Genomic DNA, 69887 nt, shown 5'->3' with positions numbered 1-69887 from the left:
CCGAATGCGGCACTCAGCCAAGCCGTATTTCCGCATTTAGCACTGGAATCACAGCCCCGTAAAGCAGAGGGGCCACTTCCTCTTCCTCCTCCTCCTCCTGCAGCAAGAGAGGCGCCGAGGCCACCCCTCTGCAGCTGCAGGTCACCTCAGGTAGCTGGCCGCCAGCCCCTGCCTGGGCTGAGAGGCCCTCCAGCCACACGAGCTCTGGGTGAAGACACGGGGGGCCAGCACAGGCTTGGGGCAGACAAGCGAGTGTCAGGGATGAAAGCAGCCAGGTGGAACCTGAGGCCGTGCTGGCCTGGACTGGGCACGTCACTCCCTGTGCCTCAGTTTCCCCATCTCCTTCTCCGCTCCACTGACTACTTTGTTCACCAAAGGCCAGGTGGGCCCAGCACCACACCAAGCCCTGGCCTTGGCCCTGTCCACAGGGCTCCATCTGGTTCAACTGACTGCAGGAGAGGCCCATTGTGGGTGTGGAGACACAGGGCTGGGGTGCCAGGAGAAGGGGAGGGAGTGATTTAGGTGATCTGGGGCCAGGGAACCAAAGGAGGGGCACCTGGGGCCTGTCCTCCATCAGCTGGAGTATTGAAGCTTTATCAAGCCCCAGCCTCACTCTCCACTGTGTGGCTACTAACTCTGGCAGAGGCCCAGAGACAGTGGGGGCCTTGCCTGAGGACTCACGGCCAAGCTGGGGTGGGCCTGCTGGTCTCTCGGCCTCAGGGGTCTGTTCACACCAGGTGACAAAGCCCGCTCTGGCTGCAGGAGCTCACTGGGGAGGCTGAGCACCTGCCCTCTCGTGTGGCAGTCGGGCACTGCCACGTGGGGCTCCTGGGAGCTGGGCTAGGTGATCTGAGGCTGGGTCCTAACCCCAGCATAGCAGGCAGTGCAGGAGCGACCCGTGGACAGACAGGAGGAGCGAGGCTTGTGCTTTCTGTGTCCTGAGACCCTGAATCTCGAGGTAGAGGCATTAGGGCCAAGCCTCCCTGCACATAGGTGGGGCCAGGATGAGAGCCTCCATCTCTCCTAGCCCACCTGCCCTGTTGCTGCCACCGGGGATGCCAGCAGAGACTGGGAGAGCAGCTGCCCATGGCTCGAAGCCTTCCAGCTCGTGGGCAGTGGCCCACCTGGTCAGCGGGGCAAGATGGACGTGGGCAGTAACGTGTGGTCACAGGGGGCCACGGGCAGGCCCTCTGCAGCTGAGGGCCCCACCTCCCACACTCTGCTTCGCGTCTGGCCCTGTCCACCCCTGGGGTCCCAGCTGGGGGGCAGCCTGGCCCCAGCCTGTTCTCAAGATGCTGCCCAGAGACACCTGTGGCCCAGCCGCATGTGCTCAGGAGGAGGATGGGGCTGGGGGTCAGGGCTCGGGGGCTGGGGTATGGCAAGGTGACTGCTAGCCTGGCCTCAGGGAGGCTGGGGCAGTGCTGCAGAGGAGCTCAGCTTTAGCTGAGTGGGAGAAGTGGAAGAACGAGTCGGTGGTGGGGATGGGGTGGTGGGGGAGTGCTCCAGGCAGGGGGGTGGCAGGGCCAGGGCAGGGGAGGCATGAAATGATCTGGGGTGCCTGGCAATGCCAGTGGCTGGGTGTGGCTGGGACCTGACGGGGACAGGCAGCTGGTGAAACAGGTGGGGGACCCTCAGGGAAGCAGTGAGCAGAGCCGGCAAGGCTGAGGTTCGTGGGGGCACAGAAAGGGGGCCCAGTTTTCTCCCTGCCAGCCCCAGCCTGTGGGGAGAGGCTGGAGCCCAGGAGATGGGGGCAGGGCTGCTGGGCGAGGGTCAGGTGGGTGAGGGTCCTTCCAGAGATGGAAGGGCAGGGCCTGGTCAGGGAGGGGCTGAGGCCTGCCTGGAGGTGTCGCTTACCACAGGAAGGGACTTCAGGAGGCTCCACCAGGGACAGGGGCTGACTAGGTCTTGAGGTCGTGGGTGTGGGGCCGGGTGGGGCGCCCTTGCCCCCACACAGCCTGGGCAGCTGCCCCTGTGCAGGCATCCAGGCAGAAAGGGCTTTTAGTCTTGTACTAGGAGTTGGCCCCAGGTTTGGGGCAGGGGGTTCCTGACTTAATCCACCCTAGCTGAGGGTGTCACTTTGGGCCACCTGGCACCCCCCTGGGCCTCAGTATCCGCATCTGTCCAGTGGGTGCTGTCCAGCCAGTAGTGGGGGTCACATGGGCTGACCAGGGTGAGGTCAGGGGCAGAGGCGGCAGGAACGGGCAGGAAGTATCATGGTGGTCCAAAGGGGGTTCCTGGAGAAGGGGTAGGGGCTGCGAGAGGAAGGGGAGCCGTGAGGGACAGTGGCCAGGGCTGTGTTGGGGAACCAGGACAGGGGACAGACTGCGAGGCCAGAGCAGGGGCTGGGAGGAGTGGACACTGGCTCCTGGTAGACCAGGACCTGCTTCTTCCTTCAGGAGGAGGTGCCACAACCTCTTCAGCCCATCCCCCGGCCCATGCCAGCCCATGAAGAGGGTGGGCAGCAGGACACACACACAGAGCTCCCGCCACCTTCAGGCCTCTGCGCCTGCTGCATCCTCCACTTGGGAAGGGCCTCTCTTTTTCTCCTCCGGGAACTCCTACTCATCCTTCAAAGCCCAGATTGAGTGTTACCTCATTTGCCTGCCTCACTTAGTGACAGATGCTCACTTGGTGTCAGCTCTGCATTGTGCGTGGGCTGGGCACAGGTGCACAAAGGAAAGAGGTTCCGGCCAGACCCACAGCGTGGCTCTCTCTGGGCAGCCACATGGCAGTTGTCATCTGTGTACTTGTGGGTCTCATTGTCCGTACAGGGCTCTTCTGAGACTCACCAGTGTGTCACTCAGTGTGGTGGCACTGAGATGCCAAGGTGGGGGTGGGGGAACCTCGGGGGAGGGGCTCCTGGGCAGGGAGGAGCAGCCTGTGCCGAGCTCCAGCCTCTCCGGGCAGATGTCTGCAAAACACTCCTGACCTTTCTCCTGAGGCGGTGGCCCAGGGCACACGACGAGGTTCTGAACTCACGGGTCACAGACACGCCTCTTGTCTGTGGGGCTGCGCTGAGCCCCACATGTGACTTGGGAGCCTGCCTTGTGGAAGGCCTTCTCCCGTCACCCCTCCAACCCAGCCTTCCATGGAGAGGTTCAGAATGGATCTCAGGGTGTGGCTGGTGACAACACACCCTGAGATCACACAGGGAGTGACAACAGAGCCAGGGGCCAGGAGCATGGCTGCGGGCAGCAGTGAGCACTGCGGCCCAGGCGGGGTATGTGGGCTGGTGCCACCGAGCCTCTGTTCCACCTGCTGTGAGCCTCAAGACTGGAACATTCTGCTGGCCCCTCCTGGGCCAGGGCCAGCTGCAGCCTGCCCGGCCCTTCCAGTGCCCCCAAGAGAGGACACTGTGCCTGGTGGAAGATGCTGCTCCCCGGGACAGCAGGGCATGGGCTGTGCAGCGCCGGGACGGGCACTTGGGGAAGGTGTCCGTCTGCATGGGACGTCTTGGCTCATCTGGGAAGGGAGCGCTGAGAGCTGAGAGCAGGGCCGGGGTCCAGATCATCCCAGGGCAGATGGGGCCTGGGCTAATGAGCCAGCCGGCCCCGCTCACAGCCGCCAGGCTTCCTCTGGGCTCCTGAGCGCTCAGTGCCTTGGCTCTGCTGTGTAGAATGCGGCAGGTGTTACCAAGGTCTGGTCCAGGGCTGCCAGAGGCTGGAGGCTCTTCCGGGCTGTGTGTGGAGCCATGGCGGTCAGAGGGTGGAAGATGCCACTCCCGGGCAGTACTCTGAGACAGGTGGGAGGGCACACGGCTCCCCGCCTGCCCAGGGGTGACTGCCAGGTCCACGCTGGCCTGGCCTTGCGGTGGGTGCTGTCCCCTTCCCAACACTCTGGCTAGGGGGGCCGCAGACCTGACCTTCAGCCCCAATGCAGAGCTGAGCCCTGGTGAGGCTGTGTTCAGACAAGCTTGTCCTTGGCTCTGGGGACAGAAGGTGAATCTCCAGCCCACTGAGCCACGGGGCCATCTTGCTTCATTTGACCCAAAGCCCCGCCAGCCAGAGGTTACCTGGCAACTTTCGTGGGGTCATTTGGAGAGGGGGAGAGAGAGCTTTGCACTGGTGGGAGCTGGTGGGATGGAGGAACGGCGGGCTCTACTGTCTCATGGGGACCCTGCTGAGGCTGGGGCCCATGTGGTAGAAGCCCTGAGGGGAAATGGGGGAAGCACCCTTTGATGCAGCCACGCCTGAAGCTGTACTAATTCCTGGATTTTTCTGTTATACAAACAAATAAATCCTCTTCTGGGCCTGAGCTAATTTGGTTTGGGTTTCTATCCCCTGAAACTAAGGCTTCCCCATGAATTCCATGTCTGACTCTAGGAAGGACTTGCTTCTTTAGGGGTGGTTGCTCCCCGGTGCCCACAGAGTCCGTTGCCCTCCCTTCCCATCAGTATACCACATAGCAACATTCATAGGCTCCATAACAAACACACAATCACAGAGTGTGGATTTGGGGCTTCTCATTGCTTTTCCTACTCTGGCAAACTCCTACTCATCCTGCAAAACCCAACTCAGGACTTACATGCCCCAGGAAGTTCTCCATGAGCTCATTCCCCTTTCCTTCCCCTCACCCCACGCTGTATGAGTCCTCCCTGCTATCCCATGCTCCCAAGGCCCTGGGCATTCCTCCCTTGACTGAACTGTTCCTGGTCCATGCCATGTGTTGAAGGAGATAAGAGTTTTGAGGGCTGCACCCCTACGCTGATCGCTTGAGGCAATGGTCGTTCTGTCATGGCCAGTCTGCAGTCAAGGCTGCCCTGGGCCACGAGCCCTTCTGCCTCTAGCTATCCACAAGTGCCCGTGATGCCAGGACTTGGGGATGTCTGGGTACAAGTGCAGGGGCACAGAGGACAGCCAGTGGCCAGGAAGCCTCCGGGGCTGGTGGAGGTGAGGCCGGGCGTGCCTGTGTTTGTGCAAGTGTGTCGGGGCCTCGGGTGCTCCTGACAGGCGTCTTCTAGGCTGTGGGACCTTGGGAAGGTTTCTCTGCCTCCCTGCACCTCAGTTTCCTCATCATTAAGTCGGGGAGGTCAGATGTCATGGTCTGTGAGGCAGCCCTGCATAGCACCAGGCCTGGTGTTGGTGTGAGCAGAAGCTGGCAGGTGGGATGGGGTGGCAAGATGGAAGGCCCAGGGCAGTGGTGAGCCAAGGACGGGGCCAGCAGGAGGGTGTCTGAGGCGAGGGCCTCCCGGGAGCAGCGGCCGGATGCCCTGTCCTCCAGGGTGGCAGGGGGAAGGCTGCAGGGAGAGGGTTGTCCCTGAGAGGGAGCCCCTCAGTGCTAGGGGAGATCAAGCTGAGGCTGTGAGCCAGGTTGGGGAGGGCTCCTGCCATCCGGTCCCTCTGGCTCCAGCAGTTTGGTGTCTCTGGGCAGTGGACCCTGTCTGGGACCGGGCCCTGCGCTGGGCAGGACAGCAGTGGCCTTGGCCTTGACCTCTTCAGGACCACCTCCCCCCGGCCCAGTGAGACGGCCTCGCCCATCACCTCCAGATAAGGCTGCCCTGGCTGGGATTCTGCCCGGGACGTCAGGGTCAGAACAGAGTAGCAGAGCCCACTAGGCCTGGCTGCAACTCCCAGCCCGCTCCCCTGCCTGCCATCAGGCTCCCACTGTGCCAGCCAGCAGCCACCCTGCCCACTGCTGATGGGGCAGTCTCACCCTTGGGCCACCTGCCCCTCACTGAGGCATGGGTCGGTCCAGCTGGGAGAGCCGGTGGTTCCCCTGCCCTTGGGGACCCAGCTCCCATCAGCTGCCAGGGCCTCCTGCCCTCCCACCCACAGCCATTCCCACACCCCAGCCCTCCCTGCTGCTGTCTGCCCCTGATCCCCCCGAGACTCTCTTGAGGATGTCTCTCAAGGTTGGAGACTTGCCCAGGGTCACCCAGCCATCACCATGCTGGGCACAACAGGCAACAGTGTTTACTGCCCCGCACTCCTATGGCTGGCCCAAGGGCAGAGGGGAGCAGGGAAGGCCCCTGTCCCTGGGGGACACCACGGTGTGACCTGGACTCATGTCTCTGGGTCTCGTGTCCTCATCTAGAGCACAGGGATGAGATGGGATCATGTGAGGAGGACCTCGGTCTCTCCTGGGATGAGATGGGATCATATGAGTCACCTAGAGATGCCTCCTGCCACCTGGCAAGTGCCGGACCACGGGGGCTTCCTCTTTGTTCCTGTCTCTTGCCATCTCATCTGCTAGGTGTGACCTCAGGCCACACAACCTTCTGCAGCCAGGCATGGGGCAGCACCCTCCGCTCTGCAGGCGGCCCTGGTGGGGATACCCTGTGTGCAGGGGCTGGCACCACGGTGGGGGCAGTGGGAGCAGAGGGCGGTGCTGACAGGAGGGGGATGGGCAGGGCCTCCTGGCCTAGCCTGTGGCCAGCCTCACCCACCCACAGAAGGGATGAGATTATTACCTGTTTTACACATGGGGAAACTGAGGCTGGGAGAGGCAGAGGATAGCGGAGCCCAGGGCTAAGTGGAAGTGAGCACAGAGGGAGGTGGGGTGAGACCGCAGTCCGGCAGAACTCCTGCAACCCCACTGGAGGGGTGAAGGGGTGGCCTCCTGCACACGCCTCCGCCCACAGCCCCCAGCCGTACCCAGCACTGTGCCCACCCAGGGGGAAATGGCTGTCGGAGATGGAGATGCCCCCCTGCGATGGTTGCCAGGCCGGTGCTGGAAACGCTGCGCACCCACCCCTCCACCTCTGTGCTCTTGACCCAAGGGCCGCTCAGCCCCGGGCCGGTGTAGGGACGGCCGGGCCTCCTGGACACTGATTCTTCAGCCGGGGCGGTGTCCAGGCGGCCGCCCCTTCCCAGCCCCACGTGCTTCATTGGGCGCCAGGCGCCACCTGGTGGTCAAGCCAGAAGCCGCCGCTACCAGAGCCGCGTGGAAAACATCCCCAGACCCCTCAATGTCCTCCTCCTGTAAGCTTGGGGAAACTGAGGCCGGGGAAGGGTAGGAGCTCCCCAGGTTCCTCAGATAGGCAGGGCCTGGACTAGGGGCAGAGGTCAGGGCTCCTGACGCTTGTCCAGCGCCTGCGGCTGGGCTTAAGTGACTTAGGGGATGTGGGGGCCTGGCCATGCAAGGACGGAGGACTGAGCCCAGCGCCTGAGGTCCGGTGCACCTGCCCTGGCCACACCAAGGCCTGGGAGCCGTGAGCACTGGCAGGTCCCACCTGCTTCCCCAGCATGGGTCCCAGGGCCCATGTTCGGCAGCATCTTTGTAGGAGACAGTGGCCTCGCTCTTGATAGCAAGGAAATGGGACCAGGTCTGGGGTTCACACCTAGGAGCCAGGCCCTGCCCAGGCCCAAGGCCCAGCTCGCTGGAGAAAGGGGGACCCCACAATGGCCCAGAGCTTTGCCTAGAGCGGCAGCACCAACGAACACGTGTCAGCGCCTGTCCTCGGAGCTCCCAGCCCTGAGCCAGCCTCACGGAGCAGCTCAGAGCACTGCCCAGCTCTACGTCCTGTCCCGGGCCTGGCTGCTGTTCCTTCTGCTGCTCCTGAGCCCGCTGAGTCCCATGGGGGTAGGCTGTAAGGTGCGCTCTCTGACGCTGAGGGCCCCAGGCGAGACTGTAAGAAAGCCAGGCCTCTCTTTGGAAGCCCCTAGGGCAGGGTGGGCACGGAGGGTGGTGAGTCTGGTGTTGTAGGGTGGGTCTAGGTGGCTCACCTGGCAGCAAAGGCCTGGCCTCCAGCCCTCAAGGTCAGTCCCTGGGGGCACCTCACAAATGACAGGTCCTAAACCTCACCTGCTCAGACCTGTCCCCAGCCTGGCTCCTCTGTCCCAGTGGCCATCCACCCACCCACCTGGAGAGACCTGGGCCTCCCCGCCACCCCCGCCTCTGCCCCAGCTGGTCCCCAGGTCCCAGCAATGTCACCCTTCAACAGCTTCTCAAACCCGACACCTCCAACACTCCCTGGTCATTACTGTCATCTGGGCACATCCTTTGGCCTGAGCCCTGGCAGCCACCCTCTCAGAGCTCTACACCTCACAAACACCTTTCCCTTCATGGTGACTAATGCGGGGTTGCCAGGTCGGGCTGAGCCCCTGTGTTGGCTCCTGCACTGTGGGACAGCCACTGGTCTGACGTAAAAAGCCAGAGCTGGTACAGTCAGGCTAGCCCGGGAAACTGTGGGTAAACCAAGTCACACGGACCTGTTTCCTCCCTGCAGGCCTTGTCAGAGCCTTCAATAGGCTCACCACAGTGTGACTCCAAGAGAGGGCATCGTGAGCAGCAACTGTGGATCATTTGTCCAGGGAACGTGCCATCCAAGAGCATTTCCCAGGCCCTTGAGAGAGACAGCCAGCCAGCTACCTCCTCAGCCTGGGTCCCCAGGGTCCCCTGGGGGCTGCCCCCTGCTGCTGGCTTGCCCTGCAGCCCCCTCTGCCACTTTCCCCCATGGTGCTAGGCTCCACCCTATTCGACTTGACTGAGTCCTCACTCTAACCTGTTTGTTCATTCAGTGGGCAATTTTTTTTTTTTGAGATGGCATCTCTCTCTGTCGCCAGGCTGGATGGAGTGCAGTGGCATGATCTCACCTCGCAACCTCCACCTCCCGGGCTCAAGTGATTCTCTTGCCTCGGCCTCCTGAGTAGCTGAGATTGTAGGTGCCCGCCACCAAGCCCGGTTAATTTTTGTATTTTTAGTAGAGACAGGGTTTCACTATGTTGGCCGGGCTGGTCTTGAACTCCTGACTTCAGACGATCCACCCCCCTTGACCTCCCAAAGTGCTGGGATTACAGGTGTGAGCCACTGTGCCCGGCCTCGGTGGGCATTGATTGAACATCTATTGTGTGCTGGGTGCTGGACTGGGTGCTGAGAAGACACGGTTGCTGGAGCTCACGGCCTAGTGAACGGGGCACATGGGGCAGCACTCACATAGGCAGACACAGAATGTACCAGGGAGGGCAGAGGAAGGGGAAGCGGCCTTGGCAGGCGAGACCTGACACGTGGCGGGCCCTGGGTGTCCACCTGCGGGCACCTGCATCAGCTCTGGGACTGTGAGGGTCAGGACAAATCAAACCCCCCTTCATAATCACGTCCGAGCACACACCACAGCATGAACATCACCCAAGCCACACAATGTCCAACCTCTCCTGGCCCAGGCAGCAGGGGGACTGCGGCCACGTCACCAATCGCAGCTCCAGCCTCGCTCTGGGCTCCCTGCCCTGGAGACAAGGCTTGTTAAGACCGCTGATCGGAAGACGATCCTGAGTCCTGAGAGCAACCAACCCAGAGCCCCGCCTCCTCAGACTCCTCCCCATCCCGCAGCACAGCCCCAAACACCCCATCACAGACACCCCCGGATCCCCGGATCCCACAGCGTGCATTCTCCCTCGTCGCAAAGGACACTGAGCCGCCTGCTCTGCCACGGGAACTCACTCCTCCGTGGGCTGAGGGCATTGGCAGCTGATGGAGAAGATCAAAGTGGGGGAGGCGAGCAGCTGGTCTCCTCCCTCACTGCCGCCCACTGCCCCCTGCCTCCGCCTGCTGATGGCCTGGGGTCAGGCGCAGCCCTGTGTGTCTAGGGGAGGAGGCCAGACTGTGGGGTGCTGGAGAGGAGGCCAGACTGTGGGGTGCTGAGCAGGCTGGGTCTTGTCTCATCTCAGGACGTTGGTCTGCTTGGCCTGCCCTGGCTGGTGTTTGCAGGGCACTTGCCTGCTGCCCCCGGACCTCTTGGTACCCATGAGAGCGAGGTCTCCTTGTCTTCAGCCTGGATAAGGACACAGAGAGGGTAAGGGCCTCGCCCTGGGCCATGGGATTGGTTCACGGCTGGCCGCCACCTTTCTGCCGGGTGGTTTCTGCAGCCTGTGTTCCTTCTGTCACCCCAAGGCCCCTCTGTCATGTATTGGGGCTGCGGGGGGCAATCACTCGAGGGCTGGGCTTCCTGCTGTTAGCTGGCCTCTCCGGTGCCCGCACTCAGCCTGCCCCTGGCTGGGCACTGGAGGGTGCCTCCCCGGGGGTGACCCCAGGCCATACGAGCTCTACTGCTGGGCCTGCTGGGTGCTACCCAAAGCCGCAACTCCTCTGGCCTGGCAGGGGCAGTGGACAACCTGGCTGGGCCCTTCCTGGACTCCTGGGCTCACCATGACCTCTGTGGACATAGCTTGGCCTTCCTCACTCCGGGACCAGCCATCCCTCCCCGCCCGAACGCTCTGACAGACTCTGTTAACTCTTTCCTTGGCCCTGGAATGCACCTCCCGTGAGTCTGCCCAGCTGAACCCCTCCCACACTCACCCCAGGCCTAGCACCAGCCACGACTCTTCCCCTGCCCTCCCCCGCTGCCTCCCCTCCCCCTTTCTTCCTTCCTCTGGAGGCCACCCCTCCCCTGCTGCCTCCCTGGGTTTCCCCCTTCTCCTCCCTCACTGTCCCCCAGCGTCCGCCTTCAAATCCTTCCCCACCACACCCAGACCCCCCAGGCCAGCTGCTCCATAGGATATGACAACTTTATTACTTATTTATTTATTTGTCGAGACAAGGTCTCACTCTGTCACCCAGGCTGGAGTGCAGTGGCACGATCTGGGCTCACTGCAATCTTGACCTCCCAAGGCTCAGGTGATCCTCCCACTTCAGCCTCTCAAGTAGCTGGGACCACAGGCGTGAGCCACCAAACTCAGTTAATGTTTGTATTTTTTTGTAGAGATGGGATTTTGCCATGTTGTCCAGGCTGGTCTTGAACTCCTGGGCTCAAGCGCTGTGCCTGCCTCAGCCTCCCAGAGTGCTGGGATTACAGGTGGGAGCCACTGCGCCTGCCTGGATATGGCATCTTTACTCGGGGCCCCAGCTCTTGCCAGGACTTGTGTGGGGCTGACCCAGGAAATGGGCAGAAGCCCGGGAGGCTGAGCGGGAGGAAGGAGGGTGGATGGGCTTGGCGAGAGAGGCTGTTGGGTCTGTGATGTGGAGAGAAGGGGAGAGGGGTAGAAGAGGGGAGAGAAGAGGGGAGGGACAAGGTGAGGCCTTCTTGAGGAAGGGCTGCTCTTCTCTGTTTTATTTCCGGGGACTGCAGGAGGGCCAGTATGTCTTGCTTGCCTGTCCAGGCAGTGCTGCCTGCCTGGGGCTTGGATGGAGGCAAAGCCTGGATGCCCAGGATTTGAGAGGGGTGAAAGTTGGCATCCGGGTCCACCAAGGACAGGCCCGCCATATTTGAGCCCAGGTCAAGTCTGAGGGGAGAGCGCATTCCTTCTGGGGAGGCTGGACAGTGGTGTGCTTTTCTCCTGCACGAGGACCTTCAGGGACAAGGCTGGAAGCGAGGTACCTGGCAGGGCCCTGGGCCTGGCCCAGTTCCTTGGCCCCAGGGAAGGGGCCCCAGAACACAACCTGTTGTCCCCTATGCCACCATGACTCTCCCAACTCCAGGCAGCCTGGAAGGCAAGACAGCCGCAGATCATGGGGTGGACAGAGCTGGCCGCCCATTCCAGCTGTACCCAGCCTGCTGCGTGGCCTTGGGAAAGTCACTCCACCTCTCTGAACCTCCGTCTCCACATTCATGAAATGGGCTGAGGATGGCAGCCCTCTGGGGAATGTCAGGAAGCAGATCAGGCCCTGGACGTCACCAACGCAGCACCAGAGGGGCCGACACACCAGCATTTACAGCAACTGCCTGGGTCCTGCTCCCGTCCCTGGGGAAGCTGCTCCCAATCAGAGAAACCAAGCTACCCACTTAGACTCACAGCAGCTCTTGCACTGGGCAGCCCTGAAGGCTGTGGGAGCCTTGGAAGGGTGAGGGTGGTATAGGGCACTGGCTGGCATAAGTGTGGATGCTGAACTTGGGCCACCAGGCAGGATGCATGCAGGGAGGCCAACACAAGGCACCTGGCAGCACCACCTGCCCTCAGACTCAGCAACAGCTGGGGCCGGGGTAGGAGCTGAGTCCCTTGAGCAAGCCAGACCTGAAAGCCTTCCCCTTCCTGGTCCTCCTCAGCCTTCCAGTTGTCCCAGATCTGAGATGTGCAACCTGGCTGGTGCCACCTCCCTTCCTGTTCTAGAAAGAGGCTGAGCTCAGAATGGGACAGTGACCAGCCATGTTCACCCAGCTGGCACAGGGATGCCCCCAGGCCTCATCAGACCTGACCCCTCAGACCCTACCTGTTTCAGGAGGCAATGTCAGAGGAGCCATTTTCACTAAATGCCACTGTGTGGGTATGAGTCTGTGCCAGGGGCTTAGCGCTAGGGCCTGCCCTCCCTCCTTGGCATCTGAGGCCCTTCGCTGGGGGCTCCAGCCTCCCCCCAGGCTCTGGGGAGGCTCAGCTCAGGGCTCAAACATGGCAGGCCTGTCCTTGGTGGGCCCAGATGCCAACTTTCAGGCTCCGCCACCCACCCACCTCCCATGTGTGGACCTTCACTGTGCCACCTCTTCTGCCTGGGGCCACCCGAACTCCAGGCCTTCAGATAACCCAGTTCCAGAGTCTTCCCAGGCTCAGCCTGGCCTCCCTTCCTGCTGGTTACAGTGCCTGGAGACAGATGTGGTTCTCAACTCAGCTCTGTTGGGGACGGGGGTGCTCCCTCTGGCTCACCTCTAACAGTTTTGCCAGATGCCGATGGGGGCAGTGATGCTGACAGCTCCTTGGTGGTGAGCAGGGCGTAGGCGGGCGGGAGGCCGCCAGGCATGTCACTGGCTCAGGACGATGGCCGGCGGTCCCGGCGTGTGGCTGTGATGGGCACAGAGGCCCCCACACCTCCCCCTCAAACACACACAAGCCAGGAGAGCGGGAGGCACCCTGGGGTCCCTCCTCAGGATTGTTCTCAAACCCGAGGCTTCCACAGCCCAGAAGGGGTCATCCTAGTCACAGCTTTGTCCTCAGAGGTGGGGAGTGCAGGTGGGGCTGTCCTTGGAGGTGGGGGCTGCTGCCACAAGGTGTCGCTGTCGGGAAATGCACAGTCCGAAGGCGGGGGGGTGCTGCCGGGCAGTGGCCCAGGCTGCCCAGGGGGGGCGGATGGTGGGGGAAGCAGGGCGGGGTGAGGGATCGCAGGCATTGAAGGAGGCACTGACCTCCCAGGGCAGGGCCCTCTATGGCTTCCCTGGCAGGCAGGGCACGTGGCCCTCCTGGGCCCTTCCTCCACAATTCACAACAAAATCACAAATCGCACCCGCGACTGGGGTGGTGAGAAGACACCCAGAACCCAGGCTGGGTTCGCGCTATATTCATCTACACCAGTCTATAATATACTCATTATACATTATATATTCAGTATTGGAGGGATCATTTTCCCTTCCCGTTTTAAAAGAAATGGAAACGAGACTCTTCCTGGGCCTTCAGCTCTGTGCCCCGTGCTGATGCATGACCCAAGAAAGGCCCCCCGGCCGAGATGCTCCGTGTCTGCCACCTTGCTGGCCTTGTCCTAGCCCTGGCCCTGGATGGCAGCCCTGTCCCTTGGTGCTCAGGCTGCCGGGTTCAAGTGGTGGGCTGGCTCTGCATCCCTCCTAGAAAGGCCAAGGTCAGCAGTGGCCCATCTGAACCTTAGGGCCCAGGGGTCTCTCAAAGGGCCCACTCTGGACAGCCCAGGAGCCCCCTCGAGTCTCTCTGAGCCCTCATCTCCTCAGAGGACCATGCAGACCTTTCTTCTGTAGGGTAAGGCTGTGCTCTGGCGGTACCGCCTGAGCTGGGAGGGGTCCGTGGCACGTGGCTCCTGCACAGCCCAGGAAGCTGGGGCCATCCTGAAGGTCCTTGGTCCCCGGCTTTCCTCCCTGGACTTTGTTCTCAAGGCAACTCATCCACATCCCTAGGCACTCTGATCTGGTATCAGCTTAAATCCTCATGGGCGCCCTGGGAGGTGGAAGCTACGGTGACTCCACTGCGAGACGGGAAACAGGTTTGGTGAGCAGAGTGACCAATCTAGGCCTGTCATCCCCAGAGCTTCCACAGGCTGCCCTCATCCTATATTTTGGGCGAGTTCTGGCAACCCCATCTCTAGGTACAGCCAGTCAGCAGGGTAGGGAGGGACGTGGGGTGAGCCAGGCATCACCTCCTCCAGGAAGCCACCCCTGACTGCGGGGCTGGGTCCAGGGATCCTCAGGGTTCCCCAGCCCTTGGGCTGCTCCACTGTGATGTTGACCCCAACACATGGCCACTGTGTGTCCCTGGCAGCTCCCCGACCAGGCCTTGAGCTCTGCAGGGCCAAACCCTGCTCCAACTACACAGTATGGGGGCTGGGAGGAAAGGCTGGCTCCTCGGAACGTTCACAGTCTATTCAGACACAGACAGGGCCTGCGGGGGCCAGAGATGGGTCTGAGCCATGGACTGAGGGGTGGAGGAGCTGTGGGGAGCAGGAGAGAGTCCTGGTGGAGGTGAGCACAGGCATGAGGGAGGGGTGCCGGGAGGCAGCGCAGGCGACGGTGTCGGCAGAGATCTGCTCCGGAGACAGAGGGGGCTGCTCTGAGACTCTGAGGCCTGGCAGTGGGAGTGGCGAGGGATGGAAATGCTGTCCACAGGACAGAAGTGGCCAGATGTGGCTGCTGACTAGTTATGGGGTGAAGAAGGGGATTTGGACAGTGCCCATGTGTCACCCACTCTGGCCCCAGAGGATGATGGGAGAAGGGACCATGGGGCACGTCACTCATCTCCAGCTGCAAACTCCTATGCAGCTGTCAAGACCCAGCTCAGACGGCCCCTGCTTTAGGAAGCCCTCCCTGCCCTTGGGCCCCTCCTCCACGCTCCCTTTGCCCTTGGCCCACAGTGTGGCAGCAGCTCTGGGAGGGTAGGCAGGCCTGGGCTCTGAGGTGTTTGCCGTGCAGGACTGGCATAGATGGGTGTCACGGTAGGGGTGCCGGTCTGCCCAGACGTGGCCATGCAGGGCTGGGGTTGCCTGCAGAACCAAGGAAGGCCAGGAGGGCACGGGGGGGAATCTGGGCCAAGATCGTGGCCTGGGTCAACAGGAGGGGCGGGGATGGGCACTTGGGTGGGGGAGGTGTGGGCCCAGCTGTGTCAGCACCTCCCCACCAGGGGCTCTCGGTGCTGGGCCAGGCATGGACAAGCCCACCCTGCGTGCCCAGGGCGGGATCACTGGGACCAGCCCACAGCAGCTGCTGACGAGGGCCTGAGGCCTCCCAGGAGAATGGGTGCACGTCTGGGATGGCAGTCGGTCAGAGGAATTATGGGTGCCCTGGAAGCTGTCCTGAGGGAGGACGGAAGGACAGGCACGTCCAGACTTTGGTCAAGGCATTTAAGGCACTGAGGTGGCCTCGGGAGCCAGGCCTTGGCAGTGCTCTGAGCCGCCGACCTGGGGCCTTGGTGGCTGCCCCGTGAGGACCTCTCCACCGGGCCTGGGTCCCGGTGCTCAGCCCACCTGGCTCAAAGGCAGCATGAGAGGGCAGAGAACGGGCTGGGCCTGGGATCCTGAGCCCAGGGTGCAGCGTGGAGCCAACTGAGGACTCTGGAGGCACCGGGAGGCGTGAGCAGACAAGTCTCATGACCTGGAATAGCTCGTGGCCAAGGGCCTCCACACTGTCCCGCCACAGATGCGCCCCAGAGCCCAGTCCCTGGGCTTCCAGAATGAAAGGGGCCAGTTCCAAGTTCATGGTCAGAACAGCTTTATTGAATCTAGCTCCCAGATGCCCACCCATCTTCGGCTCAGGCCCCCTGCAGGTCACCGAGGTGGGGGGCAGCCCTCCCGTGGGGTCGTGTCACTGGGCTCCTCAGGGAAGGCAGTAGGTTGTATAGTTATCTTCTGAGGGGCAACATCACTGCCCTGAAACCACACAACCTACTACCTCACCCCGCCAGGCCCGGCCTTGCACTGCGGGAGGGCCCGCCACCCCCCGCCCAGCACCAGCCCCTGCCTGGCGGTCCTCAGTCACCAGGGCAGGAGGGCTGGGCAGGCGCAGGCAGGAGGGACAGGGGAGATGGCACCCCAGGAAGGGGCAGCTGCTGCTGGCTGGTCTCGGGAAGTCCCTGGCTCTCTGGGCCTCAGTTTCCCCAGGTACAGAGGAGCCACCGTCTGCCTTCAGACTGTGCCGTGTGTGACCCAGTGTATGAAGAACTGTTCCTCTCACTTCCTGCTCAGGAAAGGTGCCTTGGCCTCCCTTCCTCCGCAGGCAGAGGCCCTGCCACTGAGCTGGCCAGGCTGGGGCACGTGCTGGGCACCTGGGGTGATGGGCAAGGCCAACACTCACAGCCCTGCGACCTCCAAACGTCTCGGCCACCCCTGGCCCCATGGTGCCTCCTCCTGGTGCTCAGTGGAGGGTACGGCTCAGGGCCACCCATGAGGCTGGGCCTGATGGTGGGGGGGGTGTTGGGAGACAGAGGTCAGACAAACAGCTGCATGGGTCGCCTCTCTCAGTGCTGCTGGGGCAGAGGGTGGGGTCGGCTCAGCTCTCCTCTGCCCTCGATGCTCCACATCGCATCTCCTTCCATCCTCATTTGCCTCCATTTTACAGAGGAGGAAACTGAGGCCCAGAGAGACCAGGGGCCTGTCCAAGGTCACACAGCAAGTGGAACCTAGGCCTGTCAGACTTCTTAGTGTAGGCGGCCCCTGCCCCCGACTGCTGCCAAGGCTGCCCCCAAACCTGTCCCTGCTCGCTCCCAGCCAGGGTTCCAGACGCTCTGTCCACCGCAGATATTACAGCCACTTCAGGAAAGACAGTAGATTGTATAGTTATCCCATAGCAGGGCAGAGCCCCAAACTATACAACCTACTACCTCACCCCAAAGGGCAGTCGGTCTTGGTGCCGATGGGACTCCATGGCTTCCAGAGACACCTCCTGGAGCGGGGGAGGAAAGAGGGCTGAGGAGAACAGGGGCTTGAGGCTCGGCAGGCCACAGGCACCAAGGGCACAGGGATTCTGGCAGGCAGGTGCGGTGGGTGCAGGGGGCTGCGACGCTGAACCCCTGGGAGTGGGGACATTGTGGCCAGCACCAGCAGGGACAGGAGCCTGCAGGAAACCACCAACCAGAGAGGGATGAGAAAGAGAGAAAGGAGGAAGGAGGGAAAGCCCTAGCTGCATTTTGCAACGCTGTCACAGGCAGCTGGCCCCCTCTCATCTGGACAGGAGTGGCCATATAATGTCCCCAAGGAACTCTGCACTGGAGATCCTAGGAGGAGGGCTGTCATCTGTCAAAGGCCAGCAAGACACAGGCGTGCGAGTGCCCACCCTGCTCGGACCCCTCCCTCCCCGCACAGTGCCACCAGAAGCAGCACTCGTGGCCCCCGGGCTGGCTGAGTAGCAGCCCCAGGGGCATGCTGTCTCCTCCCACTGACCAGGCAGGCATCCCTCCCCAGGGGCTCCGGTTCTGGCCCTGCTGTGCAGGCTGGCCTGAGCTGACCATACTGCAGGAGGTGGTGGGACATCGTTCTTTCCTTCCTTGAGGGAAATGGCCTCAGGGAGAGCAGCTGGGGGGGAAACACAGACCCTCAGGGCCACCCAGAGTCCAGTGCCTGTTCCTGTGGGTGCTGGCACACTCAGTGCCCTAGCTTGGGGCTCACAGGGCTGGGACAGAGTGTGGCATGAGGATGGCACCGAGAGGGCCTCGGGGCTCCCCTAGCAGGGGAACGTGGCAAGAGATGGGCCTCCCTGATCCCCGCCTATCCTGGGCCTGGTGCACGGTCAGCCTCAACAAATGCTAATTGTGGCTATCACCTTCCTGGGGAAAAGCTGAGGAGGCAGGCACGACTGTCAACCCCTCTTAAACAGGTGAGGAGACCGAGGCCCAGAGAGGCAACGTGACCTGGATGTCACACAGCCAAGGGGTGCAGCAGAGTGAAGTCCAAATGTTCTGCTTCCTGCCAAGTTTTTTTCTTTTGAGACGGAGTCTCACTCTGTTCCCTAGGCTGGAGTGCAGGGGCGCAATCTCGGCTCACTGCAAGCTCCACCTCCCGGGTTCACGCCATCCTCCTACCTCAGCCTCCCGAGTAGCTGGGACTACAGGTGCCCGCCACAATGCCCGGATAATTTTTTGTATTTTTAGTAGAGACGGGGTTTCACCATGTTAGCCAGGATGGTCTTGATCTCCTGACCTCGTGATCCGCCCGCCTCGGCCTCCCAAAGTGCTGGGATTACAGGTGTGAGCCACCGAGCCCGACCTGCTTCCTGCCAAGTTAAACGGCACGCTAGCTCTCAGCTCCCCATGCCCGAGTGGCCTTGAAAGGTATACCCCAGCCCTCCTTCCACAGCCCGTCCTGAGCACGCTGCCTACTCCAGGCAGACACCAGGCTGGGCTGCACCATTTAATCCTCACAGCCCTGGTGAGGCTGAGATCACGGATCCCACTTCATAGTGGGGAAACTGAGACTCAGGGGGCGCTGAATCTCTGACCCTAGGTGTCTTTGCTCTCAGAAGTTGGTCGGGGAGGGGGTCTGCTTGCTCTCTGGGCACTGAGTCCTACTGCCTCCCGAGGGGCACTGGAGCAAATCCCAGGTCCTTAGCCAGCAAGGAGACCACTGAGGCTCACACCTGGCGCCGCCCACCCAGAACTGGAGACTGAGATGCTGACTCACCCAGGAGTGGGGACCAGGAGGGCCCCAATGCAGCCCGACCCTCCTCTGTCCTGGCATCATCTGGCCTGGGATCACGAAGACCCCGTGTTCCCTCAAGGCCTCAGAACAAAAGCTGTATGAGAAGGTCTGGGGGTCCTGTTCCCCTGCTCCAATTCTGGGTCCCCTGGCTGGGGGGCAGGACCAAGATGTCCCTAAGGACTGTCCAGGCAGAGCCAGCCAGGGTGGGGCGGGGGCTGAAGGGACAGTGGCTGAGGGTCTCCTTGGACCCTCCCAGCTGTGGTGAGTGGCTGGACGGGGAAGATCAAGGCCAACCCAGCTCCTCTGAGCTCAGGCTGACTCAGGCTGTCGCTCACCTCATCATCAGCTCCCAGTCAGGTGGTCCACCCTGAGTGTCCCTGCATCTGCCCCCGTCTGCGCCCCTGGGAGGTGCCTTGGGGAAGACTATGGGGTGGGTTGCACCCTAAGCATGCACTCTGGGCTCCTAACTTAGTCTCTGAGATCCCCACCCCCTCAGGCTGGACTGGCCACCTGGGCTGGCTGGGTCCCCTCACACCTACTGGGTTCTGACTCATGATCCCAGCAGGCTAAAAACGGGATAGGGCAGGACGGCCCAGCGGGTGGAGCTGTGGGAATCCAGGCCGGCCTCTGGGCTATGCTCTGGGCAGGTCTCATGCCCTTGTGGGCCATGGTCTCCCCACTGAGGCAAGGGGTCAGCTGCCAGGGCCCCCGTCATCAGCCATCGGAGCTGGAGTGCAGGTGGGGACCACCACACAGATTCCAATGGCCCCAGCCTGGCCCCCACAGGTCCCCCAGGCCAGGACTTCAGCCCCCTAGAGCCTGCAGTGCCCACCATGGGGGGCCCAGCCCACAGGTCAGGCTCTATAAGGTGTGGCAGAGACAGGATGGGAGACAGGCCCTTAGTCCACCCTGGTCGTCACCACAAGTGCCCTCCCCCTGGGCCCCCAGCCCCACCTGGGAGAAGCAGATGTGACTCAGTTTCCCTCATTTGGCCTTTCTTGTTCTGGGCTAGACTTACCCAGGTGGCATCTTGAGTCATCCTGGGCGACGGCAGGTGGCCTCGGGGCATGAGGGCTGTACTCCAGGATGACCGGTGGCTACATGACAGGAGAGGTTACTGCAGGAGCTTCTGTCCCCGGGGAGGGCTCGAGGCGGGGAGGGCTCGAGGCCGGCCGGGCCCTGCAGACAGGCAGTGCACACAACAGAGCCCAGGGCCAGAGAGTGAGTCTTCAGGGTGTGGAGGTGAGGCTGAGCGTGCCTCTTCCACTCAGACGCCCTGCAATGAACCACAGCTCCTTCAGGCCTGTCCAGCCTGAGGGGTGCACCACCAGGGTCAAAGGTCACCATGCCCCAAGGGCACGGCAGGCAGATGAGGTGGGCCAACGGGGGGAGCTTGCTGGAAGAGTGGCGGGAAGACAAGAGACATGGCTTCAGGGGAGGCCACAGCCTGGGCGAAGGTTTGGCTGTGAGACCATCAAGTCCCCTTCTAAGGACCTCTGTGCCTGAGGGCGGGGCCTGGAGAGGTCCGGGAGTGGCCTGGCTCTGAGATAGCCCTCCCTCCCTATCAGACCTCCCACGGCTCCTTCTACCTCCACAGCCAAAATGGCAGGAGGCCCAGCTCACCGTGAGGAAGGCCAGCCACAGGCAGGGGCTCCAGGTCAGCGCCACTCCTTGACCTGTTGGGTTTTAAGAACAAAGGTGACAAGTGTCAGCTCTGGAAGAGACGTGGCCTCGCCCAGCCCTGAACCCCTTTGTGACCTTGGGCCTTGCCCAGCCGTCCCGCACCTGAACCGACACTCCAGCCTGGCCCGTCTCTCGCCTAGTGGCTGACCCACCCCTGCAAGGGCCTGGATGGAATGGCCTCTGGGGCCAGCCCTGTGTTGGGTAATGCCAGGTCAGAGGCGACCAAGACCCAGGCCTGTCCTTCAGTGGTTAGTGGCCATGTTCCCCTGCTGGGAAGCCTGTGCCCTGCCAGGCTGGTGCCTGGATGCTCTAGGGCCCAGAGGAGGGCAGGAGGATGCATGGGGGGGACAGCCTGGTGCCGCTTTCCCGGGCGCCTGGCCTGTCAGCAGGTGGCTGGATTGTGGAGGGAGGGGTTAAACCCCCACTGCACCGAGGAGGATGCTGAGGGTCCAGGGGGGCTGTGGCTTCCCCTGGGACCCAGGACAAGGAAGGCTTGGGGTCCTCCCACGAACGGAAACCCCCGGGAGGGGCCCACAGGATCCAGTCTGGGGCTGCAGGGCTTCGGCAAAGGCTTGTCCAGTCAATCAAAATTTCACCTCACTCCAGCCCATTCTGGCTGGAGTGCCCTTGCAGGACGGGCATGGGGTACAAAGGCCAGAGAGGTGCATCCAGGCAGGAGGGGATGTGGGTCCCCAGGACTGAGCCCAAGACACTGGATGGGAGCAGACATACCGTGGTTCCCTGCAGCCCTGTACCGTGTGACCTCCAGCAAGAGCAGCCCTGCTGGGGACCAGGAGTCACCCACCAGGCTATTGAGGGGCTTGTGGGGACACTGGGTGGGGGGTGCCCTTCCCTCCTCCTCCCTGAGCACCAGCCCTGCCCGCACTCCCAGCCAACCAGGCTGTCTACCACTGCTGACGCCCTCTCTACTGCCTCTGCCCCTCCCCCGCGTGCCTGCAGCCCTGGCTCCCCCTCCAGCCTCCCACAGCACCAAGTGTCCCGAGCAGGCCTCTGCTCCCAGCATTGCCCTGGCCTGTCCCTCTGCCAGGCACAACCACCCTGCTTTTTCCTGGTCCTTTCCCCAGAGGGCCCTGGGTTCCCTGGTGAGTCCCAGCTCTGCCCCCAAGGCTCTAGGACTCACATCTGGACCACCCAGGCCTGCGGTGGTCAGGGAGCCTGAGTGTGGCAGTGCCCGCTCCGGAGGACTCTGAGGAGGGTGTCTGGATACGTTTCCTGCACACCCAACCCTGCTGTGCTCCACAGGACCAGGACACAGATGCTGTGACCTCAGCGGGCTCCACCCCCACCGCAGGAGGATCTCTGCACGGAATCAGGAGAACTCCAGCCGACAACCAGGGCTTTCTTGGGTGTGGGGTGGGGGAAGACTGATGTTTCAGCGTCGTGACCCACTCATGGAGCCATTTCTGAGCTGGTGGGGAGAAGGCCAGTTGCACGCGTTGTGAGGTGTGTGCGGGGGTGATCTCCAGGCCCACCTGCCCGGCAGCCCTGGGGGTGAGCATGGGGCTCAGGCCTGGGGAGACAGCGGGAATCTCCCGTTTCTCAGGAGGCTTCCTGAGACAGAGCAGAGAGACCCTTTGCAGCCAGCCTGGATGAGGGCTGGGCGGGCCACGCAGCGTGAACGGTGCTCCTTGAGCAGAGCTGACGGGGAGTGAGCAGTCGGCAGGCGCTCTGCCATCTGCCAGCTGCCACCTCCCGGGCGCTGCCCCGGCCCCACGGTGTCTGCCCGTGGGCAGGGTGCCCAGCAGGCCCAGGCGGGGGAGGGGCCAGGCCAGCCAGGACAGGTGTGCGGAGGCCTCGGTGGGCAGGTGGCCATTTCAGGGCCGGGCGGATGTCTGGAGCAAGTGAGGCAGACAGACGGTGTCACCCCGAAGTCACCTCGGGCTTGGCTCAGGGCCACTGGGAGCCGGACCCCCGCAAGGAGCACACCCCCGCCACCCTGATTGGGTTTCTCCCCATAAAGCGGCCAGTGTCTCTGCTCAGCAAGCCGTGCCAACAATGGGTCTGGGAAAAAGACGGGGAGGGGCGGCGTCCGGGGGCTAGGACGGGAGGCGGGCCTCCTGCAAACACGGCCCAGAAAGCTAACGAGACACACACGGGGCAGCCTGCGGCTCTGGCTCGGCCGCGGGAGGGCGGGGACCAGGGCGAGGCGTGGGAGGCATGTTAAAAGGACCAAAAACCCAGCCATCAGCAGAAATATCTTATTGCAAAATTAAAAAAGAAAATCAATGCAGAAAGGTCCATGATCTAAAAATATCAAACTTCAACCAAGATGGGACGGCTAAGGGTTACTGACCTCTCCTCTGGCCTCAGGCTGCAATACAGCTAGGCTGCCCACAGGCTCACGGTCCCCAACAGCATGCCACGGGAACGCCGTGGCAAAGCCACAACCAGAACTGCACTCCTCAGATCCGGGCTCTTCCCCCGGCCCTGCACACCGCACGCAGCTGGGAAGAGGGTGCCCCCAGGATGGAGCGTGGCCCGGACCCCAGGGCTGCCTTCCTTCCAGGGCTGCCTTCCTTCCAGGGCTGTCTGGGGTCCCAAGGTCCCCTCACTGGCCCTCCTGTTAGCACCCTCCCTGTCTGGCTTCCCCAAAACTGACACCCACATGCTCCGGGTCAGGGTCTCCACCGTCGGGGGTCTGTGCCCTGTCTAGCTTCCTGCTTTCCTGTTCTCTCATAGCCACTAAGTTCTCAGAGGAGGTGGGGGGCAGCCTCAGGGAATGTCCACTCCCTGGGGCAGGGGCCAGGCCTGCTGTGGCCACATGTCCTGCACCTAGAACAGGGCCAGAGGTCCAGCAGGCACCAACGTTGTGGCCACAGGTGTGAGCGTGGAGGCGCACAAGAGTAATGCAGCACCCGAGACACCTGAGGGCTGGCACTGGCAGGGGCGGACCCTGCTCTGCAGACACACCTGCGTCCATGGGGCACAGGCCTGGGGGCTGCCAGGCCTGGTTCTGACCTGCTCTGTCTCCTCAGTGATGGGCCTGGGATAGGGTAGGTTAACCCCTCTGGGCCTCAGCTGCCTCCTCCGTATGATGGGTCAGGACGCCAGCCCCCAGGGCTGTGGGGAGAATCCGGGGAAGCTGCTCTTTAATGCTCCAGGGTTATGCAAACAGGCTCGCTTGGAGTCCAAAGGGGAAAAGCAGGAACGCAGAGCCTGCTCTTCTCCTGTGGGGATCTCTGTCTGGTGTTTAATCATTAGGCATAGTTTTAACCTCAAAGGCATGTACTTATCTGAAAACATTCTTAATTCACACCACAGTCTGGGTCACAAGGCAGGGAGGGCAGGAAAGAATCGGGGGTGGCGGGGGGCGGTGACCAGATGCAACCACATCATTAAAAATACCCCAGCCTGAACCCCACCCTGTGGTCACCCCACCCAGCAGTAACTCCCCACCAGGGACCAGCCCTTCTGCGGCGGGGGGCTTTTCCTGCTGGGAAGCCTGGGGCTCCCGTGTGCCCCAGGAGGATGCGGGCCTGGCCTGGCATGTGGGGCGACTCCGGTCTGGGCAGGCAGGCGGGCAGCATTCCTCCTTTCCATGCCCGGCTGGGTTTCCCCAGGGTGAGGGCAGGGCCTGGGCAAACTTCGTTTCGTGGTGACAGAATGTTCTGTCCAGGAACCACAGGGAGAGGAGTCTGGGCGGGGTGTAGGGTGGTGTCCAGAGACCTTCCCAGGCCTCAAGGCCTTGGCTGGGTGCCCGGCAGGTGTCTGGGGAAGGGTCTCCTCCAACGAGGAACCGACCCACGGCCACCTGGAGAACACAGGCCACCGTGGGGTCCACCTGGCACCACCCCATGCCGCCCAGAGGACCTGTGTCGACCCCTAGAAAAAGCACACACTCATCAAACACCATTCCCTGCTTCACGTGGCGATTTATCTCGCCTTCTTCTAGGAGGCGCACTGCCCTCCAGGGGACCTTGTTGCAAGGATAGCAGGAACCGATGTGTGGCCAACCCCACAGGGCTCCCACATGGTCCACCTGCCCCCTCCCTGCCTGGCCAGGCCAGGGGCACAATTGCCTCCATGGGCAACACCCAGCATCTCCCTGATGCTGATCTGCAGCCACCCTGGCCCCCTGGGGTTTCCTGGAGACTGTCCCTTCGGGAATGTGCCACTTGGGATCCTCTGGGTGCTGGAAGGGCAGGTGCATGGGCCTGTGACGGGGCAGGAAGCAAGCTCAGAGGCTCAGGAGAGGCCGAGGGGCTCTGGTGAGGAGGGAGATGCTGTCTGGAATGGCTGAGGTTGTGGGGATGGGGCCTGCAGGAGAGTGGGGGCTGTGGAGAGGCCCAGGAGGGAACAGGTCCTCCATTCCTGTGTGTCAGAGAAGACTTTGGTTGGACCCAACACAGGGGAATCCTGGCCAGAGTGCGGCCCTGCCCTCTTCCTGAGGATGGCGGTGCCCGTCTCTAAGCCAGAAGTTGGGCTGGCCACCGAGAGACCCACTCCCGGCCGGACCAGGCCAGGAGCGCGATAGGTGCAGTGGTCAAAGCCTGAAGGCATCACCCCTGCAAAGATGCCGGGAGCCCAGGTGGGCCCCACACTGGCTGACCTCGGCCTGTGCTGCCCTCGGCCCAGGGCTTCCCCACCAGCGAGGCTGTACCAGCCCGGCCCTGGCTCAAGGCTTCTCCGTCTGCTCAGCAGGGCCGCCTCAGGGTGGCGAGGGGCCGGCAGGGCTGGGTGAGGGGCCAGGACTCCCGGGCTGCCTTGCCAAGGGCTGGCTGGTGCCAAGCCTGGGGCAGCCACGGCCAAGGCCAGACTGGGCGGGGGCCGGCGCTGGGCTCTGTCCAGGCCGCCAAGGGCAGGCAGGCAGGCAGGCAGGCAGGCCATGGCTGCCCTCCCTCCCAAGCCTCTCCAAGGCCACCGCCACCTCAGCTACAAAATGGCGGCAGGCCGGGCGGCCATTTTGCAGAGCGCTTGAAAGACAAAGGCCGCCGCGGGTGGGAGTGGTGATGGGGCCGGGAGGAGGAGGAGCCACCGGTAAAGCAGCACAGTGCCCGCCCCGTTCACGGGCCCAGAGACAGGAAGGTGGGCCCTTCTTCTGCCCAGGCTCCCAGCAGCCGGGGCTTCTAGAGGCCTTGTCATCCCAAGGGTCGCGCAGTGGCCCTGGGGGACTGGGGGCTGCCTGGGGCACTGATGCCCTCCCATGTTGCAGCCCAGGTGGCCTAGCCTGACGCATGACCTCTGGGGGAGGTGGCAAGGGCCTACTGAGCCTGGGCTCCCGGATTCAAAACCTTCCTTTGCCCCCAGAACCGGGGAGGGCCGCCCCCTCATTTGCCTGAGGTTGGAGCGGTCCCCAGACAGGCGGCTTGAGGGCCTGGCCTGAACTCCAGGGACCACTGTGCCATGAAGCAGCTGCCAGGGGAACGCTGGGGAACCTGCTCCAGGGAACGGAGGCGGCTCCCTGCCCCACCTTCCACAGCACCCACCCCACAGCGGGGACGGCGGGGGACTTGCTCCAGGGATGGGAGGCTGCTCCCCCCTCCACCTTCCACAGCACCCACCCCACAGCAGGGATGGCGGGGGACCTGCTCCAGGGATGGGAGGCTGCTCCCCTCTCCACCTTCCACAGCACCCACCCCACAGCGGGGATGGCGGGGGACCTGCTCCAGGGATGGGAGGCTGCTCCCCTCTCCACCTTCCACAGCACCCACCCCACAGTGGGGATGGCGGGGGACCTGCTCCAGGGATGGGAGGCTGCTCCCCTCTCCACCTTCCACAGCACCCACCCCACAGCGGGGATGGCGGGGGACCTGCTCCAGGGATGGGAGGCTGCTCCCCCCTCCACTTTCCACAGCACCCACCCCACAGTGGGGATGGCGGGGGACCTGCTCTAGGGATGGGAGGCTGCTCCCCCCTCCACTTTCCACAACACCCACCCCACAGTGGGGATGGCGGGGGACCTGCTCCAGGGATGGGAGGCTGCTCCCCCCTCCACCTTCCACAGCACCCACCCCACAGCAGGGATGGCAGGGGACCTGCTCCAAGGATGGGAGGCTGCTCCCCCCTCCACTTTCCACAGCACCCACCCCACAGCGTGGACGCCGGGGGACCTACTCCAGGGATGGGAGGCTGCTCCCCCCTCCACCTTCCACAGCACCCACCCCACAGCCTGGAACGTTCGGGGCCCTGCCGACAAGGGTCGGGGGTAGGGCCTACTCGGCCCCTTCTGGAGCCCTGCCCCAGCCAAGCTCAGCACCAGCCACTTCCCAAACAAGCCCCGAGCCCCGTCCTACTCATCTGTCTGGTGACCGTCTGTCCACTCCCCTCTTGTGTCCCCTTCTCCAGCCTGCTCTGGACAAAAGGCACGGGCCCCACTGCCCCCAACAAACACTTGCTAGATGCAGAGTAGTGCCTGGCAGGCAGCACCCCCAGATCCAACAGATGGGCGGCCCCAGGGTGCCACAGCGACGCCTTCCTGCCCCCGCCCAGCAGTGTCTCCATGTGTCTTCACCAGATCTTATTGGGAACCCAAAGGTCCAGCAGCGAGGCTGCTCCTGGGCTGGGGGTGCAGCCACATGGCACTCCCTCCCGACCCGCGCAGAGCAGAAGCCTGTAATCGCCACCAACCCCACTGCACAGACCGGGAAGCCAAGGCCCAGGGCAGCCGAGCTACGGCTGGCAGCAGGGTGTTCGCGGGGCCACCGGGTCAGGGGAAGATGGTACTCACACACCTGAGGACTCAGCCCAGGCCTCTGATGGGGACCGCCGATCCACAGCCACGGGCAGGGCCTGCATCAAAAAACAAGAACGAAATTAGGGAAGCCCACACAGTGTTCACAGAGTGGGGGTTGCCTGGGTGACACAGGGCAGCATCAAGGGCAGGTGTCACTGTCCCCATCACCGTGTCACCAGTTGCCCTGACGACTCTCTGGGTGTGAACGGCACAGTCACCTCGCCTGTTCCCAGGGCCTCTCCCACGTGGCTGCTCCGAGGTGGGGCTAGACGAGCTGCACACCGCAGGCTCCTGGGCACATGCTCCCAGCTGGGGACCTGGCCAGTGTGAATGCTTTGCCACTGCGACACACCAGGCACCCACCAAAGCCCCTCACACCTGGTGACTCACTCAGTCCTCGTCACAACCTGATCAAATGCAGGAATGGAGCGGCTGTTCCTTCCCCCACAGCCACAGCCAGCGCAGGAGCAACTGTGCTCCCCATGTTTCAGGGATGAGGGAACGGGGACCCAAAGAGGTTTACCTACCGGCGCACAGGCACTAGGAGGTCCTTCTGTGTTGGGTGAGCCCAGGAAGCCCCCATGAGGAGGCCCGTTTTCCTTTTTCAGGGACAGCCAAGGGCCTCTGGCTCCCCAGTTCTCGAGGCCAACCTGGCTGGGTGGGTGAGGTGTTTTTGGAGAAGGGCACTTCGTACCCGGGACAGCTGGAGCAGCGACACGAGGCTGCGGAATGAACTGGGAGCCTGCTCCTTCCCAGAGCTCAACATGGCAGTGCTTTCAGCTCGCTACTGTGTGGGGAGCAAGGCCCCCAGCCTGGGTCATGCCAGAGGCCAGGCGCCCAACCAACCAGGCCAGGGAGGGAAGCCAGAGCTGAGGAGGCAGCAGCTTTGGGCACTGCCAGGAGCACTGGGGCTGGAGGCCTGGCGCACTCCGGCACCATCCCAGCAAAGGCCTGAGTGGCAGGGCCTGAACCCACCGCACAGCCAGACTTCGGAAGGCTCAGCCCAGACCCCAGACCTCAGACCCTCCCCGCCCCTGAGGGATCTGGTGGCCCCACGCCTTGGCGAGACAATGTTCATGGAACCCAGAGGTGTTTCTACTGCGGGGCAGCTTGGGGCCAGGGCCCTGCTCTGCTGTATGCCAGCCTGGTGGCCAGGGCAAGCCCCATGGGCTCTGGGAGACTCAGGGGAGGGACACTCAGCAAGGCCATCAGGAAGAGGGACGACTCCACGTGACTGGCTCAGGGCTGGGCCCACAGGAACTCCTAACAAATCTGAACCGAATCAAGAAGGTGTTTCACCCAGGTGCTGTTGCAGGTGGCTGTCCTTGCACCCTGTCCCATCCCTTGTCACAGTGAGGGCTCAACCTCATGCTCACTAAAGTTTCTCCCAGCCAGAGAGTGCTGCTCAAAGCCAACAGGGAGGTGCCGCGTGAGGGCCATCACTCTGCATTTTGTCTATAAAGACAGCCCCAACTCACCAGGATCCAACTTAAGATTTCTCAACCCAAAGGGATATGAATTCAGTAGAAACCAACCACACTTCAGTACAGTGTTGAATAAATAACAGGAGATCCTCAACACTTTATTATGAATAGGCTTTGTGTTAGATGATTTTGCCCAACTGGAGGCTAACTTAAGTGTTCTGAGCACGTTTCAGGGAGGCTGGGCTAAGCTATGATGTTTCGTAGTTAGGTGTATTAAATGCTTTTTTGACTTACAATATTTTCAATTTACAGTGGGTTTCTCAGGACAAACCCCACTGCAAGTCAGGAAGCATCTGCGTTTTCAGCGGGACTGAAAGATCAAATGCAGGGCCATTGTAAGGGCTTGCTTGCTTCTGTCTGGGTATAAAAAGGCATCGGGCTGGGCACAGTGGCTCACTCCTGTAATCCCAGCACTTTAGGCCAAGGCGGGCAGACCAGCTGAGGTCAGGAGCTCAAGACCAGCCTGGCCTGGCCAACATGGTGAAACCCCGTCTCTACTAGAAATACAAAAATTAGCCTGGCATGAGGCAAGCACCTGTAATCTCAGCTACTCTGGAGGCTGAGGCAGGAGAATCACTTGAACCCGGGAGGCAGAGGTTGCAGTGAGCCGAGATCACACCACTGCACTCCAGCCTGGGCGACAGAGTGAGACTCCCGTCTCCAAAAAAATAGAAAATAAAAACATTTAAAAAAATTTAAAAAGGCATTTGGGTATTTGACATGAGAACAAATCTCTGTCCCCTCGACCTGCATGTGGAGGCCACCTGGGGCCGCTGCTCATGCCCTTCAACCTCTAGGGAGAAGAAAAAGTGCCACTCCACTGTCTGCAGAGGCTGCTGAGGTCACACCATGGTCCCCCGGTGCCCATTCTCAGGCTGTGGATGCCAGGTCCACTAGGCAGTCTTGGAGCTGGCCGATGTGGCTTCTCAGCGTGGCTCTGCCATGGGGTGCCAAGCCATCACCCGTCTCACACCTGGGTTTCCCATGCACCCACATCTGCACCCACTCCTGAAGGACAGGGAGGCCTCTCCATCAGCTGGAACCCAGGGTACCCAGAACAGGAACAAGTCCCTTCAGAAGACCAGCCAGCGCCGGGTATCAAGGGGGCCACGCGGCCGCCGGCTCTGGTTGGGGCTGTGGCTCCTGTTATCTGCCACCGAGTGTGGGTGAGGCACTGCGCTAATGCCACGGTGTGGCCAGCAGGATGCCACCTCCTGAGTGTGAGGCCTGAACAGCCCATGAGAGGCAGGCAAGGCTGAGGGACCTGCCTGGCTGAGGCTTCCCCGTTCGGGGCCAAGGCCTCCAAGGGGAGCAGTTTTGAGTCAGCTAAAAAACAAACACTGCTGAGGGAGTCCTTGCCCCACAGACCTTCAATGGCTCCCCCAGTCCAAGCCAGCACCCCAGAGGCCCTCCACAGCCCCAGCAGCCCCCAAGGCCGCAGGCCAGAGTAGGGCCAGGCTCCTGATCCCGAGGCTCCGTCTCTGCAAGAGCAGCGTGGGACGGTAGCCCTGCCTTGCTGGTGGTCCTAACAGAGGGTGTGTGACCCCTGTGGTGATTACGCTGGCATCTGGCATCTGATGAGCACTGAGTAAGCACCTACTGTGTGCGACCAGCCTCATCTTCCAGGGGTCATGCATATTGGGGTGCTGGTCCCAGCCCTGGACTGTCCACTCTCCCCGGCAGGCCTCTTCTCCTCCACTCCAGGCCTTTTCCCACATATCCTGAGCCTCAGCCGCTGCACATGGTGCCCCCTGCCCATGATTCAGGGGACACACCCTCGCAGCCTCCCTGGACATGTCTGTCCAGGCTTGGGAGTCAGAGACTCAGGAGGGGCACATTCCATGCTCAGTCCTGTGTGAGGGACACGGCTGTGGGGTCTGTTTCATTTGGACCCTGGAGACCAACACTGCTGCCCGTGGGATGTCAGAGGGATTACATTAGATGGTGGCCAGCTGTGTATACAGGGAGGGCTGGGTGCAGGTGGGATGAGGTCCCACGGGCAGGCCTGGGCTTATGGTGGGTGCCAGGAAAACCCCAGTTCCGTTGACCAGATCACCTTGGCCAAAACCCACTAGGTCCCTGTCAGATGCCTGGGGTCAGCTGCTCCCCCAGGCTGGTATCCCTGTGACAGCCCCGCAGTTCCAAGGGCTGCCCTGCCCTGCCCTGCCTTGTGTCTCCTCTTGCCCAGTCCCTGCCCCGCTCCTGCCCCCACGCTGTTCTCCTTCCTCTGTTACTCTTCATCCCCTTTCTCCTCTGTGCTGCCCTTCCTCCGATTCCCCCAGGGGCCTCCCCCAACTCCCCACCTGTGTCCCTCCCCACTCTCCGCTCGGCTGGTGGCCCAGCCCTGCGTGCAGACACAAAGGCCCCGGGGCAGCGTCTGCAGAGTCTGGCGGGCAAGGCCAACCTGTAAACATGCCGGGCCCCAGATGGCAGAGGGGTCTGGGCCAGACGCCGGCTGCTCTGCTCACATGCAGCAGCCTGGGGTCCTCTCCGCACAGCCTCGGGAGGTGGGCCTGCCCCTGGCCATGGCAACGGTGGGGAGGGGAGAATGCCAGTCCTGCCCAACCCACATGGCCGCACGGATGCCCCAGGAGGCAAGAATCATCGGCGACAGTCTGCACTCGGGGGCTGGCTCACCAGGGCGAGGGGCCTCAGGCTGGCTGCAGCCTCTGAGCAGTTCCCAGCATGACAGGCCTGCCCCTGGCCATGGCCACAAGACAGCCATGACAGACAGCAGCAGGCAGGGGACATCTTACCTGCTGATCCCCCAGCAGGTATTGCAAATTGCCCCGTAGTCACTGGTCCCCCAGGCTGCCCTTGGCCTCCCCTCCCAGGGCCCTTGAGATAGCTGGATCCTTGCAAACAGGAGTGTCACCCAACTCAGGCAGAAGGGAGCCCAAAAAACAGGGCCAGACCTGGACCAAACCCGGCTTCTTGGAACCCTGGTCCCTCAGCTGCAGAAAGAGGCTGATAGGGGCAAGGAGGAGGAGGCCGGGCTAGATCCAGCTGAGCCCGTGCCAACGTGCAGCAAGCACCTGCCTGGCTCCTTGGCCCCCAGAGCTCTGGGGCTGGTGCACATACATGTGTGTGGTGTGTGTCCAGTTTCAGGCACGCCTGGCGGAGGGTGGAGCCAGAAGGGAGGGATGTGGGGAGCCCCGATTTTCATCAACATTCACAAACTGTACTGACCTGAGGGTGGACACAGTCCCTTGAGCTTCAGGTGTCACCGGGGGAGGTGGCCAAGGGTGGAAGACCTGGAAGGAAAGAGAAACGCTGAGGAAGTCTTATGGTGGAACCCCCAGGTGTGGGGTGTGCTCTTCCCTCATCTGTTCCCTGTCGGCTCTCACCCTGCCTGCCCTGGGACCGCCATAAGGCCTGGGCCCAGCTCAGGGGCTGTCCGAAGCCTTGGGCGCCCCCAGGCCACCTGGACGGTGAGGAGGCCGGGTGCGGGGCGGGGGTCCCTGTCCCACTGGGCAGGGCGGCGGGCAGTGGTCACACAGTAGGCCAGGGACCCTTTGCTCTACTCCCTCACTCCTGGGCCTGGAGTGGGGTCTCTTCTACCTGTCAGGGTCAGGCTGAGCCCCTCGAGGACTCTGGGCAGGGCAGACCTGGCTGCAAGGTGGGGCCTGGGGCTGGGTTGGTGCTGGGGTTTCCCCTTCTCTGCCAGACCACCCATCTCCAGGCTGCTTGTGACTGGAGTGAGTCCTTCCCTGCCCAGGCCGAGAGTAAAGACACAGCTACCTGGGCCGTGAGGTCCCGGAGGGTCTTCCCAAGCCCACGATGGGCTCCTGATGTCTCGAGTAGTGCTTTGGGACGGGGCCACGTTCTGCAAGACACAAGAAGACCACGAAGTCAGCTCAGGAGGTCTGGTGGCTGAAGACTGGGGAGGGAGTGAAGGTGGCCTCTCCCTCCACCCCTCAGGGACCCCTCACAACCTCCTGCAGGTGGGCCCAACCCGGCGAGGCCTGAGGTTAAGAACTTTCCTGGGAGACAAAGGGCTGTGAGGATGGCCTCTGCCTTTGCCTCCGCTGCTGCCTGACACGCACGCCCAAAAGCAAACCCCACTCGCTGGCTCCTGCACAGCCAACTGTGGACCCAGATGTCCTCTAGTGTCCACAGAGGAAGGGCCAGCGGGGCTTGGGGTGCTGGCTCACAGCAGAGCGCTGTCTCTCCACCTCAGTGCTCAAAGAAGTCCCTGCCCCCCTCGCTCAGCCCTGCCTTGGCACCCACCGTTCCCGAGGGCTGGAGTGTTCTCCCACCATCAAAGGCCCCATTCCTACCCATTATTTAGGCCACCTCCTCCAGGGAGCCCTCCTGAGTCAGGGATCTCCCTAGCTCTAGCAGTAAACTGGGGGTCTCTTGAAATCAGCTCACAGATACTTGCAATGCCCATCTCTCCCCAGGCCTGGTAGCTCCATGGCACGGACCATGTCTTCCGTGGCTTTGTCCCTGGGCCCAGCACATAGTGCCTGGCACCCAGGATGCTGGGAAGTGCCCCACTCATCCCCCATCACTCCTGGAATGACATCCAATATCTGGGACTTACAAGGTACAAATGGGACTTTGGTTCTTTCCGAAGAGGTGACTCAAGTGGTCACCGTGAGCCACCGAGGGAGACATCCCAAGACTGACTGCAGGAGAACATCAAGGCCCAGGAGCTGGCATTCGCCCGGGGTGACCCAGAGGCCCGCTCCTTCCCCTCCCCATCCTGCCTCAAGTCAGGCTGGCAGGCGGGCACCGCTCGCCATTGGTGAGGATTCGAGGGCAAACCCAGGCCAAGTCTGATGCCACGGCTGGGGTTCTGCTGGGCCTTAGGCCAGACTCAGGTGGGATGCTGAGCCCTGAGTGGGGGCAGGAGGAAGGTAGGGTCCAGGTCCTGAAACGGGAGGGCGCTGCACAGCCCTGCACAGCTGCACACCTCGGGCACTGAGGCCCCCGGAGACTATTTTCTCTCTCACACCCCCTGGAACCCTCCCCAGGCCCAGGCTTCCCAGCTCCTATGGACCCCAGGTTGCAAGAATGCTTGGCCGGCTGGGTGGCCTAGTGTGGCCGTCCCGAATCCCTGTCACCTGAGGACCAGGGCCACTCTCCTCGTTGATAGCTGAGAGTGTGAGTGGTGCTGGGTCAGGGACGGGGGAAGATCCAGGAGTCGCCCCGGTCACTGCTAACTAGCTAGGGAGGCTCCTTCTCAGCAACACTCCTGGCCTCGAGTTGGTTTCATGAGGCTTCCGAGGCTGGGGGACCTGCTGGTGGCATCCCACAGATGTGCTGGGCCACACACTGGGCAGAGCCTGCAGCCAGCACCCGCACCCCGACCCTCTTCTCACCCCACAGAGGCTGTGCCACAATCAGCCCATCTCTGAAAATGGGAACAGGTCCATGGTGACAATCTCCACGCCCACTGAGGGCTGGGAGGGGTCTGGGTCCCACAGAAGCTGCAGGTGATAGATAGCAAGGGGAGGTCGGCGCAGGCCCGCTGCTCCTGCCTCTTGGACAGAGCCTGCAGGAAGCACTGTGCTGCATGCTGTCCTGACCCTTAGGAGGCTGCGCTGAGGCCATAGAGCCTGTCATTGGGATGGCTGGGGCACCCTCTCCACCTCTCCCACCAGCAGCCTGGGCCAAAATAAAAGCCCCCACCCTGGGGCCCAGCGTGTCCTGATATCCACTCTAATAACCCTGGGTCCCCCTGCCTGCCACCCATGGAGATGCCCCCCTGCAGGCTGGTTAGGAAATGCCATGTGGCCCACCCTCACCTGCCACCCTGGGCTGGGGCCACCCCAATGCCCTCACCTGCCGCCCTGGGCTGGGACCACCCCAATGCCCTCACCTGCCGCCCTGGGCTGGCTGGGACCATCCCAATGCCCTCACCTGGAGCAGACAGGACAGGAGTTCTGGGGCCCCCCAGGAAAAGTACCACAGACTGGAGCTCCCCAAACAGCATGGGGACTGGCATGGCATGACCCTGCTCAGGTTCACAGGGCTGCCACCAGGGCAGGCCCAGCCACAGAGGCCCACTTTTTTGTAGCTAGCCCAATTTAATGTATCTCGAACTCAGGTTAGCATCAGAAGTCAGACTTCCAGGTTACAGGAGCCAGAGGAGGGGAGGGGAGATGGGACAAGCCTGTTCCCCCAGTGGCAAGTGGGGAGAGACCGAGCAGCCCTTAGTGGGGCCCGAACCCCCCTGCACCAGGGCAGTTGCCGAGGGCCCAGCCCCACAGGCCACCTCCCGTCTGCCCTGGATGTGCCAGAGATGTGGGATTTCTACCCTCACAGGTGAGTGGGCACCAGCTTTGGGGCAGGTGTGGCCCTGGGAGCTTCAGCTCCCCGGCTTGGAGACACAGGAGCCCCATCAAGCAGCACCAGCTCCCGCAGCCTGCCCGCCACCAGTCACCCAGTGTCCTCCCCTCCTCTCTGCCTGGTTTTGGTGACTGGGTTCTTGAGTTGGACAAATGCTGCATTACCTGCCCATGGAGCCTTTAAAAACTCAGAAAATGCTCTGCTCCCTGGGGCTGCCTGAGCCTCCCAAGGCTGTCCCCCCTCTGAGCCCACACCGGGAGGTGTGCTTCCTTGCAGGACAGGGCCAGCTTAGGCCGTTTTCACAGATCGTGGCCCATTGAGGCTGGTGCTAAACCCGTTAGAGTCAACACGGGGCTGGGAACCTGCTGGTGTCATCCCACAGGTCCCACGCCCCAGAGGCCGATCCCCAGCCCCATCCTAGCCCCTTCCCCGCCCTTGCCCACAAGCACCCCTAGGTCCAACCGCAGGGTCTGTCCCCATCTCAGCTCTGCCCCTGGTCACGCTGCACAAGCTCCTTTGCCTCTCTGGGACCCAGTCTCTGTGTCTGTAAGATGGGGACAATGACACCCAACTTCTCGAATTTGCACATAGGTCAGAGACAATGTTCCTTGCCTGGGCATGGTGGGACTCAGTGGATGGCAGCACCCATTGCTAATCCCCCAGGGGGCTTCGAGTACATGGGAGAAGTCACTCCAGGCTCCAGTGCCTGGAGAAATTCCTCCCCCACCTCTTTTCATACAACTGACTGCCAGCTCTAGCCTGGGTCTATGGCAGGAGGGGCCTGGGAGGAGGCTGCAGGGGCCAGCTGGGAGATGTGGCAATAAACGTGGCCAGCAGGACCTAAGCAGACACTTTTGGGGGCAGCCCAGGAGGCTCTGAGTGCCCTGCAGGAACCCCGACGTCGGCCAAGCTGCACGGCCTAGGCCCGGGGACCAGGACTAGCCAGGGACTCAGTCTCGTCTTATCTTCAGCACTGAACTGCTCCCTCTCCAGAGTCACGTGTAGAAGAAACATCCTCCATGCACAGGTCAGTTACACCAAGGGCCCCTCAATTTACGTGTGAAGATGCTGTGGAAAGGATTGAAATCCGGCCCTCAGTAATGCTGTTGGATGTCCAAGGCCGAAAAGAACCCCAAGCAGGCCGGGTACAGTGGTTCACGCCTGTAATCCCAGCACTTTGGGAGGCCAAGGCCAGCGTATCACCTGAGGTCAGGAGTTCGAGACCAGCGTGGCCAACACAGTGAAACCCCATCTCTACTAAAAATATAAAAATTAGCCGGGCATGGTGGCGCATGTCTGTAATTCCAACTATTCAAGACGCCGAGGCAGGAGAATTCCTTGAACCTGGGAGGCGGCAGTATCAGTGAGCCAAGATCACGCCACCACATTCCAGCCTGGGCGACAGAGACTCTGTCTCCAAAAAAAAAAAAGAAACCCAAGCAGTTGAGAGAGGTCAAAAACACATGGCAAAGTTGCAGGCGGTCACGTCCCCAAGTTTCCATGAGTTTGCACAAACCAGGGCCATATCCCCATCTCAGCCACTTCTCTTGGGCCAAAATGGCTCCAGTAGGGACGTCTGATGCCTACCACGGCAGCTGGTGTGGTCAGAGCACAGGGGGAGATCAAATCTCCAAGGACACGGCATCTAGTGGTGGAGCTGTCACCCCTGGGAGAAGCACAGGCTCTTGAGCCACACACAGGTTGTACAGAATCTTCTAGGCTCTTCAGTCTTCAAGAAGCTGGCCTCTCCTCTCCGAGCCCCAGCTTCGTATCCTAAAGGCAACTATTTACACCTACTCTGTGATCTGACGCCACAGTAAAGAGAAAATGAACAGACGTGAAATTCCCAGCGGCTTGCCTGGCACACAGTAGGTGCTCACACGAGGCAGCTGGCAACGACTGCTAACCACCAAGTTGGTTCTGGAAAAGCAAGCCACGGCCAGACACGTGGCCATTCACACACCCACCGGGAGCTTCTGTTCATTTAGGGTTTGTCACAAACACTGCTGGTATCTGTAATGGCAAAATGATGTGCCACCGGTTCTAGATGAGAGAACTGAGTCCTGCTTTCTTTATAGTATTGTTTCCAGACATCACACTCCCAGCATTCTAACCATGTGCCCGAGACCATACAAGGATGGATTCTGCCCCAAAAGCAGCAGCAAAGTTGCTCTCATCAGCCACGCCAGATGTGGGGGAAGCTGGCCTTGCAGCACCCCTGTGCACCCCAATGTCCTGAACACCCCTTCCTTCCCCTTCAATCGGCTCTGCTCCTTTTAAATGGAGGAAATAAAATGTGCCTGGCAGATGGGTGTTGCCGCCCCATGACCTCCTGAGCATTTTGCAAATGTCTTTTGGGGGAGAACATGTGACAATTTAGCCAGGCTAGGGTCACTCTGGCCAGATGATAAGTTTTGTAACTTAAACATTTTCTGCCCATTGCACGAGGAATGGGTGCTCATTTAACAAAGTTCTGGAAAATTGAGAGAGAGAGAATGTGGCACGCAGCACCCTGGCTCGCAGGGGCTCCCATGTGCGTGTGGACGTGGGCTGCCTCCACCTGCCCACAGAGGCTTCTCCCATTGTGAACGGCCACACGAGAGTCTGGCAGGTCATGTTATCACAACTCCTCAATTCAAACGCCCGACCCCAGGAGCACGGCTGGTGTTTTGAGCTTTCTACATTTAAAGAGGCACTGCACAAACATCTCTGCAATAAATCTCCTCTGTCCTCCAGGTGGGATCCCGGGTTGAAGCCCAGGAATGTTTTCATGCCTGAGGCAGCCAATTCCACACCTGACCCCTCAGAACCCTCTAGAGATCCACCACATGTCAGAAGTGGGGGTCAGAGAGAGTGTGGGAAGCTGAGGCTCAGAGCCAGGGAGGGGCTGGCCCAAGATCACACGGCCGAGTGGGACCCACGTCCTGCTCGCTGATCAGCCGTGAGCTCCCCAAGACGCACTTGAAAGGCCTTCCCCGAGCTGCCTCGGGCCCTCTGGACAAAGATGACAGGCCCCAGGAGGGTGTGTGGCATCTACACACTTGTTCATTGCACCCGAGAAGGTGGAACGCGGAAAGACGAGGTCATGGTAGCTGCGACGGTTCCTTCTGGAGGGACCAGATGGGCCAAGGACCCAGCTGCCAAGAGGGGGCAGGAGAGAGGGCCCAGCAGCGTGTGAGGGCTCCCTGGAGGAAGAGGGCCCAGCAGCGTGTGAGGGTTTCCTGGAGGAAGAGGGCCCAACAGCGTGTGAGGGCTTCCTGGAGGAAGTGGATGTTCGTGAGCTACGATGCAGAGGAGGGACCGTGCAGGAAATTTGTAAACTGAACCTAAATTCTCTGACCTAAATTAACAGAATGCGCCACCACCCACCGGTGACACCTGACAGGTCAATGGGTCCCTGCCCTCCATGCCCAGCAGTCTGAGAAGAAAAGGCCCCATGGCCCTTCTGGGCCACCTGTTGGTTAATATTCCCCAGGGAAACCCCCAAGCAGTGGCCTCGGCTTCCCTGTAGCCTGGCGCACACAGCTGTCCTTACCCCACAGCCGGCGGGACGGTCCCCCACCACGGGCTGCACCAGCCTGCCTGCCGAGTGCAAAGATGCCGTTTTTGATGACGTGTGGCCTCACAACCTCTCAGATCAGTCCTGAAGGGGAACTTACTTAGTGGAGGTGGAAAAATAAACTTGCCGGTGCAATTCCGCAGCTTGGCGGCTTCTGACGTGGCACTGAGCACAGGCAGGCAGGTCATGGCTTTCTCTTCTGATTCACTCCCTCATAAAATGTTCCCCAGAGGAACATTTCCCTGCCCCCAGACAGGCTACTACTAGGCCCCAGGCCCCACAGCAGGGCAATGGGTGAGTGGAGAGCAAGGAGGGCTTCCAGGAGGAGGTGACACTAGGCCATAGTCTAGAGAGTCGAAGATGGGGCCATGGAGGGGGTCAGGGCTGGCTGTTGAGGGTCTCAAGAGTCCCCTGAAGGGGAGACTGGAATTCAGCCAAGAGAAGGACAGGCACCCTGAAAGGCAGGAGACAGGGCAGAATGGGCAGAGGCCTGCTTCGCGACCACAGCCACCGCCATTCCACCCGCATCCCTTGTTCTAAGGAGGGACAAGGGCCTCCCCAGCCCTTCCCACCAGAGGCCACTGAACGTGGCCATGGAAGAGAGACAGGCCTAGGGTTTGGGCTGGTGGCCAGGCTGGCTCAGGCTCCACCATTTAGAGGGCCACGTGAGGCTTGACCTCCCAGACCTGGGCTTCCTGGCCTGTAAGACAGGGCTGGTGATCCGTCAGGGTTCTGTGAGGTGGCCCCAATGACAGATGTCAGTGCCCAGCACACGGAGGAGCGGTGTCCCGTGCTGCGCCACCTGCCCAGGGACTGCTGAGGGCCTAGACCCAGGAGATAAGGCGGAGCTGGGGTGCTGGGCCCACCTGGTGGCCTCTGTCTTCCCCACAGCCGCTCTCCAGGGTGGAGGGCACTGGGAGAGAGGGGGCAGGGAGCCGCCAGGAGCCGCCTGCCCGGCCGTAAATCACCAGCCACGCTTAATAATCATGTGGGCACTTAAGCTCCTCTGTCTTCTCTTCCCCTTTCCCTGGGGAAATTTCCTTCATTTCCTACATTATCCCAGGCTCCCCGAATATCTAAATCAAGCCCCGGCCAGGACCGCGGCGGCCACTCTCTGCCGACGCCCTCGGCCTACTTTCATCGGGAGGGTGGGGTGGGGGGCGCAAAGGCACGGGGTGCAAAGGCCTTGGCCACCCAGATGCGGTCACTCCAACCAAGGTTTCATTCCTTCCCAGGACAGAAAACTGAAAATGCCACCAAGCCTGCCCTTTGAGCCACAGTGACAATGTCCCCTATCACTGGGACCAGTCAGCAAAGCCAGGTGGCCTCCGGCAGGAGGCAGGGGCAGAAGCTGAGTGGGGAATTGACTCAGCCTCTTGACTGAGATGAAGAGGAAACGCCAACTCTCAGGCTACCTGGGCCACCAGGGCAGGGTGGCTGTCACCCAAGAGCCTGCCAGCGGCCACCCCAGGTGGGCCTGACCACAGTCAGCCTGGCCCTGCTCTCCCATCATGGAGCTGGGCTCTCTGGGACGTGTGGTCTGCCTTGATCATGACAAGGATGCTGGGTGGGCGCCGTTCCAGTGCCGTCTCCTGCCATTTATCCAGCTTTGATCCCACCATCTTGTCTAACTCTCACCCCGACCAGGAGGTCAGGGTTACTAGCTGCGTTTTACAGATGAGGACACTGAGGCTGGGGGAGGCTAAGCAAGCTGCCCACCCCACTGGGCCGTTCACTCCCTGCTGCCAAGAAGGTCTGCCACCTCCCGGGCTCTGTTCATCTGTGAGCTGGAAACGTGTTCCTAGGCCATCAGCAGCACCCACAGGGCCCAGGGGAGGCCAACGCGCAACACCACCCCAGGCAGCAGGAGCTGGGAGGTCCCACGGGGAGAGCCAAGCTGGCCATTGGCAGGCCAGGCAAAAGGCCCCAGCACCATCACCACCTCCCCGCTGAAGCCTCCCAACTCCCAAGAGCTGGAGGAGGAAGGCACCACCAGGATGTAGTCTGGGCTGGGGCCACCTTGCTGCTGACTCTAACAGCCCGGCACCCCCAGGTCCAGCCTGGCGAGCTCTTCTTGTAACTCAGTCACGTGGTGGTGGAGGCACCTTCCCAGGCCTCCCTAGGCTCCCAGGAGAAGAGTCGGCCAGGTTTTTAAAAGCTGGATCTCATTTTCTGCCCACATTTCTGACCTCCGGAAACCTCTCGGGGAGTTTTCCAGAGCCCTCCGGATTCCGGCACAGGCACACTTCCTGCCTCCGCTCACTGTGTTCACAGCCAGGTCACTGGGTGCCAAGCAGATGCCAAGGCGGACCGGTGGGTACCGCTGTCCAAGCTTCTGGCTGCGCCTTCCGTGCTGCATGTCCGTAGGCTCTGGCTGGCTCTTGGCCCCTCAAACAATCATCTCTGGTCAAATTCCATGACTCGTTCCCTAAAAAAAAAAACCCTCTTTGAAAGCAAACAAAAATCCCAGTTCTGAGAACCCAGCAGCAACAGCGTACTGTGATTTCATTTTCTCTTTGTCTTTCTTTCTCGGCATTGCAAGGAACTCAAGAAATAGATGGAGCTTCTCATTTTACAGATGGGTAAACTGAGTCCCAGAGAGAGGAAGGGGCTTATTCAAGTGCCCACCAGTGATTCTATGGCCCAGCCAGGATGGGAGCCCAGTGCCCTGACTCAGATCCAGGGCTGAGTCCACCACACCAGGACCCAGCAGCAGGGGGCCTTTGATAAGAAAGGACAGGGGAGCAGCCACGGTGCTGGGCATCAGGCACCGCCGGTGGGTGTTGGCCAGGGCGGGCGGGGCCCAGACCGCTGGGTTCCCTGGCACAGAAGGGCTGGTGCTCGGTAAATGTGGGAAGAAACCCCCAGGGGAAGCCTTGAACTGCAGGGGCAGAGCTCAGGGAAAGCAGGCCGGCTCTAATGGAAACCAGTCAGCGGGCCAAATGCAGCAGGAGCCCCCCCCACCGTGGTTTCCATGGGGACGGAGCCCGGGAGGTGGAGCTCTGGCATGGCTGCTGCAGCAGATGTGGCCTGTACAGGGCCGGCACGGGGCGGTGCCTGGCAGTGGGGCCCTGGGACGTGGCAGGTCCGAGGGCTGGACGCAGGGGCCCTGCAGCTGCAGCCTTGGAGGTCAGCTGTGGGAAGGAGCAGGGCCTGCGGGGCTGCCACCTCTGGAAGGCTTCCTGGCATCCTAGGATGCTCCGGCTAACTTCTCAGCCCCGCCTGGTACTGGCCTCTGTCTCGTCGCCGTCTGGTGCCCGTGTTTGCTGAGGACATGCAGCCTGCCTCTCAGTGAGGCCTCCATGCCTGTGGGCCAGGCGCAGGCAGTGCAGGGCTTAGACCTTGGGTCTAGGGCTCCAGCCCCTCTGGCCAAGGCCCTGGTGCTCCACCAGGTCTGTTGGATCCCGTCACTCGACGGCATTCTCGGGCCTCTTCCCATGGCCGTCCTGGGGCCTGGCACCTGATGGCTTCCGTAACCTCTCTGAGCCAGTGCTCTGCAGAATGAAGTGAGCTCAGAACTGCTCTGAAACACGAGAAAACCCGTGGACTCAGGGCCATGAGCGCCACAGTGCTCAGAGATTACTGATCATCCATGAGCGTGAACCATGCCGACAGATGGGGTGGGTCTCCAGAAGGTTCTTGTGCCCCCTGACCTGATGTGGTCCCTGTCTGCCCATGCAGGGCTGGTGTCTTGTGAGCCCATCCTGGTCTGGCACACGGCATCTGGGTGTACAGTCTCATACAGTCTCATACGTTCCCACCTCTGGGCCGCAGGAACGCCAAGAACAAGAACGACCACAGCTCCCTCCTTCCCACCGCCTGCTGCCACACTGCGTGCAGTCTCACACCTGCCAGCACACCAGCCTGGGCACAGAGCCCGAGAGTGGCAGGGTGCCCTGGAGCCTCATACAGCCCAAACCAGCATGCTCTGAATGCTGGCCACCCAGCCAGAGAGGCCTCAGGGCCTCAGAGCCAAAGTGACCCATGACCCCAGGACAATTCCGGCTCTCCCCAGGGCAGAAGAACTCCAAGCCAATGGAATGGTCCTTCCTAGTGCTGGGTGTCTGGAAAGAACCAGACAAGGCCAGCATCCAAGAGAGGCTGAAGACCTGAAGATAAACAGGGATCCTCTGTGGTTCTGTGCAGGCACAGTCGTGGGGAGGACCTGGGTTAGGGAGAAGGCTCCAGTACCTGCTGGCCCCGTGACTCTGGGGAGATCCCTCGGCCTCTCTGAACCTTGGCCTCCTCATATAGAAAACTGTTAGCACCCACACGTCACTAGACTGGAACTTCCACCCAGACAGAGACCCTGTCTGTCCTGCTTACTCCATATTCTGGCCTGAGAATAGCACTGCTATGTGCTGGCTCCAAATGGGACGTGGCAGGGAAATGGAACTGGCAGATTAAATTTAAAAATGATGTTTATAAAAATGGATGGAAAGCACCTGGCCTGGGGTCTGGCACTTAGTATGTGCTCAACAAAGCTCAACACCCCTTGCCATGTGGGGCTGAGTCTAACATCCAGCATGCACCGGCACTGCCCTGAGGGTGCTGAATGTGGCCCCCAGCTTTCTCCCCTGGACCAAGGCAGGGGATCTCCAACACCTAGGGTTCCCCGCTGCTCCTGCCCTGCTGGCCCCCGTCACCCTGGCAGATGCAAACGCTGCAGTGGCCTCATCTTTCCCTCCACAGCACTTGGCCGAGGCTGTGGCCGCCATGGGCCGGCGTGGCCCCAGAGAGCCCATTTGCAAGCTGCTTCCATGGCGCAGATGCCTCCGGCAGAGCCCAGTGGGTTTGAGTCATTTGAGTCCCTCACTGGAGAGACCTCACCCCTGGTGCTGGAGACCCAGTATGGAGGCCCGAGCCCCCTGCGGCCCACCCACCAGGTGCTGGGAGTCTCCACAGGTGCAGGCATCGGGCAACTTACTATCTCAAGCTGAAGGCACCATCTCCACGCCGCCCAGGCTTCCAAACGTAGCCACGCGGACTTTGAAGGGCGTCCGCTGCAGGGTCACAGGCGCCAGTGTCTGCTCGTCTGGACCTCGAAGCACCAGGCCCAGGAGGAGTCCTCCTCCCATCGAGTTGAAAGAAGCCGCGCAGGCGGGAGGCCTGGCAGGGTGGGACCCCTCCACCCACGTCTGGGCCGGAAGCGTGGGCACACCCACTCCAGGAATCCTAGGGCGGGGTCAGGCTCCCAGGAAATGGGGCCAGAGGTTCCCTTGCAGGCACTGGCGCAACCCGGCTGCCTTCCCGGTCCCCGCCTCCTGTGGATTCCTTCTGGGGTTTTGCCGGAACAGCTGGCCCAGCCCACACCCTGAATCCAGCCCTCCTTGAAGCTCGGAAACCCAGAGACTCATACCAACCGATGCCAGGACCCTTCTCCAGGACCACCCGAAACTGCCACTCACCCGGTGCCACCGTGGCATCTGCGCGAGTGCTGGGTAATGCCATCCTGTTAAGGTCATGGGAAGCCAGTGGGTAGGGTTTGAAACGGGCTGAGACGGGCCCACCATAGAGCCTGGGCCTCCTGTCCCCTCTTACTACGCCAAGGCAAGGGAAACACCAACGAACCAGGGGCTCCCCAGACCAGGGGCTCCCCAAACCAGGATCTCATGTAGTGCCTCCAACCATCTACTGAGGCGGAGGCTGGAAGCCCCATTTTAAAGACAGAAGCTGGGACCTTGTGGTAAGAACCGTTTTTATCACGGTCTCTTTTGTCTGAAGGTGTGCTGGGCGTTACGCCGTCTCATCAAACCCCAGGCCCTGCTATGTTCCCTATTAGGAAACAAGGCCGCTAAACCTCCCCGTGCCCTGGCACGCAGGTACACGTGTGTGCATGTGGGCAGACACACAGACCTGCCCGGGAAGGCCTGGCCAGCTGGCCGCTTCTTGGAGAAAGGCCGCTAGCACGCTGACCGGCCGACAGAGGCCTTCCGGGCCACTCCCTCCCTCGGCCCGCCTTCCCGGTCCTGTTCTGGGCCTGCCCACGCCGCCATTTCCTCTCCGGGGCCTGCAGGCCTCACTTCCACTCCTCCCGTCTGCAAATGGCCGGCGCCCAGAACCGCCCGTCCACATGAGGAGGCAGCGGCGCGTCTGGCCAAGGCCCAGCATGCAGGCCACTCAGCCAGAGCCTCCCTCAGCAGTGCTGAGCACCTACGAGAAGACCACGCCTGGATGCCCAGTCCACCTGCTGCCAGCTTTGGCTAGCCCTGGACTGGGGAGAACCACCCTTCTTCCCACGGGCATCCCTGGGGCGGTGGAGAGCCCATGGCACAGTCATCCCCAGGGGTGGTCTGAGGACTGTGTGGCCCACTCCGACGAATGCACCTCCAAACACCAGTTCACCTCTTTGGAAACTGCTGACCTGCCAGGAACCTCACGCAATGGAGAAATAAGAGGACACCTATGCACGTGTGCAAACATTACACGCACACACCTCTGCACTTCTGTGTACCAGCATGCTGTCCACACGCGGGGCACCACGCACACACGTGCCACAACACTCGTCGGTGAATGCTGTGGCAGCACATGGGCTTTGAAGGATGGCAGGGCTGGGTTCAAGCCCTGGCCCAACACTTATCAGCTGGTTGAATCTTGGGGAACCCACTTAGCCTCTCAGAGGTTCGCTGCTTCCCCTGGTGGAATGGAGGTGATGAAAATGCCCCCTTGCAGGCATAGTCTGAGCCTTAGAAATAAGGCAAGGAAGCAATAGCATTTATGGGGTGCTCACCATGAACCCAGCTTTCCATGTGTTCAGAAAGTTGACACTTCCTGCCTCCATTTTACAGATAAGGAAATGAGGCCGGAGAGGTGAAACGACTTGCCCTTGATCAGCACGGCCTGGAAACAAAGACGACTCAATCTGAACCGAGACCTTGGGTCCCAGAGCCGGTGCTTTTCTGAATGCAGGGGCCACCGCACACAGCGGGCACCTGTGAACAGCAGCAGAGAGTGCTATCGCTACCGTTACCACCATCGCCGCGCCCACCGCTGCTTAGAGGCTCTGCGGCCCAAAGGCTGGGGTCTTTTCACTTTGCCTCATCTTTTAGAGTGCCCAGACCAGGGCCATATTCCTCTTGCTAAGGAGGCAGGAGTCAATAGGCTAAAAGACCAGAATTGGAAGGGATGACGTCGTTAAAACCACCAGACAGCAGAGCTGGCTCCCAAGCGGCTCTGGCGAATTTCATCAACTTTTTACTTTTCTTATTATTTGCTACCATCTCCACCAACAGGTACATCCCTTAAAATAAACAAGCCACAACAAAGCGCTTCTACGAACAAATGGATGTGGCGGCTGGAGCTCGCAGGAGGCAACACATGGGGCGCGCCCTTCCCTCCTCCCGGCCACTGCCACTAAGGCAGGAACGTGGGAACGTGGTCTCAGCCGGTGAGAAACCGCAGAGCCTGAATCCAGAATTTAGAAACACAGAGGCAAACACTTACACGCATGGGAAAAGAAAGAAGCCTCCACTGTGATGGCATCATAATATGAGCATATTTGCAAAATCAACAGTTATCATCATTTGCACATTATTGTGGCTGTAAAACTGCTCTGCTCTCAAGGAGGTTGATACAAACCAATAAATTCTGCACTTTGTTATCTTGGTGAGATTTTTTTTTTAAGTTTATGGCTACTTTATGTATTTTACCTGCTGAATTTTTTTGTGGGTGGTGTTTGGATTTAAATGTATCTTTAGACCATCCTAAATATTAATCATCTGATTTTTCATAAAGGCCTCAAAATAATATGCAACTCAACACAGAACAGAGGTTTCACAACTCCCCTATAGAGATTAGTAAGATATTAAAATTATTAAGATGTTAAAATTAAAGTCAAAAGATATTAAAAACCACACCCACGAGTTTGAATTTAAATCTTGTGTTCCACTGCTGACGCCGCAGCACAAGAGAAAAATTGGTAATTAATTAAAACATTGATGGGCCTTTGACACAGGGCACGTGGGGTCTTAAAAGATGAAGACCAAAAATTAAATTAAAGTTTAATGAAGGTGATGATTGTTCCTCTGCCGAATTTTCCAGGGGATGAGAAGATCATTGAATAAGTCTGTTTCTATACACAAATGCAACTTGTTTATTTTGACCCCAGTTCTTCGAAATTGTCGACTCCACAATTGAAATATGCTGTGTGTTCCAACAAGTACCCAGCAGCCGTAATGACAGACCAGCCCATCTGTGCTGCGAGAATGTATAATTTCAGTCTATAGTGGAATTTATATAGAAGCGATGATGTGAAAAGTGCTTTGCGTGGTACTTTCTTCAAAAAAAAAAAAAAAAAAAAAACTGCCGAGAAGCACTGGGAGCCATGGAGAATGCTGAGATTTTGGCCTGATTTTTTAAAAAGCAGAATCCACAGCATTTTACTGATTTTGAGGTGGGGGGGAGGGGTCAAGTGTTAACCAAGCTAAAAAACTAAGATGATAGTTGATCACATATAACGGCCCCAGATATCCAAGGTACACAGGAAAGTGTGTTATCCATACATGTTAAAAATACTAGATAAATTTAATTGCAGTGGCAATATTAATTTAGAATGAAAATGTTCCTTTATGTGAATTAATTGATTTTTCTGCTACTTGCCCCTACCCTGTACAAAAAACAAAAATGATAAATTAATGATCAGGAAATTTTACCATCGCTCATTCCAGGATTTAGAATTAAGGGTCTATTTGCCTACATTAATTATACCAAAAAAAAATCTATGAGTGGCTAGATATTAAACACGTGAATTCTTTTAAAATGCTGAACTCTCCCCACTTTTCCCCCGGCCCATTCCCTGTCCCCTTAACTCTTTTGCCTTTGAAATGTATTACGCTCTGTTTCTTTTTCTATTACTTTTATTTTGCCACCAGTGTTTTATTTGATGCTTGCTAAATATTTGGGTGGCATGAATCCTCCAGCTTGCAGCAGCAGAATGTGGCTGTCATAATCATGAAATGTTTTAATCATCTCTGCTATATATGCCTGTTTCTGCAGCCCCAGACCCTCCAGTATCGACTGCTGGCTCATCTACGAACAAAAGCAGCCGCCGAGAGTCCTCGTGTGAGCTTAGCTCCGTTTACAGATTTGGTGCTGTCTGCCGAGGCCGGCCGCTCAGACCGAGGCCCGCGCACGCAGGGCCCACGCGCCTCTGAACTGGGAAAACAAAGATGGATTTCCATGGGAGTTTTCCTCTCAGTGCCGTTTAGAACTTTCCGGGTCTGATTCTTCCATTTTCTATAAATCAAGACCCTCGCTCCCCTCAAGGGTGGGGAACCAGGCCGCATCCGAGGACGCTTTTGTCAGCCTGCCAGAGTGTAGAGGTGGGCATGGGGCTGTGCTCTGCAAAGCCCACCTCTGAATCAAAAGGGTCAGCACTTTCGGAGGGCCAGGGACACCCAGGCAGCCACTGAGCCCAGCTCCTGGACAGCGGTGGCAAGGCGGGGGGACTCAAAAGGTCTTTGAGGGACTCCCAGCCCTGCCGGCCACGTTTCAGGCCCTGGACGGCCTGGGTGTCTCCCCCAACAGCTCTGCAGGTGAGGAACTGGGGTGGGATCCAGGACACGGGCAGGCCATGAGGCCACTCAGGACTTCCTCAAGGGTCTGGGTAGTGGACGGTGCCCATGCGCACCCCACATGCAGTCTGCGGGCAGGGCGGTGACAAGACAGGCCCAGCACTTTCAGGAGGAACCCCCAAGTTGAAATAAGTGCTCAAAAACAAAGCCCAAAACAACCTAAAATATTTTTCCCCAGGCTGAGCTGAGAGCCAAAAGGAGCTTTCTTTCTTTTTCCTTTTTCTTTTTTTTTTTTTTTTCCAAAAAATAAAACGAAAGGGAGAAAGAACTAGATCCCTAAACTGTGGACATGGTAGCATTAAAGATGCCAGACAAAATAAAAGGGCCTCTGTTTCTAGATGCAAAGTCCTCCCTCCCGGGTGCCAGCCTGGCCCTGCCTGCCGATGAGTTTGCTGGGAGGAGCCGTGGATGGTCCTGGTGGTTTTCCCTTTGCCACTCCTGGCGCCGCCAAAAATTAAGATAATAATAATAATAATAATAATAATAATAATAATAATAATAATCATAGAGACCCCCACACAAACTGCCACAACCAGGAAGGCACGAGTAGGCCATGGCTATTAATACTCCCAAAGCATTTGTTCCCATTATAATGGAAGACGCAGCTACTGTGAAATAATAAACATTCATTTTTATTGTGATTTCTAAAGCCTGTAGCTTTGGATCTTGAAAGTAAATGGGCTTGGCTTCTGCATTTTCCCTGCAGTTTTTGGCAGGGCTTCCTGCACGGAAGATGGAGGGCTCTGAAATAGAATTCTGAGTTTGGAGAACCAATTAGAGGGAGGACACGTAACAGGCACCGGGGCACAAGATGGCAGCACCCTCGGCTCGTCTTCACGACAGAAGGAAAGAAGGTGACTTACCCGAGGTGCCGGAGGATGGAGGCGCCTTCTCCAAAGCCAGGAAGTGAAAATGACGTCCCTGGGCCCGGCCGGTCACCCGGGTGGGGGAGGAGGGCAGGTCCCGCCGGCCAGCAGGCTGCCCGGTGCCAGCCCCAGCCATGGGCCACGGGCCCCCTAGTCTCTGGCCGCCGCCGTCCCTCAGTCCAGTGGGCCCGGCTGGGCCTCGGCCACCCCGGCACAGGGGGCAGGGCTGCCAGGAGCCATGTGGTGCTGGGGGAAGGCCCCACTGCCAGCCCCGGAGTACGAGGAAAATGCTACTTTTGTCTCCTGCTCTCATCTGGCACTGGCTGCCCGGGGAGGGGGGGCAGAGGCGGCCGCTGCAGCTCAGCCCCGCCCACCGGGAATTTTTGAAAGATGCTCGTGGGTGCGGGAGGATGGCAGACGTGGCAGTGGCGGGTGGGCTGGGCCCCCAAACCCACCACCAAAAAAGGAGGAGGCTGGACGGGCGGGAGAGGGAGGAGGAAGCCGGCGTCTGGCCACTCAGTGGCCGGCCAGGGAGGACACGGGGAGCGGCTGCCTGGGCCTGGCCAAGGCACCCGCACCCCGTGGATGGACAGTGCGGCCCGGGCGCCATGCTGTGGGCGCCTGCCTGGCCAGGCTGCTCTGAAGAGCTGGGCGTCCAGGCGGCCTGGCTCGCTCCAGGGATAGAGGCCACATTGTTCCCACGCCAGGCTCAGCAGGAGGCAGCCAGCGCCCCGGCCGTTTCCCCAGGGTGAGGCCAGAGACCCCACCCTGAAAGCTGCCCTGGCTGGGGCCCTTGCAGTGAGCCCCCTTCTAATGCCTGTGGAGGCTGGCGCTGTTGTAGCCGGGAGCCCAGGCTGCAGGTTTCAATCTGGCCCTGCGTCCGACTGGCCACTTCACCATGGGCAAGCCTGCCTCAGTTTCCCCATCTATAGAAAGAAGGGGGATAATGGCTCCTCCCACTCAGGGTTGCTGGAGTGGCAGAATTAACATGCACAGAGCCCCAAGCCCCAGGCAGGCACCCAATCAGCGCTCGACGCCAAGGGGTCCGAGAGTGGCCAGCCAGCCGCGGTGGACAGGGCGCCAGGGGTGGAGTCTAGGCCCGTCACCCTCCCCTCTCAGACCCTCACAAATCCTTCGTTTTCACCAAACCAAACCTTGCCACCACCTCAGGGAAACATCCCCGTTCTCTGGCCCTACAACTGGGGTTGGCAGACCTGGGGTTTCACTGTGGCTCTTTCATTTGGAGACAAAATATCAGACCCTGTTGCTCTCTCCTGCGGGCATCAGGCTGGGTCTGCTGGGTCACCTGTTTGTCCGGCTCTCCCCTCTCACCCTCTATGTGACCGGGAGCTGCAGCAGTGACCACTGGGGTGTCCTTGTGTGGGTGAGAAACAAAGCTGGAAGTGTGGGAAGGGGTTCCCCAGGAAGCGGTGCCACCCACCCCATGGCCATCTAGGGGCAGGCAGGGCCAGCTCTACACCCGAGGGAATGGCGTGGAGTGACCACTGCCCAGCTCTGGGCCTAACTCCTGAGTGTATGGGACATATCAGGGCCTTTCTGTGCATAAGGACTCGAGGTAAAGGGTGGTCTGGGTGGACCGCGAGAGCCCGGTGGACTGTGAGAGCCTGCCGCCGTGGACATGAGCTCCCTGCTGCCTGGATTCAGTTTTAACACTGTTTTACGCCTGCTCAGAGCCAGTCCTGCTGAAAGCCAAAAAAAGGGGGTGGGGGTGAGTAAGCGAGGAGGAAGCGCCCGGGAGGAGCCCTCAGTCCTGGGCTCTGGTCTCACGCACACGGCCACGTGACTGGCTCGCCAGCTGATGCCAGAGACAAAGCAGGTAGGATTCCGATGCCATGCGCCCCACCAGGAACGCCGGGAATTCCATTCCAGCAGCGGCTTGGCCTGGCTGCCAAAAGCCTGGCCCTGGGAGGGGAAGGGTCCCTCATGCTCCATGGCACGGGGCCTGCCCTGCCAGCAGGCAACATTGGGAAGCCACTGAGGACGAGATGGCAATGATGGGACCCACAGGGGCATGGCAGGGGAGGCAGGGCCTGGGTTACGGTTGCAGGAGGAGATGCTTGTCCCCCCACCCACAGAACTGCCTCCACCAGAAGTGGCCACTGCTGTGCCCAGCTGGCCGCCCAGAAGATAATGGCCTCCAAACCAGGCCTGTAGGCCACCGTGGGGCTCAGGACATGAGGGCAGTGGGCCTGGACCCCAGCCCGTATCAGGCTCTTCTCAGATGGAGCTGCAGGCGGTGAGGCTGGGCAACCATCGTACTGTGTGGGGCCAGAATCCCTGTCAGGCCCTTCTCCTGGCAGTGCGGGGAGGGCCCCACAGGTAACACCCATGTAGCTGCCATGCTCAGAACACATGTGTGCCCGGGCAGGCCAGAACCCACACGGTGGGCAGCGGGGACTCTGGGTGATGGGTAGCCCCCATTCAATTCATGGCAGCTTCTCTTACAGTTAAAATACACGGAAAACTGGAGCGCCGGCACCATCATTTTATTATAATTTAAAATGTAATTATAAAAGGCTGATTTGAATGTAAATATCTCTCTTAAACACATGAAAGGGGATTCTAAATTTAAGAACCCCAAATCAGCAGGTAAATATTTCAGCTAAATGCTCTTCCTGCCATCTGAAATGCCAGAATTAAGGAAAGGGCATTCCACGGGGGCAGGGGGGGGGGGAAGAAAAAAAAACCGCCCCGGTTTTAGAAAGCCAAAAGCATCAGGGGCGTTCTTTTTAAATCTGGAGGGAAAATTCTATCACTGCTTAAAAAAAAAATTGGCCTTTTTACCGTGTAGATCTCATGCACACATTTAGTAACCACAACCACCGGTCTTATTTTACGACACTAACTGGTGACCCTGCGGTCACATCTCTACTCGGAAACCCTCTCGGCCCTGGCTGGACAGTGGGCCCAGCCACTCTCTCCACACAGGTTCCTGGGTGATCAGAAAGATGAGACTCCCCAGTCCAGACCCCACCAAGAAGCTTCCCATCCCCGATTTTCGTTTTACTTTCAAACTGCCTCCCACCACGCACAAAAAAGTGACTAGAAACCTGGTTTTGGGGTTTTTCTGCCCATTGTCACGAAATTTCATTCTTTTTCATGATTTCCATTGTACCAATTCTACTTGTAGTGTCAGAGACTCCTGGACACCCTGAAAGAGAGCTCTCTTCTGAGGGGGGTAACATACAGGGCTACAGGGGCCAAGCCGAGAAGCTCTGGCATTGAAAGAAAAATAAAACGTGACAGCCGATTGACAAAAAAATAAAACCTCATTTCTGAAGCCAGATATTATAATTGGCCAAGAAAGCTGCTTGGGTGACCCTGGTCCCCCACCTGATCAGGGCCACTCCCTCATCTGTCCTCCTTCAAGGCCTCGCTGGGGTGTCCAGACAGGTCCCCGTAATGTGCCGGTTGTCCCCAGCCGATGGGCCACCTCAGCCTTCCCAACGCTCCCCTAGCACCACACGAATGCTTCACTACGGCCCCAGCACGGCCCACTCCTCCCAAGTCTGCTAACGGGAGCCTGGACTGGCCTGGCTTCCCCAGGGCAGCTCCTCCAGCACCTCAGAGAAGGGACCAGGGGATGGCCCGTGTGTAGGCCTCTTCATTCTGTCGATTCAGAAAATATTCACGGAGCCATAACTCTGGGCCATATTTGTCAGAGTTACAAAAACACCCTCTCCAGCCTGGAAGGGTGTTTGCTTGTGTGTGGCTTCACCAAGTCAGGCCAGACTCTCCCACAACCTACGGGCCACTCCCAAGTTCATCTGAGAATGGAATTTGGGGAGGAGTAGACACTGGAAAATCACAAATATTGGCCCAAATCGCCCTCCCGATGGCCTCTCCCTTAGCCCTTTGGGGACAGACCCTTCCTCTTCTGGGCTCTATTTTTCCTCACACTTCGATTTTGCGACCCAGCCGGCTAAGGCCAACTGGGCCCGGCCGAAGGAGGCCCCATCCGGCCCACGACCCCAAACCTGGCCATCTTTCTAGCACTCGCCAAGTGCAGCCCTGCGGCTTTCAAAAAAAAAATCACGGAAGAAAACAAAATTAACTCGTGCAAGCTTAGCCTCCACTCGACAAAGAAAGCCAGGCATGCCCACTGAAATTGTTTAAGAACCACGGGTCAGGAGACTTTTTTTTCTTCTCTAAATACTCTGTCCCCAGCTACATGTTTGGGGCTTGCCATTCCCGGACGCTCGAGCTCCACGGACCGTCCCAGCCCAGGGAACACTGGGCAGCCCTGAAAATAAATATTTCATGTGAAAGATCCATTGTCTCTGCTTGGAGACAATTGTTGCTTTTTCTCCCTACTCAGTTCTATAACATCAGAAAGCATGACCCATGCCATTTAGAGCTCCCTCCTATTCTGACAAGATGTTTTCAGCAAGGACGATCTTGCTGGGTCTTCCTGAACGACCAGCTAGGACGGAAAATTCTCCAAACCATTTTGGTTAACGTACTAGGCCAAAGAACAATTAGCTCGTCAGAGTGGTGACACCCTCCCACCAAATCACCATCTGCATTTCCAGCAAGGATGCTAGTGGCTGGTGTGGCTGCTCTGGGCCCCTGCATGAGGACGTCCTGCCCCGTTCTTTCCTGCCCCTGAAGTGGGTGGGGCGGGGGGGGGCAAAGGTCAGACCCAGGGCCAGCACCCAGGCATGCTTTCCGTCCTGCCCCTGGGAAGCAGTGCCTCTTCCGTCAGCACTTCCCGGGTCCCCAAGGAGACCCTGGTCTCATCTTCTGTACCTAATGTGAGGTGCAAGATGCATCTGGAAGCCACATTCACACCAAGTCCCTGTGGTGAGGAGAGTGCTGGCTCTGTGAGCTCCTGCCAGTCTACCTGGGAGGTACCATCAAGGTCCACTTTTGCTCCCACCTGTGGGGCCGGGAGAGTAAACTTCTTGGTTCATTTTCGGATGAGACCAAAGTTGGGTTATCTGTTACTTAGAATATAACATCATACAATATATAAAATAATAGTAGTGGTAAGTAAAATAAAAATTAAACAACAACAGTGATTATTGTTGACAACAATAAGTGACAATAGCAGTAGCCATTTATGTCCCGCCCCTCCCCGACAACGTGCCTGGAATGGCGCTTTATGGAAATAATGTTTGAAGTCTCTGAGGTGGGTTAACACTCTTCCCACTTTACAGCTCAGAATCCAGGCTGAGGGAGGAGCTCAGATGTGCCAGGGTCACTCAGGGAGGGGCAGGGGCAGACTGAAGCTCAGGGTGCTCAGACTCCAGCTTGCTGCGATTTCGGCAAGAGCATTCTCCTCTCTCCCCAAACATGCAAAGAACCCTCAAAACCCAACGACAACACCCCAAGGAAGCATGGTGGCTTTATGGTGTTTCTTGCCTGGCCTGGAAGGACCCCTCCCTTCCTAGAGGCCGCCCTTCAGCACAGGCATGCATCTTTATCTACACTGCACGAGAGGTTCCCCTGGACACGAGGCAGCACCTGCCCAGGCAGGGTGCCCATCTGGGTGGGCAGAGCTCTTCCCAGTTCCTCCTGGGCCACATGGTCTGCCTCCCAGTCACACCCCACCCATGCTGGGTAGGACAGGCCCCAGTGCCCTTTAGGGGGTCGGAGGGAGTGAGACAGGTTCACACAGACAGCCTGACCCAGCCAGGTGCAAACCACATAACAAAAAGTAACCCTGCTGCAAAGCACCATGCTGTTCCTGGGGAGCAAGGCAAACTGCTAGCCTGCACCTGCTCAGGCAGTGTGCACGAGAACTCACCATGGCAGAGGGGCACTGCCCAAGTGGAGCCCAGCTCGTCCCCATCAGCACCCTGGAGACCCTTCTCACCCAGGAGGGTCTGGGGCCTGGTGAGGCCCCAGCGCAGGCGACGGACTATCCTGGGGTAGGCCCTGGTTTAAAACGAAACCAGAAAAACCGGGGCCCATCCTTCCACCAGCCCACACCATAGTCCATGTGGCCCTGGCCCACTGCTTTCCACATTCTTGATGTTAAATCCAGAAGTGATTAAAAAAACAGACAAGTGTCAGTTTCATTTTCAGAGCCTTGTCTTTTGTGTGTGTGCCCTCAAAAATGAATTGTGCCTGGATGGGAGATTTCAACACCACTGGGAAGCCCCTGGTGGGACCCTGAGACTCTGTCAGGCTGAGCTGGCTCTAAGGAACATGGACAAAGGCAGGACGGGGCCTCGCCAGGGCCTCTGTGCCCAGCGCTGGCCCCGACTGTTGGCTGCAGAATCTTGACCTCATCCCATTTCATGGGCCAGGGGCACACTGTGTGTGGCAGGAGACAGGGCTCTGGAGCTTTGACGAATAGCAGCCCTCACTTGGCGGCCCTGGAGACTGCCTCCTCCGACGTTCAGGCCTTTGCCTGGCTAGCCCCGGGTATGGCCTGTGGGAGCAGGAGAGCTGGATACCGCTTGTTTCGGAATCTGTTTTAATCCAGAGGGACTCCCCGCAGCCTCAGTAGAGTGCCACACCATGCCTGCCCTCCGTGCTATGTTCCCAGTCTGCTGTGGCCTCCAGGTAAACGTCTCTAGCATTTTACAGGCAAGGCCCTGGTGGAACTTGAGCTTCTTCTAATTACCGACCTCGTCACTGCCAACGCCAGGCCAAGCAGAAGCTCCCGGCTATCACGGCATGCCTTCTGCAGCTGCGCCCCGATTCTGAGATCGCCCCCGAATGTCCCACCCCAGGTTTCATGTCTGCTAACTGCCTCTGATAAAGTCATAAATAAAAACCCAAAATGGGGCGAGGGGGCAATGGGGGAGGCAGCCCAGCAAAAAAGACGCCCAAGGTTAGTTCTTCCAGCAGGGAGGCAAACTTTCCACCTCCAGCCGTGGCTGGCTGGACCCGACTGAAATGGTCCCCTCAGTCCTTGGGGTTTTTGGGGAGGGCACTAGGCAGCCGACTGGGAGGGAGGCGTGAGGCAAGCCTGGACTACCCAGGCCTCTGTCCACGTTCCCGGAAGCACAGCCTCCAAGAGCCAGCTCATGGCCCTGGGGTGTTATAGAAACAGGCCCCCCATTATTTTGTGGTGAAAGCACCCGGCAAGATTATCCAAACCACCTCAGTAAGGTGGGGAGGGCAGGGGGGAAATTGCACCTGTGGCACAATCATATTAAAAAGCAGGCTCAATCCCCCACCGTTTGGGGTTTCATTTTAACCCTAGCTCCGTACACACACGGACAAACACGTATTTTAAAACTCCAAAGAGCTAGAACCAATGAACTCAAATAAAATGAAGCTATTGCTGGCCTGCAGGCTGCCTCGGCTTTTGAAACCCAACTTTGAAAAAATTAATCTCCACGTTACCTTAAAACCCTATAATCGTAGCAAGTAAGCATTCCTTCACCCCTTTCTTGCTCCTCACAAACTCCCCAGGGCCACTGGCTGGGCCTGTGTGTGAGGCACCTATAAAGGAGCATTTATTACAAATAATTATGAATTGTTTTTCGTTTTACACCACCGTAAACAGCAGCTTTCACACAAGGGCCTTTCACCGAATCGGCCCAAATGCCGCCAACGCCGAACCGAGGATCCCCCCTTAAATCAGCTCTCCCCAAGTGTCCAACCAGGGGGAAAAAATCAGCAGCGTGGGTTTAGGAAGTAAATGAAATATTTCAATCTTCCAAGAAAGAGTTGTAGCTTCCCAATAACCTTTCCAAACACATCTTACCAAAAAAAAAAAAAAAAAAAAAAAATTCTAAAAACAGATGTTTTCTCTTTTCTTCCCATTGTGTTTAAGATGTCTGCTAACACTTATTTTATGTGTTCAACAAGATTCTCTCTGGCGAATAGCCTGCACACCTGAGATTAGAAGCTGTGCTTCACAAATTCCAAGATCCAGATTAATGCCGAGTGGAGTTCTTGCAAGCTGGTGCGGCTTCAGGTTCAAGAGCAACCTCCTCGGTGCGTTCCCTGGTCTGTGGAAGGCCTGCCCTACGGAAGGGTCCCTCTTAGAGATCCCTTCATTAATATTTAAATACTCACTAAGCAGCGAAAGTGAGATATGCACTTACCGTCCTCAGGAGTCGCCGTGAACCCGATCGTGACCTGGGGCGCACAGGTCGACAGCCCTGCCCTTGCGGGAGGACCGCGCCTGGCCGCCGCCGGCGCCGCGCTCGCGTGCCCAGAGCTGCACAGGCCCTCAGCTAGCGGTCTGAGTCCTGGGTTCCAAACGCTCACCCTCTTCCCGCGTCGAAGCGGCGGACGGCAGAGCGGTGCCAGTTCCCGCAACTCTTCGCAGGGTGGGACGGCTCTGGACTGCCGCTGGAGAAGCGCAGGGCCCAGGCCCCACTTCCCCGGCCCCGCGCCGCGTCTCTCCTTGCCTTCGGGCTCCGGCTTCCCTGCGCTTAGCGACCCGACTGCGCCAGAGAGTGGCCCGCAGGACCCGGTCACGGCGTCCGCGCGCCGCAAGGGACCTTTGTCCCAGACGAAAACGAAAGCGCGCCGGCCCGGGGACGCCCACGCCCTGCCGCGGAGAGCCCGGCCGGCGCGCCCCGCGACTTTCTCCAAGTTCACGTGCATTCCGGGGCGGGCGTCGCGAGCCAGGACTTGCAGGGCCGGGCCGTCGGTGGGTTGCAGGCGGGCTTGGGGACAGACCGGCGGGGAGGGCCGGGGCACAATGGGTGCCACAGGGCGGGCGGGCACGGGGACAGCGTGGGCCCGGCCGCCGCGCGGCCGCTCGTCTGGCGCTGCCCGGGCGCCGAATGCGGCGGCGGCTTGGCACAGACGCGCCGCGCGCCCGGTGCATGCTAATGGCCGGCGGCCGCGCCATGAATTATTCAGCAGCGGCGCGGAGAGGGCGAGCGCGGCGCGTAGGGCGACCCGGGCCGCGCGTCCCCCGCCGCTGCGAAGCCGCCGCGGCTACTTCCCAAACTTTCCCAGGTCGGCACCGAGGATGCGGCCCCCGCAGCGCCGCCGTCCCCGCCCGAGCGCGCCGGCCGCGCTTCCCCCGTTGCCGCCTATTTTATGTCTTTTGTCTCGGAGTTGGCACCTGTCCCAGAGAGCGCGTTTCCCTGCCCACCCCTTCGCCGCCGGATCGGAGCGGGGGAGGGAGCACGGGGAACCCAGGGAGGAGGGGACGGGGAAAGCAAGGCGCCTGCGGGCCCCGCAGCCCGCGGAGACCGCCCAAGAGCTGCGGCGGTGCCCGCGCGCCCGGGTACCCCTGTTCTGCGGGGAGGTCGCGGATGCAACCGCACCCGGAATACCAACGAGGCCCCCCGCGGCCCCCGCCGTGCCCGCTGCGGGTGAAGACCGGGCGCCGCCCCTCCTGGGTTCCCCCTTCCACCGCCCCCCACCCCGGGACGGCGCGCGCGGGCGGGGCGGGCGGTGCGAGCAGCGGATTCGCCGCCCGGGCCCCGCGCCTCGCCCCGCAGCCCCGCGTGCGCGTCCCCGCGGGCACGCCGCCCCGGGCGCTCCCCTCCAGCGCGCTCCCGCCCCGCGGCCCCTCCCGCCGCCCGCCCCGGGCAGGGGCACCGCGCCGCGGAGACCCAGCGGCCTTCCGTTTCGCGCCCCGGGGCCCGCGCGGCCGAGGCGGGCGGGCGGGCGCGAGCTCCCGGCCCGGCCCGGCCCGCCCCCGCCGCCCTGGCACCGAGGCAACTGCTGGGGCGCGCTCGGCGGCTGCGCTCCGAGGCGCCGGCTGCCATGATTGCGGGCAGCGGGACGCGCGCGCACGCTCGGGCCCGGTTCTGGGACCCCTGGCTGACCGACGGTCCCTGCAGTCCCCGCAGCCTGGTGCCCGCAGCCCCGAGCGCGCCGCGGACAGCGGCCAGCCTCTCCAGGCTCGTCCCCGCGGGGAACAGGGTGCGCTGCGGAGCTCTCGACGCGGCCCCGGGACAGCGCTCGGGGCCGACGGTGGCAGCGGGCTTCCCCCAGGGCGGAGCGCGCGCACGGGCGACCCCGCGGCGGCTTCCAGGACACCGCCGGCCCCGCGGTGCGAGGGGTGCCCAGAGGGGTGGGAATCCGGACTCGGCACACGGGAGCCGGCCGGCGGAGGCAGGGGTCAGCGCACAGTGCCGGGAGATGTAAGAGGGGCGCGCAAGGTGCCTGGAGGAGTTGGGTTGGGGGGTGGTTCACGGTGCCCGGGGAGGCGTGGGATGGGCAGGGGCCCGGTGCCTGGAGCCGCTGCCCAGCTCCGAGCGCGCTCTCTTCCTTCCCGGTGGCAACAACTTCCTGCTTCCCCGACTCAGGGCACAGGAGCTTCGGGGAGAAGTTCAAGGCCACAGCTTTGCTCTCTCGGAGCCCGATGGCGACCGACACTGCTGGCCCCGGGCCACACGGCTCCTTCCCAGGCCCTCCCGGTGGTTGAGACCGGCCGGCCTCTAGGGTCCGGACACGGGTTAGAATGCCAAGGAGGCCGCGGCGTCTTTTCCCGCTCGCTCCACAGAGGCGCCTGAGTGGTTCCCAAACCGCAGAGGGGCCGGCCTGGGCCTCCGGCTCTCGGGGACGCACGCGGACACAGAGTCACTATTCGCAGACCCCGTCTCCCTGCCCGAGCATGCCCTGGCTCAGAGCCGCATGGAACTGACTGTCCCCAGACGCCTGCGACAGCCCTTTGGCGGCCAGGGACCGAGAGAAACAAGGCCTCTCGGGTCCCATCCCAATGTCTGTCTGTGCCTGTCTCCCCCCAACCCCCCGCCGCCGGCCTTGGCATTCTAACCAGTGTCCCTTGACGTCACATCTCGCCATTTCTGCCAACCAATTGAAACTTGCCCGTTGTCATAAAAATATATATACTTTTTATGCCATTGGTAAATTCAAAAGTTCCTCGTGTGCCCTGCTTCCCAGGAAACTTCATTTCACATTGGATTAGACTGCCCAGGAGGGCAACGCTGGGCTGGGGCAGCTGGGCAACTCTGCCAGGGCCTCGCTGCCCACTAAGCTGCCTTCCACAGCTCGCTAGACCCGCATGATTGTGGCTGTGAATTGTGCCAGCCACCCTGATACACTCACCAGTGCCTCCACCCCATGACACACGGAATTTAGGGGGAGGGAAGGAAGAACTCAGGGTATGTTAAGAAACCTTCCCAATTGCTTTCCTGGGAGTTGGGGCGGTGGGGACTGGAATCTTACTATAGCATCTTGTTTTTAGAAGCTGAAAGAATTTTAGGGATAGCTTTATTATTTTTTTTTTCTATGGGAAAACTCCGTTTTAGAAAATGGAGTAGAAATGTTTTCCAATTAATCTTTTCATTGGAATCCGGACCAACTTTCACTTTCCATAGCTGCCTGGTGGCTTCACTATCGAGTGGGGTGCCCTCTTTTCCTGAGGAAGGTCCTGTGTCTCCCCCTCACCCACCAGCTCCAAGGTTTGTGGGGCCCAGAGCTGGAAGCTCAGGAGCTCTGTGCTTCCCCAGAAAAGGGCACGGCTCTCTCGGCAGCCTGAGACTCAGACATGCCGTGTCTACCTTCTAGCAATACAGCAGGGGAAATCAATCCTGTCTAGCACAGTGCTTTATAATTTTCTTTCTTCACTATTAAAATTTTCAGCCCCAAATAGGAAGTGTGGGGTAAGAGCACACATTCCCACAGGATGAGTCTGTGCCCAGCAGTGCCCAAAGCCCCACATATGCCCCTGTAGCCCCTCCTAACCTGGCCACACCAAGGCAGAACTCAACCGCTAACTGCTCTATAAACTCCTCCTGTACCCCATCGTTGCTGTATGGTTCAACTACTTTAAAAAACATACTACAGATATTTTGTGGTTTAGCAAGTTTAGGGACTCCAGAAGAACAAAAATGCTTTAGAAACTGAGATGAATGCGGAGATCTAAACATCATAAGCACCAGGCCTTTTAATATGGAATCTTGTTTTTCCAAAATTATGAACACACCCCGTAACGACCAAATGGGGATTCTGAACATAAATATATGGTTACTATTCTCAATAAAACTGTTCTCAAGGGCAATCTCTAGAAATGATGCATACCTCGGAGATACACGTTCAAGCGAAAAAAGGAAAAAAAAAGCTGCATCCAACAACCACACTGTATTTATAATCACGTTCCTAAACACTATAAATATTATAACTAATGTGATATATGTTTTGTGATTAAATGGGTGGATTAAAACATTGAATTTAAAAAGCCACAAAGAAAAAGAGATTATCTTCTATTATGCCACTTACAAGTTTTGTTCCATTGGCACAAATACAAATTTGACAACTGTATCATTACTGAACGCAGTGACTAAATGCCAGGATATTAGCTTTGTAATTTTCACCTGAAATCATTGTATAATCATACTGGCTTGCTAACCTTGTTTTTATTAAATGATTTTTTTTCTTGCTCTCACACCGTAATAAGTTAATTTAATGCCTTTTTCCCACTTCCAATTTTTATTTGGTAAAGCAGGAAATCAGATAAGTCAGAACAGTATTCAAGAACACACACTCTTTTAAAAAAAATTCCCCCTGTACTTGGCAAGGATTTACATATAATTTGGTTGCAAATTCAGAAATCAAATGCTGCTTTATTCAGCAAAAATAATAGCACTCAGGTAATTCCACTGGATATTATTCAGGTTAGATTGTTTTTGTCTATTTGCTATCATATTATTCAAAGTAAATAATATTTTTTAAAGTATGCTCAAATTATCAACAAGAAAACCCAGAAAATTTACATTGTTGATGAGCACCATGATGGACAAGTTTCCAGGAAGAAAAACTTGGTTTTCGCTTGTGGGCCACAGCCATGCCTGAGGTCAGATGTTTGAAAATAAGGTCTAGGAAGGCTGTTGCTGTACTAGGATGTTTACAGTATCAGCCTTATACAGTTATTTTTTCCCTGATTTCTCCCCAGATCTGCCTAATGGGAATGGAGCCGGCAACTTCCTGCTGCCTTGCTTTCTCCGCCAGCCCCTGGCCCACAGTCCAGCCTCAGAAGGCTGAGGGGGGTGCTTCGGTTTGTTTCTTTTTTCTCAACGGGTCGACATTTTAAATTTTTCAGTATCCAAGGCATTATGAGGACTTAGTAAACAGATGCATTTAATCTAATTAAAGCAAGGACGACGAGTGAGTGAAAAATTACATTTTCACTTGGGTTCTGAAGATTTAGTTGCACATCCAAGAATAATGATGTTTTTAAAGCCAGCCCAATAAACTTGAGATTGCAAGTTTTCGGTGGCTCCTGGATAAGATGCCACTTCGATCATCCTAGACAATGTGCCTTTTGAGGAGCTGCTCAGCAGCTTTGGGGACTCTGGATAAAGGCTTATGATTTTTTTTTCTTTTGCCTTTGTTTCAAAGTAGTTTGCAGGTTTGAGAGTCCATTTTGATAGGCCTGTTTCATAATAACATACGCTCCTACTGCATGATGGGTTTATTTTCACTCTCAGTTATTTATACGCAATCTCTAAGCATCAATCCGCCTTGGACAAACATATGCGTTTATAATTTTCATAGAAATAAAACAGCAAAAGATAATTCAAAGTCAATAGGGTCTCAGGCTGGGCAAGGAAATGTGGGCAGGCACCCGTGAAAAGGGTTCTTTCCTTCTGACATGATGAAGCATTTTTCAAAATCTTTTGCTTTATTTCACTGTTTTTTGTCAAACTTGGCATTTGTTTACCAGCAACAATGAAACTCTGACCGGGAAACAAGCCTGTTTGAGGACAAAAGTGTACGCCGGACACTGCACTAGCGCACCCCACCCGAAACAGCAAACAAAAAAAGCCCAGCGTGCTGGCACCATTTTTCTTATCTTCTTTCCTTTCTTTTTCAATGTAAAGAACATACTTAAGTGTGCCTGCCTCTATGAGTGATGCACATCGTGCTTTGATGGTGCCAGCTCCACACGCGTGCAATCACATGTCTGGTTCTAAACCTCTGTAAGCAGCGCTTTGTCACCTTTAACATGCTTTGGAAGTCTATACATTCATGTTTCGTGTTTCGGTGCCTGCGTATGTATCTCAAAAAGAAGTCTAACAACCCCGAAAGCATTCTTAAGGGGTTAATTATTACTTTTCAATTAAAAGGAGCGAATAAAACAACTAGAAGTCTACGACAGGCGTGTGTTCAATCATATATGAATATATTGTACATAATATTAATAAACACATGCTAGTATGAAAAATTTCCCCTTAGGAATGAGGAATTACGATTAATGTTTTCCATTTCAAAGTAGTAACAACACAAATCTGAAAATATGTATTAAGGATGACGGGCCAATATCTCTGATTATATATGCATCTATCAAATGCCAAAGCTAGATTCCTGACTTTAAATGAGGAATGAGAAAGGGCACCAAACTAAATTTTTAAAAAATAAAAATTACCATTCCAGAAGTGGGTGCTGAATTAATTTTAGTCGATCACTTCTACAATTTCTTAAATGGAATAATCAGAAATTGGGAAATTAACATTTTTCTAAAAAGTTTATGTGCTACTTATAATATTTTATTGTACAGGTCTTCAGTGGGCTAGGTAAATTCGTCTAGAATAAAGAAAAAAAAGAAAGGAGAAAAAACTGATTTTGAACTCAAATGGTTTGTTGTCAAGTTGCAAGGGACTGTAGGAACTTTTTACTAAAATCAAGATTTCACAGATTACTTCTTTAAAATTACTACAACAAACTTAAGCTGCCCGCAAATGGAACTCATACTGAAATTGGGATTTGGTTTTGGGGGATTGTCAATTACAAGTTGTTTGGCATTTGACCACACTGGTCTTATTTATTGAGAGACTCCCATTTTATTTTTAAAAAATCAAATGTGACTTCACACAACACAGGTGACTAATTTATATATAAAAACAGTTTCATTTTCCTGACTATGTCCAAGTATCCTAGCTTTTAGATCTGGTTAACTTCATGGTTAAGGCCAGATTTTTCATAGGAACCCTTTCTACAGAAATAAAAGAAGTGTTTTAACTAAACATCACTACAAGACAATATTTAGTTGCTGCCAAAAAAATGCTAAAGAAGAAAACCAATGTTTTTTTGTGTCTTGCTATTTTATAGGCAACTTTCGGTATAATTCCTAATTTTGAAAGAACATGAAGTTCATTTTTTTAACTCCCAAAAAAAGTGGTAATGTAAGCAACCAGACAAGAAGGGACACTGACCTTGAAAATGAAAGTCTACATAATATTTACATGATAAACATATATTTTAAAAATCGATTTCAAAGTAATCAGAGACGTGGATAGGTATTTTCACTATTTTCACTCCTTTTCGCTTGGTTTTCAATGATGCACAGAGGCAGGGGTTTTTGAATATCATCAAAGGTTTGTACCTTTGCTAATAATATCTTATCCATCAATTTTTCAAGTCTGCATTCTAAATATACTGCAAAATGCTGCCCATTGACTTTCTGTCTGAGAGGAGGCAGCGGACTCAGAACCGCACGCTCCTTCCCTCACTCTCTCGACTTCTCCAAAACTGGAAGTCTCTCACACGTAGAATGCCAGAAATTTATAGAAGGACTCCAAGGCTCCCTGAGAAACTTCTCGAGTTGGGAAAAACCTTGTCAACGCACACCTGGACCTACAGATTCGGAAAAAGTAACCGGCTGTAGCCAAAAACCAAACACTCAACCACCCGAACACAGTCTGCAAGAAACACAGAGTTCTTTGACGTGACAAGAAGAATTATAAATAAAACAGCTCCAAGGCAGACAGGCTGAATGAGCCTTTTAAGACAGCCTGTTGGTGCCTCAAACTTTAATACTTAGAATATCAAATGTTAGCTCCACGAGGATAGCATCCTGGGATATGTGTGTGTGTGTGTGTGTGTACGCATATGTATATGTGTGCATAAGTGTGTATATGTAGATGTGTGTGGGTGTGTGTGTAGCGATAAATGTTTTGTTGCCTTTATGGCCTGGGGGCTGATCGAGGGCCTGGTGGAACGCCCCTAGCCCAGAGGAAGGAGCAGGCCCTATCTGCGTTCTCCCTGGGTTACTCTCTTCCTCATTACACGTACGCAAACACCAAAAGCCAGGGAAAGCATAACTGCTGTAGATAACAAGGGCAGATCTCAGATAGAGAAAAGCTTTCTCTGCAATAAAGAATTATTTTGTGAATGGTAAGCCAGGCTGACCTCATTCATCAACATCAGGACAAAGCATAAGCAAACCGGTGTTGGGAGTGTGGTGCGTGCGGCACCAGCGTGCCGAGAAGGTGTGCCCTCTGCCAGGCAGCTCTGGAGGCCGCACAATCCGGTCCCCCAGGAGAGATAGCCCAAGTGTGTGGACCGGGCTGGGGTTTGGGCCCAGCAGACGCTTACGCAGTCCAAGCTAGGCAGGGCAATGAAGGGCTGCAGATGACAGGCTTGGACCCCGGGACAAACGCTTAGGGCTCTCAGGCGTATGTCCCAGGGGGATCTCCAAACCGTCCACTCCAATCCCCCAAAGTGGGGGCCATCTCGTTGTCATGTTCGAAGGCCTTCAGAGACCTGGGATGCTCTCTGTTTCGACTCCATTTCTCACCGTGCTGAGCCCCCCTCTTTCTTGCAGCCAATGCAGAGGATTTTGACACCACGGTTCAAGTCAACAAAATCATCCTGATCACTTAGTAAGTGACCGGCACCATGTCAATCACTAACCATTTGAATCCCAAAAAAACGGGCTCAGAGTAGAGGGTTTTCCCTAAGGTAGTAAGGACAGCACCTCACGTGTGCAGAGCAAACACTTCATCATGTACACAACGTGGTCTCACCTCGCCTCACGACTCTCCTGGCCCGTGCAGCAGACAGAACAAGAATTCTCTTAGCTCTTTAAAGACTGGGGAAACTGAGGCCCACATGAGTGGAGTCGTGACTAGGCCTGATACTACACAGACTTGGGACCCCGACCGCTGTGTACACACATGCGCTTTGTTATTTTTGTTTTTTTAAGGAAAACATCACCATCCATGCCTTCATACTCATACACACGTAGGCTTATTTTATTTTACGAACAGTTTCCAGGCAAAACAGAGCCCCACTGAAATTTAGGTCCCAGAAATGCCTTAAGCTGGTCTGGCTTTGGGAGCTCTCCCCCCATCTTCCCTGCAGTGGCTTCCATCGTCCGAGGTGCCCACTTTCCCTGCCAGGTGCATCCTGATCAGCCCCCAAAACTAGACTGGGGCAAATAGACCTTGGGTATAAAATCACAGACACAATCGCCCCACCAGAGCTCTTGTCACAAAGCTGCTTTGCCTGAGCTGAGAGATGACAATAACCCCTTCCTCTGTCCTCGTCTGCCTGGCTGCCAGTCCCTGCAACCAGAGCCTCCCTAGCCAGGCACCCGAGGTGGTTCCAAGCCCCACCTAAGCCTCATCCCTGCTTACAGCCCTCTGTGAACCTGGCAGGCACCTGCCCCATGGTCTCAATATCAAAGGCCGATCAGTGTTGAGGACAGCCTGGGAGAACCCTCACCATCTCATGTCTGCAAGCACTGCTGAGAGAGGGGTGGCGGGGTCTCCAGCCTGGGCATCAACATTCCATGGAGGCAAACTTACACTGATCAGATTAGATTATTGTTCCTCCGAAAGGAGAAAGGCTACATAGAAGTGGTGGCCTCGGGAGGGATGCACAGAAACGAGGCAGGCAAGTAAAGAGGCACCGGGCTATTTGGCAGTCATTCTATGAAAGGCAAGAATCACAAGGCATGCCTCCCAGGGGCTTTCCTTCCCGGGTGGAGATTTGCACCACACACCCAGAAGGTGACGGCCACACCTGCCTACCCTCACTCATGGCCCACGGCAGGACCCCTACCCAGCTCCATCCTCACAACAGCAGGGCATATCCAACAACTGCTGAACACCAAGTCTTCCCAAAGCCAAATTCCACGTTAGAATATTCCACCGTGCAATCAACAAGCTCAAAAACAAACTCAACATAAAAAAAAAAAAAAAAAATCTTCCTGGCAAAGCCTAGCAGTATTTACAGCTGGTGAACAAAACTGAAATAAGCGAGAATCAGGTAGAGGGCCTTGCCTGGCCGGGCCAGGAACTGGAAGCCATTCCGCTCATCTTTGGAGGCAAAGACTTTCAAGAAGAGTCCTTTCTGTGCTTTCCTTTTTGCACCTAATTACAAAAGAAAGTACCTTTTTAAAAATCAAACAGAACCCTTACGAAAATTACAAGTGCTAAGTCTCAAAAGCTTCTTGGCATAAACATTATAACCTTGTCCAACATTTGAGGAAAAAACGAAGAACAGAAAGACGTGAAATGGTCGAGACCTGAATTTCGTGTCAACGGATGCATTCATGGCCTCGGCATCCTCCTCTGGCCTAGAACTGTTCCCAGGTGCTGGAAAGGTTGTGATGTGGAGGAAAAAGAGGTTGTGAGGGAGGGAGCCCACGTGCAGAGGGTCTGAAGGGTTCCGTCTTCCCTCACCAGGGGAGTGGGGTTCGCATAGATGGAGGCTCTTTTCTTTCCCGTGTGACAGGCTTCCAAGCAGAAATAAAGAGCAGAAAAAGAAAAACAAGAACTAATACACGTCTCCTCCTCTGCATCCCAGCTGTCTGAAATCCTTACCGGGCCTGCACAGGGACCCCGGGAGCAGTGTTTCTGGGGCCTCCCCCAACCCCGCTCCAGGCGACAGGCACCCACGTGGCCGCGGGAGTGCGTGGGGACCTTGCGCGGACCAGGAGCCGCGGGCCAGTTTCAGCCGGCCAGCTCCGGACCTGGCGGGGCACAGGGCCCAGGCCCGCAGCGGCTCTGAAGGCAGGGAGGCCTCGGTGCGCCTCCTCCAGGCAGCCCCAGGGCGAGCACGCGAGGCAGGGCCGAGTCCGGCACCAGGCCTGAGGCTCGGGGTCCGCGGCGGGCGGGCGGGGAGTCCGGTCTGCAGCGGGGCGTGGCGGGGCGGGTCCCCGGGGTTCGAACCGAGGCCTGGAGTCGGAGCCTGGGCCCGGAGCCGCTGCAGAGGGTCCGGGCCGGGGCCGGGGTCCGCCTGGGCAGGGACGAGGGTTCGAGCCGGGGTCCCAGGCCGGGGTCGGGTCGGAGTTGGCGGGAGGGTCCGGGGCCTGCGTCCGAGGGCGCGTCCCAGGCAGAGTCCAGGGTGCGGTCCGGGCAGAGGCGGCGGCGGCACGCGCCCCAATTAGCCGCAGGCCGGGCGGCAGGGCTGCCCCATTGAGGGCGAACAAAGGGCGCGACCCCGGGGTCAGGAGTCGCGGGCTGCGGCCGCCTTTTTGTTCGGCGCCTGTTTACTTTGCCCAAGCGGAGCTCACAATATATTGATTAAAGCGGATTAGGGGGTCGCGCCCCGGAGGCCCAGGCGGGCTGCGGGAGGCTCCAGGGCCCGCGGGACCTCCCAGCCGGGCGCGCCTGGCCGAGTCGGCCCCTTCCCCGCCGCCCGAGCGTCCCCAGCCTCGCCTCCGCCCCGCTCTGCCGGGGAAACTGAGGCTCCGGCCGGGCGGGCCCGGGAGAGGGAGCTCTGCGGCCGGCGGGCAGCCCGGGACCGCCCGGAGCCAGCCAGGAAGTGATGGGGTTGCCCGGGGCCCTGCATTTTAAAGAATTCTGCCCGTCCCGATACCGCAGGTCCTGGGAATCCATTTTACAGTAAAGCAAGTCGCACTTGCCTGAAGGCTAGGAAATATTAGTTGGAAACACGGACAGATTTTTCCATATAACAAAATCCTGGCACATTATGGTTAAGAAAGAAAATTCTAGTCTCTTAACACAAGCGATGCGCTCCTGGCGTGAATAGGCAGGTGACCTAAGAGTGCAGAGAAGTATGTTAAGGGCAATACAAGCTTAAGAAAATAAATGTTTTCTTTCTTTTAAAAAAAAAATAAGACAACTGATGAGTCTAAATAAACCACTAGGATTCCCACTCAAAGACCACAATTTATTAATCTGATACTTTGAATCCAGGATCTATGGACTTCTCCAGTAATTAACGTGCAGAATCTTTTAAATTGTCCCTAGAAAACCAAACAGGGGAAGCAGAAAGCCCCAGCTGAAAATCAGGCGCCATGTCTCACCACAGGAGGGTTGTCATCCCACCAAGGGTCCAAGAAGAAGACGGACCTTTTTCCCCCCTTCTTAATGCTATTGTTTAGGGAACAAAAACACTTCCCGAGTCCACACAAAATCTTGATTGAGATTTTTCTGCCCTGGTGTACAAGTATATGTGTTTGGTTAGAAAACTCACATAGTATTGGATTAATAAGCTACCAACATATAAATCTTTTATTAAAGAAAGAACAATATTGATTTACTATTCCTATTTGTTGGCCTAACGAATACTTCTGCTACGTGTATCATCCATCCCCAATGACCGTAAGAAAGCATGTCATTTGTCTCTATTTGTCTATCTTTCTATAATGAGTCTTTAAAAATAGTTTCTCCCTGATTATAAAAATACCACGTGTTTAATGAAGGCACAGGAAAGTGTAAATTATATGCAATTTAAGAATAAAATATAAAGATATTTAAGATATAGATAATTTCAGTAGTACATAAAAAATATGGGTTAAGTATAAAATACACAAAAAAAGGAAAATTCACCTACATGCCGCAATCCAGAAATAATATTCTGTTGTATTTCCCTCCCAACTATTGTTCAGCTCACATATACATACACAGACATGCCTTACATATGTATATACTGTAGGAAGGTGTTGTATCCCATGCACACCCATACCATTCCAAACTTTTTGTCAACACCATTTTATTATTTATTATTTATGTATTTATTGAGATGGAGTTTCGCTCTTGTCACCCAGGCTGGAGTGCAATGGCGCGATCTTGGCTCACTGCAACCTCCACCTCCTGAGTTCAAGTGATTCTCCTGCCTCAGCCTCCCGACTAGCTGGGATTACAGGCACAAGCCACCATGCCCGGCTAATTTTTGTATTTTCAGTAGAGACGGGGTTTCACCATGTTGCCCAGGCTGGTCTCGAGCTCCTGACCTCAGGTGATCCACCCGCCTTGGCCTCCCAAAATGTCACCACCGTTTTAAGGGTGACACAATGTTCCATTATTTCACTGTGGGATAATTTACTGTCATGTCCCCTATGATTCCCTATGTCATGTCTTGCTAATATTTCTATACTGTAGTGAACACTGCAACCTATGATCTTGCCTATGAAGTTTGTCTGCAACTTGGGTTATTAATAAATCTCAAATGATCTATTGTTAAGACGTTGAGGCCACTGCATTATTCTAAGGGGGTAAAGGTAGACCCCATAGACTTCATTTCTCCTCTCACGAACGTACCCGGCTATTCTAGAAATGCCTTTGGATCAGTTACTCAGAAGGCAATAGGGAGGTCTGTGTGGTTCCCCCTCCAGAGACCTGGTTCTGTGGAACTTTTTCCTGACGGTCTTGTGGGGTCGGCCCAGGCACGTGCATG

General features: G+C 58.2%; 1 protein-coding gene across 1 annotated transcript; it reads right to left on the bottom strand.

Moving 5' to 3' along the window:
• Window positions 1–17546: 17546 nt before the first annotated feature.
• On the bottom strand, window positions 17547–58258 carry LOC100452318 (uncharacterized). The gene is made up of 8 exons (XM_054543803.2): window positions 58204–58258; window positions 57637–57782; window positions 56796–57476; window positions 48597–48889; window positions 32047–32131; window positions 31495–31559; window positions 26820–26877; window positions 17547–23899 (listed from the first exon to the last, which is right to left on the bottom strand). Exons 1-8 carry the CDS (start codon window positions 58256–58258, stop codon window positions 23399–23401), a joined length of 1884 nt encoding a protein of 627 aa, XP_054399778.2. The 3' UTR covers window positions 17547–23398.
• Between the last annotated feature and the right edge of the window lie 11629 nt (window positions 58259–69887).

Source organism: Pongo abelii, chromosome 23 (genome assembly GCF_028885655.2).
Source record: "Pongo abelii isolate AG06213 chromosome 23, NHGRI_mPonAbe1-v2.0_pri, whole genome shotgun sequence".
NCBI classification, from domain to species: domain Eukaryota; kingdom Metazoa; phylum Chordata; class Mammalia; order Primates; family Hominidae; genus Pongo; species Pongo abelii.
The sequence above is the reverse complement of the archived record's forward strand: the minus strand, read 5'-3'. Positions and strand labels throughout refer to the sequence as shown.

Coding starts and splice junctions, on each gene's coding strand:
- LOC100452318 (XM_054543803.2), bottom strand. CDS start 58,258: ATGGCAGCCGGCGCCTCGGAGCGCAGCCGCCGAGCGCGCCCCAGCAGT. Junction 57,477..57,636: donor TCCGATCCGGCGGCGAAGGG/GTGGGCAGGGAA, acceptor TTTGGGAAGTAG/CCGCGGCGGCTTCGCAGCGG. Junction 23,900..26,819: donor GGCCTGGGCTGAGTCCTCAG/GTGTGTGAGTAC, acceptor TGTGTTCTCCAG/GTGGCCGTGGGTCGGTTCCT.